Here is a 70702-nt window from a genome sequence, read left to right on the forward strand (position 1 = left end):
TCCCCTGTGGTCTGTTGCCCTAGACACCTGCAGTTCTTAGTATACGTGTATGTGTCTATGTACCAACAATGACATATAGGGGACACAAGGGAAAGCGGTGGGACAGGATGGGGAGGGGCAGGAAGTCAAAGACAGGGTCTCCTTAACCCTAAGATGAAGAAAACAGAATGAATGCAAAAGATGGCAGAGGTCACCCCTTTGACTACTCCAGGGCCCCAGCCGGGACTATCAGGAGAGAACTGGAAGGAAGGCATTATGGGGTTCAGGGCTCTGGGTTGGGAGGCAGCTGACTAGAGTTCTGGACCTAGTTCTGCCATTAAATTCCCAAGCCACACCTTCCTGAGCCTCAGTCTCAGTCTTCTGCTCTGTAAAATAGCAATATCTTGGCTCCTTCTTCACAGGGCTGATCTGAGGTCACAGGAAGGACATGTCCAAACACTGTGAGCTTTAGAATCATTGTCCTGATAGCCCCTGGATACAGCACACACATGTGCATGCACATACCACAGTGAAGATAAAGGACATTAAAGGCAAAAACAAAACACAATCTCTGCCCTCCTATTGATCACAGTGTGTTGAGGAAACAAAAATATAAAATACTTGAAAGCCTCTTGGAAGAAAACAACTCTTTTTAACATCTCACTGCTGTGTGACCTTGGCCAAGTCACAGCCTCTCTGGCCTTCGGTTTTCTCATCCGTCAAGTGAGGGAGCCAGTTTAGGTCACGTCGGCTTATCTTGCTGAGTCGAAGCCGTTTTTCTGATCCTGTTATTCCAAGTGTCCGTGAGTGCACAGGCCAAGAGGGATGACCTGAGCGGATTGGGACCCGAATGAAGTAGGAAGTTTCGAGCTGGGTTTTGGAGGAGCCCAGAAATGTGAATCAGTGTGAGGTGAGGGGGGTGACATTCCAGGTGGGGAGAATGGCATGTGCTAGGCGAGGCGAGGAAGCAGAGGGGTGGCAAACAGATTAGGGAGGCTCAGGAATGAGGTTGGTAAGGACTCAGGGAATCTGGAGAGGAAGTCAGGACAGGAGGAGGGGAGAAGGCAGTCACCACTGAGGCTGCTGAGATAGAAAGTGGGGGAGGGATATGGGTGGGAAGACACTCTCCTGGCCCCAGAGGTCGGTGCCAGGGCCCATCCAGCCAAACTCCACCCAGGAGAGAAGGAAAGAAAGCTTCTCTTGCCAAGAGGCCCCGTCCACCCTTCCCTTCTCTCCCAGCCCCACTCCCAGCCTTGAGGTAAGCCAGGGCCCCCTGGAGCCAGAGCCTCCATTAGTGATGGAAACAAACAGATGGGGACCCGCCACATCCTTCCACCACAAGAACACCAGGGGCAAAATCATCATAATAGTCATGATGACAAAGACGACAGGACAAGGAGGTAAAGTCCCCCCCCCACACCACTGCCAAAACAACAGCTCTGGAACTTCTTGAGACAATTGTTCTGTTTACTAGCATCTTGGCTCTTTAAGAGCTGTGAGTAGATTTATAAGATTATCTCATCTGTAGGATCCCCCCAAAACTGACATTGTTATCAAAATCACTTAGAAGGATCTGTGAAAAACAGATCTCTGGGCCCCCCTCAAAGACTCCATCAGGCTCTCTGGAGTGCAGAGTACCCAGTAACCTCAGGTTTAGGACACTGATCTGATCCAAACGGTTCCTTTTACAGATAAGGAAACTGTGGGCCCCTGGGGGAATAACTTGCCGGAGAGGACATGGTTAATCAGTGGCGGGGAGCAGGCAGAGAACTCAGGTGTCCCAGCCTCCAGATCAGCCCTCCTGCTAACAGCCCACACCGCCCAGCCCTGGAGATGCCAGTGCCAGCAGAGATTATGGTCAGGGAAGCAGCCACTGGGCCATACTCTAATTGTGAGCAAGAAGAAATCCGTCTGAGCAGCAAAATGCCTTTCTGTGACCAGCCCACTGTTACTGGCTCTGGAGGTGGGGTGGGGGTGGCCCTGCAGGGATGCTGAGGTCCACCCACTGGGGGGCTGGGGCCTTCAGCCTCGCTCCCTGGCCCCAGCAGGACCCTCTGCAGCCCCAACTACCAAATTGGCTGGAGGGCAGTTTCTGACTTGGTTATGGGTCTTGGTGATTCTTTTTTGGAAGCACTTCTCTCTGGCCTCAGCACCTCTAGAAAGACCTTGAAGAGGTCCTGGCCTCCGGGCTTGTACCCATCGTCCCAAGAGGTGTGTTTCAGGGTGGATTTAGAAGATGTCTCTGTAGGTCAGGGGAGTGGAGGCAAGAAAGGAGCAAGGAGCGGAGGGGAGGGTGAATGGGGTGAGGCTGGCTACTCGGGATGTGAACGGGGTTCCTTGCTAGGACCTTGAAGTGCCCCACTTACATATGACCATCCAGTGAAATCGTTTTCTTCCAGTGAAATCACACCCATGCCCTCAAGGATACGCTGGGTTCAGAGTCATGGAAGTTCCATGTTTGAAGGGACCTGCTGGACAATGGGGTCTGGATGGGCCAGGGCAGTTGTCTTGCAATGACCTGCTGCCCTCTGTGCCTGAAGCCGTAATTCTAGAAGTCTCTGCCCCCATTACATCCCTCACTCCAGCTCTCCCAGAGCGGTTAGGGGTAGGAGGGCACAGGAGGCAGAGAAGACGCCGCCTGCTCTCCTCCTTGGGCAGACCCTGAGGCTGGGCTCCACGCTTCTCTACACTGAGCTTTCAAGGAAATATTTAAAAACCTGTAAAGGAGGGGATCCTGAATGACCCAGTCGTTAAGCCTCTGTCTTTGGCTCAGGTCATGATCCCAGAGTCCTGGGATCAAGCCCCGAGTTAGGCTCCCTGCTTGACAAGAAGCTTGCTTCTCCCTCTCCCACTCCCCCTGCTTGTGTTCCCTCTCTCACTGTCTCTCTCTTTCTGTCAAAATAAATAAAATCTTAAAAAAAAATCTATAAAGGTATTGCTGAAGAGAGGGTATGTTGTATCGTGATTCAAGGCAAGAGTTTAGAGTCAGTCTGCTTGGGCTGGAGTTTGTTGCTTACCCACTGTGTGCTATTTGACCTCTGGGAAGCTCATTTCCTCATCCCCAAATGGGTACGTCGTGTGTGCCTCCTTAGGGTTGCTGTGATGACCCTCTGGATGGGGAGTCAAGCTTTGTGCAGTGCTTGGCCTCACTAGGCTGTGTTCGGGGCAGAGCCCAATGTGGATGTTAGTTATAGAAGACAGTGTCCTGAGTGTCCTGTCCCCTCTGACCCTCTAAGCCACCCTCTAAGCTACAAACTCTAAGTTTGTAGAGTTTCCCCTTACAAACTCAGTCTCAAAATAAATACTGTCCTAATTTATGCAAAGAACTCTGCAGAGTCTCACACCAGCTAACCCTTCTGGGGCACACAGTGAAGCCTGGCAGGGCTGCGGCCATGGGGAACTATGTGCAAGCTTTCCCGACCCTTCCGAGGTACAGGTGTGGGTTCCGAGTTGACTCAGTTGAGGGAAGTTTGGATGGACTGGCTGCTGGGAACGGCCAACCAGACAGCAGAGAGGGCCCTGCTGCATCTCTCCAATCCTGGCACCAAGCATCTGGAGTGATCTGCACATCTGGCTGCATCCCTGGGGCAATGTTCACAGCTGCTGACATTTGAGGGAGGAGAGATCCAGCTCCTCAGCCAGGGCCTAGGGGGCTATAAATAACTAGCTAAGAAGACCAGGGGGATGAGGTTGACCTTTGGGGGGCTGGCGACGACTTCCCCCACCCCTTTGGGTCCAGAGCCAGCGTTTTAGCAAAACAGGAAGAGGCAGCAGCAGCTGCTGGGAAAGTAGGAGTGGCTCCCCTTCCCCCACTTGCCTGGGGCCTTCGGATCCCAGCCAGGACCTGGGAGAGGTGGAGCCATCTGGGAGGGGGAGGGAAGGGCAGACCCATGCGGGCCGTGGCCCCAGAACCCAGGGCCCTCTTATGGCTCAGCTGGGGCACAGGCGAGGGAGACAAACAGACAAGGGAAGTCTAGTGGGCTGGTGCTGCCACCCCGGCCCTCTCCTGTTCCCTTTCTGTTCCCCTATCAGTGGGACGACAGGAAGGACAGGCATTAGAAATGGAGCTCAAAATATGTATACTAGGCAGGCGGTGTATCCAGAGCCGGGTGTTATGTCTAACCCACCTTCCTCTCTCGTCCCTTCCCAGACCACAGGTGGGCTGAGCCTAAGCCCAGGCGGGTGGGAAAGAGGTCTTGAGACAGGAGAAAGGAGGCCTCTGGGCTGCTGGAGAGGCCCCAGGCCTGGCCCCAGTGGAATGATGAACTTCCCTGCAAACCATTGGGTTGAAAGATCCAAAGCGCTGGGGTAGGGGGCGGGCAGCTCTGGGTGACTGTTCTCCTGGAGTAACAGGGCATCCACAGAGACACTCTGGATAGCCAAGCCCTAGGCCAGAGGGCTTCATGAAGTCCAGGATTAAAGAAATTTTCCCAGAAATGTTGCTTTGCTTTGCCTGAGAGAGACTGGCCACTGAGACTCTGTCCTTCGGTGTCTGACTGGTTGATAACATCCGTTCAGAACTTTGGCTGGCCCACATCTCCACTGGGGTCTGTGGCGATATCCGTCAACGACCCATCATTGCTTCTCGACCTGAGCCCCGTGTTTTGCCTGCTGGAAAAGTCTAGACCAGCATCATCCAGTAGAAACCGAATGTGAGCCACATGTGTAATTTAAAATTTTCCACCATCCCACCAACAAAGTAAAAGTAAATAGATGAATTTTAACAGCCTATTGAAGCTAATGTATGTAAAACAGTATCGTTTCAGCATGTAACTGAAACAGAGATATTGTTAAGGTGATGTCTTGCAAAAGCGGTGTGAGGTCTCCCCTTGCCACACACTGCAGTCCTGGCCGGCCACATTTCCAGGGCGAGCAGCCCCTGTAGTGAACAGCCCAGGTCTAGCTGGCCCCTAGCCGAGCTGCTTCTTCAGCCCTTCTAGCTCCTTGCTAGGGAAGAGGCTCCAGAAACGGAGGAGTGGCAGGTGAGGGCCACGTGAAGTGTTAATTGGCTCTAGGAGGGAGGCTACCCACTTTTCAATTTTCAAGCATCTAGACCTGCAACCAGTCCTAGCATATAGGCAAGCAGGGAAACTGAGTCACCGAACAGCGTCTTCCCAGACAACGGTCTTCTCCTTCTCTTCCTCGACCTCTTGCCCTAAGTTGAAGGTTGGAGGAAACCTATTTCTTCTTCAGGTGGCCAGCCTCTACCCTTCTCTGTCCCCTTCCAAACACAACTGCAAACCCAAAGGGATTCAGGCAGCACAATTAGGCAGTGTGGGAGGAGAAGTGAATTTGGGGGGAAATACAGCCAAGCAGCGGATCTGTGGAGTTTAGATGCTGGTGGGACATCTGGAGGGGGAGTCGAGTGGACGGTTGCTGTCTAAGGAGGGAAGGCAAAATAAAGATTTGGGGTCCTCAGTGAGAACTGGAGTTGTTGGTAGCAATGAATGAGATCATAAGAGCAGGGAAAGGAGGGGATGGGAATTGGAAAGACGGCTAACTCTAGGAGCATGAGAGAAACCAAGTTTCTGGGTGGGCAGAGAGGTTGCAGGCCATGAACGAGGCCGAGAGGGAGCGGTCAGAGATTTAAAAGAAGCAAGAGGAAATACTGTGTCGGAATCCAAAGTGGGAGAGAAGGTGGGAAAGGGGAGGTTTGTCCTCTGCTGCGACTAAGGATGCTTTAAAACCATTCTGACGGAAACTGACACAAATTGATAATGAACACGAAAAGAGTGGTGGACCGACGTTCAAAGAGCAAAAGACTCTTCAGGGAAAGAGGAGATACAGCTAGTAGGGGAGGTGGGAATCGCCATCAAAGGAATGCCAATTAAAATAAGAGGGAGGTAGGGGCTCCTGGGTGGCTCAGTGGGTTAAGCCTCTGCCTTCGGCTCAGGTCGTGATCCCAGGGTCCTGGGATCGAGCCCCACATCAAGCCCCACATTGGGCTCTCTGCTCAGTGGGGAGCCTGCTTCCTCCTCTCTCTCTGCCTATCAAATAAATTAATAAATAAATAAAATTTAAAAAAAAAATAAGAGGGAGGTAGACACTGTTTCCCAGCCTTAGTGACAGTGTGGTGAAATTTACATGTTTGAAAAGAATTTGGGGACAGATAGTAAGAGCTATAAAATGGTCTCACCCTTTGCTCAGTTACGCCACCCACTGTACCCTAAACCAGGTTTCTGCAGCCAAAATTCAGGAGGGGGAGTGGAATACAGGCATAGTGACGTTCACCCCTGCATTGTTTAGAATATGGAAAGTTACCAACAATTTGAACACCTACAACTGGAAAATTGTGAAGCAAGTTACATTTCCACTTAATAGAAAATTATGAAGCCGTTATAAAGATGTTTATGAATGCAACATAGCATCGCAAGAGAGTATCGATTTGTGTGTGAACTGTGATGGCAACCGTATTACCAAAAAAACCCCAACAGGGGCTTAGAGGAAAAGACGGAGAGGAAATACACAGCTGGTACTGATCAGGTAAGGTGGTATGAGTGTACGTGTTTTTCTAGTCATTTAAGGATTGTCAGCATTGTCAGGGGCTGTGGAGAGTGGGGATGGAGGTTGATCAGAAGCCTGGGCTGGGCCCTGACCACCTTCCGGAGGTGATGATCTCGTTCATTCCCTGAGTTTATTTACGGGACTCTGTGTACCTGCCAGGTGCTGTCACTGTGCCATTAGCTCAGCCCTTCCCTGATGGGAGAAACTCTGAGTCCCTGCCTGGGTTCCAAGCTCCTGGAGCTTTACTGAGTCCTGTGTCACGGATTGGGGCAAGACCTTGTCCTGGGCACGGAGGGACATACCCCAGGGCACAGGACCCAGAGAAGTCAAGAGCAGGCACCATGGCCCCAGGGAGGCGGGGGAGGGTTGGGGGATCACCACAGAGCTTGGGGAATGTGAATACTGCTCTGCCCTGGGGGAGGGGCTGGTGGGCTGTGGTTGTCACCTTCCGTTTCATGTCTCCCTGAAGGTGGTGGGAGGTGGGAGTGGGCCATCACCTCCACAGCCCTCCCCCCCAGGAACTCTACCTGGGCCCCACCTATGGGCACCATCCGGCCTGGCCAGCCTGCCGTTCCTCCCCCTCTGCTCTCTTCCTTCATTGACATATTGGGGCCTTGAAATAACACATCTTTATTTATGCCATCATTTCCACATCATTTGCCTATGATTCACTTGTTGTCAAGAGGCATTAAAACCTCCATCCCCAGCTACCAGACACCTACTGGTCCCCTGGTCCCAGCACCCCTGTGTGCCACCGCTCCCCTTCCCGATGGGTCTTACCAGTGCTGGCGGTAAAACCCCCACTCTCAGCCTCTTTTCCTCCACAGTACCCCACCCCAGCTCCTCCCTCCTTGGCCTTCGTTGGGGAGCAGGAGGCAGGGGCTGCAAATGGCCCCGATGGAGTCCATCCACTTCCCCGGCCCAGGACCTGGCCTGAGAGAGGCACGTGGTGGGACTGAAGGTGACTTCCCTGTGCTGGGAAGGCATGTGGTGTTGGGACTGAAGGTGACCATTCACAGACAGGAAGCCCTGGAAAAGGGAAGAAGTTTCTCTTGGCCTAGAAGCTGTGGAGCCCCTAGACACAGAGGCAGCTGCCCCCCAACCACCACCCCCTCACTTCCTCAGGCTGGATTTTCCTCATACCTCAAGGCTGGTCCCTGGGTCCCTCCCCCACTCTGTTTCCTACAGGGCATGGGGGTATAGAATTTCCACAGTGTATGTATGTGTGCGTGTGTATGTGTGTGTGTGTGTGTGTGAGAGAGAGAGAGAGAGAGAATGTGTTGGGGGGTAGAAAGAGTTGTCTTCTTGCACCTTCATTACCCAATAGGGCCTTAAAGCTTTGTTCGCCCCACCTCACCCCCCACCCCGGAATCTAGGTGAGTCAGGGAGCTATGAGGTGGGGGAGGCAGGGGAGGAAGAGGAGGAGGAAGAGGGCAAAGTGCGAGGAGGGGGCTACTGGAAGCCGAGTGGGGGTGAGGGGAGCTGCTGTGGTTGGGTTATCTGATGTGAGGAGCCAGGTGTGCTCTGGGGGTGGGGGAAGAGCAGCCTGAGACAGGCAGAAACAGCCAGAGCAGCCTAGAGACACAGAGAGGCAGAGACAAGAAAGACTTAGCAGCACCGAATCAAGAGGAAGACCGAGGGAGGCTTTAGATCTCTCCCCACCGGGGACACCTGCCTCCTAGCTCCCTGGGACCCAAAGAACAGAAGGCCTCCTGCACCATGGCACCGAGATGGGGATGGCTGGTGTGTGTGTGTGTGTGTGTGTGTTTGTGTGTGTGTGTGTCTGTCTCTGTGTGTGTGTCTGTGTAGCAGCGGGGACAAGGGTCCAGCCTTATCCCTGAATCAGAGCAGTTGGAGACAGTTGAGGGTCTCTAATCTCGGTTGGGGGTTGATGGGTGGAGGAGGCTTTGCAGGAGGAGATAATGGGGTGGAGCAGAGCCCCAGACTAGAACAGAGTGCCCTCAGGCCAGGCATGGTCAACTGGTCTCCAGCCCCAGCTCCTCCTGCCTTGGGGAGCTCTGCTCCAGACAAAAGCTGCCCTGCCCGCAGGTGTGGAGCTGGGAGAGTGAGCAGGGCAGTGAGCTCCCTTGGGGTACCAGCGTGGCCCTCCATGACAGGTGTGCACCTGCAAGATCCAACCCCCACCTCCTCCAACCCTGCCTTGGCCATGTGTGTGTGTTGAGGGGAGGGAGCTCTGTTTAAGGAAGAGGACCCTCACTTAGAGGGGAGGATCCCCAGAAGGCGAGGAGAATTATAATAATGAAGGCTAACACTGGCTAGGTGCCAGGCGCTCCTCTGAATCCTACATATGCATTCCCTCCGTCTTCGCAAATACCTAGTCATGCATGTTGCCGTTCATAGGCGAGGAAACCGAGGCCCAGAGACCTCAAGTCATTCCACCCCAAGTAGGAAGAACCAATGTTGAAATCCATGCTCTTCCTTGCTAGCCTGGCTGCTTTCCCCGGGGCCAGGAATGGAGGGAGGGGGCGGGAGAGCCCCTGAGCTCCTTCTGTCTATGCTGCCTTCTTAGCCCAGCATCGTGCTGGTCCAGGGTAGGAGGAATTGGGTAAGCATTTGCTCAGAGGATGAACTAACATCAAAGCATGGGTCCTCTCCAAAGGCCCTGGTGTCCTGTCTACTGACATTGCTCCCTTTCTTCCTCTCCACTCCTCATCACCTCAAGGCTTCCCCTTAAACACAGCTGAAGGCAGGGAGCACCCGGGGTGGGGTCCTATCAGAGAGGAAGTGGGGCTGGCTTCTTGCCCATCCCCTTTATCATTTCTCCCCATCCCCACTCGAACACCACCACCGGCTGCCCCACCATGCCCTCCTGCTGCTCCCCTGGGGCTCCAGGGTGGGAGAGGAAAGAACTTTAAACCCAAGGAGCTGGGAGTGGGGCTGGGGGTGGCTGGAGGAAACGGAGGGGACACAGGAGGGGGTTTCAATGGTACTCTAAACTGGGAGCTCACAGTCCTCCGCACCCAGGCTGGGCTGACCTGGGCTGCCGGTCCTTTTCTGACGGGCTGCGGGGTCTACCCGGCCCATCCGGGTAGGCGAATGGAAGAAGAGAAGCAGGCAACAGACACAGTTAGGACCCCAGCCCTCTCCCAGCCCTAGCCTCATGCCTGCTGCCGCAAGTGTTCACAGGTATCGGCAGGACGTTTAATTAGATGGGGTGTCAGAGTGGCCCAGGCCTTTCTAGACGCCCCTTAGGATTCTGTGCACAAGTACAAAGGGCAGTGGGGAGGCCTCATGAAGCTAAATAAGGGTTGCTGACCTGGGCTATGTGGGACTTCTCCACTCTCCTTCAGGGTAGGGACCCCCAGAGAGCGTTCTGCCCACTGCCTACAGCCTTCCTCTTCTCCGAGCCTATGCCTTTCTTCCTTGAGTCCAGCTCAGACAGAATTTGCAGAACAGTCCAGCTGGGAACGTGATACTTGATCCATCTCTTCCTGCATTCCCTGTAACAGATATCCCTGGATCCCTGATCCAGGGCTTGGCTCTGGTCTCATTCTGTAAGAGTCTGTTCAGACTTGGGGGAGACTATTAGGTTCCAAAGAGGGCTGGGCTTTGGAAACATTGACAATTTCCCCTGTTCTGTGGATGCCTGGGTCTTTCCAACTACTCCCTTCTCCTGAGACATAACGCCTCCTTGTCCACCCCCTCCCCTTGCTCCCAGGGAACAACTGAACCGAAGTGTTTCTGGTCGGTGCACTAACGTCAACCCGCAGGAGGGCATAGCCTTTGGCTCGGTCTCAGTCAACTCTATACATGGTCTGAAGACCCAAGTTTTAGAAGATATATGACCAGGGGTGACGGTCAGAAGATTAAATGACAGAATGAGGATTCAAAGGATCTGAGCAGACTAAGGTGTGGGATAAATCAAATCAGATAAGTAGGAATCGAGAGAAATGCTGAGTTCCACATTTTGGTCCAAAAACAAACCGTCTACATGGGGGAATGAGGAAGATGTGGCAGATGCTTTAGGGAGAGGTAGGTACTGAGCATATACGGGTTCTGAAGCCACACAGGGTCTTAACTTCTCAGTTTCCAAAGTTCAAGGGAAGGTGTTTAAATTTGCATAAGTCCGTTTGCATTTCATTTTCTAGCAGGGACCCAGGCAGATTTTTTTCCCCCCCTTAACATCTATGGTGAAGACCAGATCTTTTCGAGCTCACAGAAGTGGGTAGGACGTTGCCCGTTATTCATTCATTCATCCATTCATTCCAACCTTGTGGAATCCCTCGTTCATTCCAGTCTGGTGGGAAGCCCCAAAGGCAAAACGGAAACTTACAACACACAACAGTGGGTGCTTCATTCTACAGTAGGGTAGGTGAACACTTCTCCCCTAGCGAGAGGGCGCACAGGGCGAGGGGTGGGGTATGGCATAGGGAAGTTCCGGAAAGATTTCATGAAAGACTTGAACCCTGAGCCTGCAAAGGCAGGAGTAGTTGGAATCAGCCCCGTTGAGAAAACCGGGGAATCAGGGAGGAGGGGAGGGCATGGCTGGCCCAGGAAACAACCGCACAGACAAAAGTACAGTGTGGGCCTCAGAGTGTAGTCTGGGGATCCCTGTGGGCCTCTGAGCTCCATGCAGGGCCCTCACAAGGCCAAAACTACTTTCATCGTAAAACTAAGACATGGTTTGCCTTTTCACTCTCATTCTTCCGCTGCATACAGAGGTGTTTTCCAGAAGTTTCATGGTATGTGATATCCCTAACAGATGGAATGCAGAGCTAGATATGAGACCCCAGTTGCCTTCGATGGAGCCAAACGGTAGAGACTCGCAAGACTGTAAAACAATGCCTTCTTGTCCACAGATTGTTTTGCTTTGGAAAAAAGGTTATTTGTTTATTTATTTTTAAAGCTTTATTTATTGTAGAGAGAGAGGGCACCCAGGTGCGTGGGGGAAGGGTGGGGGGAGACAGTCTCGAGCAGACTCCCCGCTGAGCACGGAGCCCCACAAGGGACTCAGATCAAGGCCTGAGCCAAAACCAAGGGGCGGACATTTAACTGACTGACCCATGCAGGTGCATCCAGAAAAAATTTATTTTTAATAAAAAATGTGTTATTTATGTTAACTTCCATTCGTTATTGTTACTTTTTTTTTAATTAAAAAAAATTTAAGGATGCCTGGATGGTTCAGTCGGTTAAGCATCTGTCTTCAGCTCGGGTCATGATCCCAGGGTTCTGGAGTTGAGCCCCGCATCGGGTTCCCGGCTCAGCATGGAGCCTGCTTCTTCCTCGGCCTGCCATTCTCCTTGCTTATGCTCTCTCTCTCACACAAGTAAATAAATAAAATCTTTTAAAAGATTTAATAAATACTTAAAAAATGTCTCAATTTAAATTTCCAACATGGCCAATATGGGTAGACACAATCCCACATACATAAAAGCTCTTTGGGTCCTTATTTTTAGTAGTGTGAGGGGGTCCTAAGACCAAAGCACTGAGAACCACCAGTGCAGAGGCTGGCCCCCAAGACACATGCACAGTCAGAGACCTGCAAGGGGCCTGGACCCAGCAGTAGCTGGAGTTTCCATGTGTGGACAGTGACACGTGAGAGGCAGGCAGACGGGCTGGATCGTGGCGGGCTGTCCACCTCACCAAAGGAGCAAGGATCTAGTGGACACTGGTAAAGAAAGAGCGTCATTGGAAGAAGTTGGAGACAATATTTATCTAGAGTACCATGTGTTTCCGATTTCTGTGCCCGGCTTCCCATCTCCCTCACCTCTCCTCAGAGCACCGGTGGTTTAGGTAGCGGCTGCTTTGGGCTTATTAAGTTGCACACCTGCCCTCTGGTGGCCAGATGGCACAATGATTCCTTCCCTGGGCTCTAACAGCTATTTGGGGAGCAGGAGCCCTCCAGTCCTGAGGCCAAGGAGACCACCTGGTGTGAGTCCAGAGGGCTCAGTGGGGATGCGTGGTCAGGGGATAGGAGCAATGTCAACTCCTAATGAAACTCACTGGACTACCCTCTGCTCTGAAGCCCAATAATGATGTTGCCCAGGGTTTCTGAGTCATGGCTGCATCCAGGAAGTGGGGTTCGTTTTTTACACAGATTCCATCACAACAGCAAACCAGAGGTAGGCACTATTTTGTTGCCATTCTGTAGATGAAGATTCTGAGGCTCAAAAATTTAGAAAATTGCCCAAGTTCCCCCAGAGCAAGGGTGGTGACCCAATGGTTTATGGTGCTGAGTGATCGACTCTCCATCTGCTTGGTGGCTTCTGCACGTGTTGCTGGGGGATGCTCTGTTTGTAGGTCTGTCTTGTCCTCCTGGACTGCACCTTTCTTGAGGGGCAGTGACTGTCTTACTCACATCTGTATCCCCAGCACTGAGTTTGGTGCTTGTGCTTGAACGCAATAAAGCCAACGCAACCAGGCTGGACCTCAGAGGGAACCTGGAGCCAGCATGGAAGGTGTCCAGAGGCACAAGAGCTCAGTCTTGGGGGCCCTTGGCTAAGGTGTGTCAGATTTGCACCCCCATGCCCCGCAGCTGTGATTCCAGGGATAACCTGGGAAGCCAGAGAGCGGGTCCCTTGTCCAACCTGCTTGGTCCTTGGCATGAGGAGGCCGAAACAGCACCAACCAGGTGCCTCCAGCAGCGGGGAGTCAGGACCTTGCTGGATCTCAGCTGCTTTCCCGAGATGGAGAGAGGCCAGAGCAGGAAACAGAGGGAGGAGAGGGGGAAGAGGCCAAGCAGGTAGCTCAAGCCTATCCCTGTAGGGCAGTAGCACCACCTAGTGGTGAAGTTCAAGATGATTTAGGAAAAGAGCACTAGATCGTCCCTAGCTGGGAAGATGCCAGGAACACTCTCCTCTGGAGGGGAGCTCAGGGACTATTGGGGTCCCCCCACCAGAGAGCCAAAGGGCAGGGCCTGGAAGCCTTCTGGCTCCTCCCCAAGCAGAGCAGCTCACTCTGAAAGGTCCCATCTGGTTGTACAAACTGTGAAGAGACACACCCCCAGTCCTACCTGCTTTTGGCTGAAAAGAGCCAAGGAGCTCAAGGTCCTGTCAAGGTCACACTCTCTTCCTGGGGACTGGCCTGTATCCAGTGACTCGCTGATGCAGGGATAAAAAAAAACCCGGCTTCCTCACCTCAACTTGGGGCCCTGTGAAGGGTGGTCCCAGTTTCAGAACTCCCCAGCAGTGCTAGTTGAGATCACACCGTGGCCCTACTTCTCCCTGTCCCTGACCCATTTGCTGCCACCTCTCTTCAGTAAGCTCCTCGTACTTCATTCTGCGTTTCAGAGTCAGCTTCCTGGGACCCCAACTAGCCATTCCCTCATACATCCTGTATGACCTGTCTGAATACGGAGACTCCAAGACGATTGCAGCCATCTGGAGCAGGGACCCCTGCCACCCACTGCTTCTCATCCTCCTGGGCACAGATTTGCCTACACTAGGTACTGAACGGACAGGACACAGGCAGGACGAGACCTTCCCTTGGGCTGGGAGACAGACCCCACCCTGCAGAGAGCCTCTGAGGAGCCCTGGCTGAAGCAGGCGTCACCGACCTGAAGACTCGAGCCACTCCAGCCATCTGTGTGCCCCCCAGGGCTGAAGGAACCCATCTTTCCCCACATGCTGCTGAGCCATTTCTGTCACATAAAGCTGGGGAGCTCTCAACCCCATGGCCTGTGATTTCCCTTTCTGTCTCTTTTAAGGAGCAGAACTGTTCACAGCCACCCAGTTCCAGCCTTGCCTGGTGTAAAGGGAGGATGTTTCCTTCATAGCTTCTATGAAAAGCTACAGTCGAGCAGAGTGGCTGTCTGCTCAGCAGATCAACACGATTAGTACCAGGTAAGAACGCCGTGTGCAGACCAGCCCTGTCCAGCAGGGTTTCAAGCAGCAAGGGAAATGCTCTGAGTCTGGACTCTCTGTTCCCGTTGCCCTGGAAACGTGGCTAGTGTCACTGAAGAGCTAAATGTTTCCTTTTATTTACTTTTAATGAATTTCAACTTAAATAGTCACCTGTGGTCACAGCATTGAACAGCACAGGCGTAGAACCAAAGCTTGCAATATGGAAACTTCACATGGCTTTCTCCTAACACTAAGGTCTTTTGGGGGTGCCTTCCTCTCATTTTATGAGAACACACAGCCTTGGAGACCCTGCATTCCTGCATTCCATAAAATGCTAAATCAGATTCTCCTAATGGTTTTCCAGACCTTCCTCTTCACACTTCTCCAGCTGGAGACATGCCCATATAGGCAGCTGTTGATTTCCTTCTAGAAGCCCATTCATCTTTCAGGACAAAATAGTCCTCGGGCCCTATCCCCAATTCTTCTACTACCAACCCATCTTGTGGTGGCACACTATAGCCTTTCAGATAGTTCTGAAAAATTAAAGTAAATCACACCTGCTGGGTTCCAGACTATCTGACTTATTCTAAAATAAATGCCCCATTTGCCCATGATTTCCCCATTCACAGAGCACGGTGCTGTGTCTTTGGTTGGGTCTTTTTGTTTGCTGAGTTTCAGGATGTGGCCTTTGTCATACATCTCCCTTCCTTGAGGAACAGAGTGGGACACATCAGCTCCTCTGGGTCCCTTGGGAATCCGTTTAGGCACGGGAAGCATCTGCAATTCTCCACACAGCATTTCGAATACGAGGCGCATTTTTGCTAATAGTGGCCTGGTTCTCATTCTTGAGGTTCTCAGGTAAGAGCCACACTGGATTGGACCCAGCATAGGTGACCCCAGGCTTTCCACGAGTAGAGCACTGTCTGATCAATCACACATGCCAGGGCCTCCTGTAGGAATGGGAACCCCCCTTACATGCTCTTCAGTAGAGAGCTGATAAGACTATCTGTCATTTGCCAGGCTCCTCAACTCAGTTGGAAACAGAATGGTGCAGGAGTGAATTAATGCCTTCCGGAGCCAGCTGCTGAGGGTTCAAATCCCATCTCTGTTACTTGCCACCAGTGGGGTTTTGGGCAAGTTACCCCTCTGTCAGATGGGGTTCTCAGTAGCCCAGCTCCCCTGGGATCCACGGAAGTATAAAGCAAGTTGGTTTGCCTAAAACATTTATTTACAGTAGCACTTGTTGCAAAGTAAGTGCTATGTGAGTATCAGCTAATTTTATTACCATAAGCAGATCTTTCTTCATTTGTTTATTTGACAAATTTCTGGCAACTTGTTATTCTCTTTGGAAATCACTGAGAAGGCACTCTTTAAACTTTCTTTTGTTCCTTTGTTCCTTTCCCTGGATCTGTCTTAGGTTCCGACCTTCTCTGTAGGCCTCCCTTGCATTCCCCAACTTGCCTCCAGTTAGCCCACAGAAGGATCTTCCCATCTCCCAGAATTTTGCATCTTTGGCATCTAGGTGCACACTTTCCAGCATTTCCAATAATATGGTTTTAACCATTTTAGACTTCTAAATGTCCAGCCTCATTCTCTCATTCTAAAAGAGAATAGATAATATTTTTTCCCACTTCAGTCCTGTGAAACCTCACTTTTACTCCTGTCTTTTCCTCCCCCACTCCCAGACATCCCTTCGGTGGTGAGCTGGTGTTCTGGGCCCCACGGATGAGGAGCTGGTAGTTTCCAGGGTTCCAGTCTGGTACCTTAGAGGAGGCAGGGCCAGAGGGAGAACTGGGAAGGTAGAAACATTACAAAGACAAATGCATTTTATTGATAAGGCAACAGCATTATACAGAGCTGAGGCAGAGACCCCATTGGGCCACATTGGAAGGGGGGTCTGATTCACATTGAGACACAGGCTGAGGTGTCCCTCCCCCTCCTGATGGGTCAGCAGGGTGACAACTCAGGGAAGGAACACAGGGGTCCAGGATCTAGATTTGCTGTCGAAAATCCAGACCCTCTTCTAGAGGACTAGGGCCATCTTTGGGGGAGGGGGCGAAATGGGGTCTGAGCTCAAGTGTGGAGTAGCCAATAGACCACTGGGCGGGGAGTCCCCAGACCAGGCCCATCCCTGGAACCCTCTTTCCTTCCTTCCTTTTATTTATTTATTTTTAAAAAGATTTTATTTATTTATTTATTTGACAGACAGAGATCACAAGTAGGCAGAGAGGCAGGCAGAAATGGCGGGGGAAGCAGCCTCCCCGCTGAGCAGAGAGCCCAATCTTGGGGCTCGATCCCAGGACCCCGAGATCATGACCTGAGCCAAAGGCAAAGGCTTAACCCACTGAGCCAGGTGTCCCCCTGGAGCTCTTTCTAAGTAGGTGTCTGAGCTTGGGGACCATACCCTCCTCCAAGAGTCAGGTTTTCTTTAGCAAGGGAGGTGAACTAGTGCGGCGATTTTTCAGCCTTTTTGCCCACCGACTAGCATGTCAGACCAATGTCTTCTGCAGCCAAAATCCAACAAGGGCCTCTACCTCATTTGTGAAATAACAGCGAGGATAATCACAACAGCTGATGTATAGAATTTGTTTACAATGGAAGTTTCCCCCCCATAAATCTCTCTTCATCCGTCGTAGGAAAGGACTCCCTGCTACATTGGAATGTGGTGCAAGATGGAATCTGATTCTGAAAACAACTCCTGGCTAATAAATATTGGCCTCGGCCACATTGGAGGCCCTGGGCCATGAGAAACGTGGCTGTCAGAGGTTTCCCCACCAGAAGGAGCCCGGGCCCGGTGGACACAGACAGTGCTCCCCATGGAAGTCTCCCTGCTCCCCGGGGGCTTTCTGGGAGCAGTGCAGGAGCGTAGAGGCTGACAGGAAGTCCTCCCCAGAGAGGCACCGGATGTAGCCGCATTCCCCACACTCAAGCAACAATCTGAGGGACCCGCTCCGACTCCTGAGGGGGCCCCTCCGCAGCAGTCCCACACACCTACATCTCACTCACCCAGGGACCCCACCCCAGAGGAAACAGAGTGAGTGTTCCCACCTCCCTGGTTGGGCCAGCTATAGAAGGGAAAATAAATGGAGTTTCAAGGTCAGTGGCCCCCATCCCTTCTGGATTCGGGGTGCTGGAGTGAGAATACGAAGGGCAACCCTACATGACCCCACCCTAGATGCTCCCTTGGCTTAGCCATCCGAGGCCAGACTGCTCTCCCACCACCCACAGTGAGGTGTTGGAGCACTAGCTCCCGGTCTCAGGGGGACGGCAGTCTCGGAACTACACCTAGATGGGCCCCCTGGGAGGGCATGGGGGGCCTGTGGGGGTCTGAGGTTTTTCTCTTCCATCCCTCCTTGCCAAGTGGAAAAGAGCTGGCACCACGGGTAAGCAGAGTGGCACTACTTCTTCAGACAGCGGCGGAGTTGGGAGAATATGCCCATCTCAGGATCACCCTCGACCATCCTAGGGTGAGGCCCCACCAGCACCCATGGCCACTGGTTCTCCTTCCTGAACAGGAGGTAAGAGACTGGCAGGGGGAGGATGAAGATGCTGTTGGGCATTTCTTTGCAACCTGGGGGCAACTCACTCTTGCCATGTAGATCATTGGAAGGAGAGCTCTGGTCTCCACCAACCTCTTAGATCCAGGGCAAGGAGCCATGGGCTTGGAGACAGGGACAGCCGTGGCCACCATCTACCACTCTTCTGTAAGGCTGGGTTTGCCTGTCCCTCAATTCCTGGGCCCTGCTCTCGCCCCTCCTTGGGCTTCTCAGCGGGTGGGGTCTGGGCTAGTGGTCCCTGCCATGTGGAGAAGGCCCACCAGGAGCAACTTCTGGGAAGAATGTTACCATAGCAACGGGATGAAGTGGGCACTGACGTGTTAGGGGAGGGCTCTTTGGCCAGCAGAGGCGGGTGAGGGGGGAGTTGTGACCTTTGTCACCTTGTTTTTGGCCATCCTTGGCAGTGAGTATCCTAGACAGGCCAGGGCTGAGAAGCAAGGGGGAGAAGGCTCCATCATGGCACACTGCCCTGGGACAAAACAGCGCAGATGGGCAGCAGGACGGGACAGGGTTGGAGGGTGGGAGAGGGTTTGTGTCTAGTTATTCATCGTGGGGGAGGCAGGGGGAAGGAGATCCCCACTTGGCTCTAGACATTCAGGCCTGGAGTCGGGGGAGGTACAGGTAACTCTGTCCCTGAGGAATGGGTGTGTTTCTCCTGCCTCACTGTTCCCCTCAGCATCCGCCAGCAGCGATTTTGGATCCGTAGGGCCATTCCTGGGCAAAGCCCCACCCTTAACATCTGTCCCCGCTCCCCTACTTGAGTTGCTTTATCAAACAAACAGCAACTCCTCACTGAGGTCTCACGGGACTGGGGGCAGCCTGCAGCTGGCAGGAAAGGGAGCCCTGGTGTTAGGTCGGACAGGAGACAGGCTGGGTTGGGTGGCAGGGGAAGTGGGAGAGGAGGGGCTGAACTCCGGAGGGAGTAGGAAGGTGTGCCGGGCAGTAGCACGCCCCAGGCCAGGGCACAAGGCCCCAGAGGAGCAGCCCCACCCAGGAGCCCCAGCAGGCTACCCTAGTCAGGAGATCTCATTGCCAAACACCTCCAGCACGAGGGGCGTGAGCTTCATGCTGCACTCGGGCTGGAAGGACAGGCAGCGGTACTGCTTGGAGTGCTCCTCATTGAGGCTACGCAGGTCGGCCAGCTTCTGGATCATCTTGGCATAGAGCAGGTGGCTGCCCGGAGGCGGGTGGCGGCAGCGGATGTAGGTCTGCAGTGTGTTGGACAGGCGGTCCTGGATGGCCTCCACCAGGGCAGCATCCTGCACCCCGGGACGGTCTGTGAGCACAGGGAGGCGGGAGGAGAGGGCACAGGAGCTCTGAGCCAGGTCCCTTTGTAATCCATCTCCCTAGGACCTCTACCCCCAGACACTCAACCTCAACATCCTCTCAGGTCATCCCCTGTATGGCTGCTGACCTGGGACACCACAGTCCCCCTTAAAGCCTCTCAACCATTTCCCCTTGCATTTTGGGGGGCATGGGGGGCCTGTGGGGGTCCCAGGTCACATCAGGCCCTGTCTCCAGCTCAACTCTTTCCCTCCATCTCTAGGCTCCATGTTTCCAGCAGTTAATCTGATGTGCCGTGCCCTCTGGCCTCCAGGCTTCACATTGGTCTTCCCTCTGTCTGGAATTTAGCTGACCCTTCAGGCAATAGCTTCCAAGATCTTCCTCAAAAGGACCATTCCCCATCACCCCTACCTCCATTCCCCAGACTGCATCAAGTTCTCTCCTCTATTATACCCTGCTGTAGTATCAGACATGTGTTTAGTTTTCAAACTTTCATCACATGAGAATGAGTCATTAAAGAGTAATTGTTTAATGTCTCCTCCTATGCTTCATGGAAGAGAAGTCTGTGTCCTGTTTGCGGCTGAATCTCAATGCCCAGCACAGTGCCTGATACCTCGCAGGTGCTCAGTAAATCATGGCTGAGTGCAGGAAAGAAGGAATGAGTGAGTGCTGGCTGGGCAGGGGATGGGGAGCCCATGTTCCTTCCATGGGTCCCCAGCCCATCCCTGATCAGAGGCCATTTGCTGGTTCCCTCATCATAGGTGGAGACAGCGCTATTCCCCTTAGGCCTCTTCACCAGTACGACAATCATCCACCAGTACCACAAAACATACCAGGACCCCAATAACCTCCCTCCTAGCCTCTCTCTCTCCCCACCCCAATAGACAGAAAAGCTCAGGGTCACAGCACAGCCTCCAAAACCCATCAGGTAAGCTTTCGAGGCAGAAGCCTATATAAGCCCCAAGTTTTTCTACCCTACCTCACAGGTGATCTCAAGTATCAACAAAGTTCAGTCCAGTTCAAATAAGAGCAGAACCTGAGTACTGGGGACATCCAGACCTGTCTAGGGCCTGACAAACCCCATTCATCTGGTTCCTCAGAGTCCCACCTCTGAAACCCCTATGGTCTCAGGACCAAAGGCAGGGAAGGACCTCTCGGCATACACATATCACATGGGCTGTGCAAACAAAGCCAAATGGGTGTCTCTTGTCTCTCCTTTTGCTTCCTCCTCCCCTTGCTGGACCCTTTCTCCCGTCCCTGAGTTCCCGACTGTGAGGCCCCATACCTGGGGAGACAATGCAGATGGCCATGAGCAGGACATGCTCCTCCTCGTGCAAGTTCAGCTTCTTCAGCCCTACCTGGAACTTGATGAGGGGCTCAATCAGCTCCAGGCTGTGTCCGGCTGTAAGAGAGATGGCCAGATGCTGCGGGTGGAACTGGGGAGCCGCCTACCCAAACCACCACGCCCCGCTTCTCACCCAGGGCCCGCTTCTCACCCTTCTCTCCCTGTTGCCCTCTCCGATGCGCCTGACCGGGGCCCGTGACCCCAGGAAGAGGGGGGGGGGACCAGAGTCTGAGAGCTGGAGAGGGAGGAGGTGGGGCCCGAAGGTACCTTTGGCCACATCGCTGATGCGGTACTTGTAGTCGGGGCTGCCACAGGTCCAGGACATGTCGTCCATGATGAAGGACTGGTTGGAGCGCAGCATGATGACCTCGATGGCACTTGACTTCAGCAGCACAATCTGGTCGTCAGAAGTGAGGTCTCTGCCGGGGAGGGCAGGGAGGAGTCAGGTTACTGGTCAAGAACTTCCGATTATGCAAATCAGCATGCTATTCCAGGCACCTGCCAGGTGACCAGCGTGTGCCCTGGGTCCTTCACTGAAGGGCTGGGGTTCTGATCGGAAGGGAAAAAAACTGTTTCCCTGAGGGAGAACATGTCAGGCTGTGATTGTGTACCACGGCTGGAAGAAAAGGAGCTCAGTTACTAAGGCAGGGATAACCCAGGGACTCACCAGTGTCCCCAGGCCTATGTGGCCAGGGCTATTAGGGGCAGGAAGAAGAGCCTGGGGACACACGTTCAGGGTTACAGAGGGAACGTGGAGGTCAGGGAGAGGTATGGCCCAGTCATCTTCAACACCTCCCATGCCTTCTTGTTCTTCCATCCTGTCCTCTGGTCCTTCCCAGAAGTAACCCTCGGCCAACTCTGTCTCCAGGACGTCTCTTGAGCCCTTGACCTCCTTCCCAGTACCATCAGGACTGTGCTGGTTAGAGCTCTGTCATCTTTCTCAGTTGCCTCTGATTAGAACTCTGGAACCAAGTCTCTCTCGGGTCTCTCCTCCACGATGCTTATAGCTGTGGCAGCAAGATATCGCCCATGCTTGGAAACCCTCACGGACTCTCAACCCCATGAGGGTCAAGCCCATACTCCATCCCTTGGCTCCAACCTGTCTTTCCAGCCCTCCTCCCTTCGCAAACTCCACCCACCTTCCATTCTAGAAACTTCACACTACTCCATGTTCAATGTCAGGCGTTCTTACGCCAGCCCCAGCCAAGAACACCTTGCTTCTTCTGCTGCACCTCATCTTCCTGACTCTGAACCTGGTGAGGTCTCCCTCGGAGCCCCCGACCCCCCCAGTTACTTTCGGTAGGATTAGAACCATTTTTTCATGGCCTGTCGCTTGCACATCTTCTGTACCCTTCCCCCTTCAGCTCTGCCCCTTACACGCTTGTCTGTGGCTCTGCGTTCAGAGCCAGTAGGCAAGCTACTTGAGGGCCGGCATTCATTCCCAACTACCTCAGCATTGCCTGCACAATGACTATAGATCCCTGAGCACAACAAGGTCAATAAATCTGTGCAAGGCCAATGACTGGTTCCACTATTCTGAGTCACGAGCTGGGCTTGCCTGAACAATGACAGGGAAAAAGCAGCACCCACGGATTAACTTGCTTCCAGTTTTCCCTCCTTTTCTCTTCCTGACTGTACATTTCCACCTGGATATTCCACTTGGAGAGGGCTGCCATCCTCTCTGGGACTGCACTTGGGTGAGAGGTGAGAAACAGGTGTTGATGGGCGAGAGTTCTGTATCCACAGGTGATGGATGATGGTTAGGATGGCGGCAAAGGGTCTGCACTGAAAACAGTCTCCAAATGCTGGAGTTGGAAGCCCCTCCCCCTTAGAGGCTACGTGACCCCTTTCCTTCAGCATTCCTTGCAGATGCAGGATCCTTCCAGGGCCAGGGTACTTGGAAGTCTCTGGAGATAGCCAGGAGGTTGTTAACTCCTAGGTTAATAGCTTCTTCTATTGAGCTATACCCACTGCGTGTAGTTCTGTCCTCTCAAGGAACACAGAACCAGACTTCTCCACTAGCCATGGGGGGGGTCTTTTAACCATTTAAAGAAAGTTACCACGCGCCCCTGTGTCTTCTCCAAGACAGTTCCAAAGACACAGTGTCTAGACATCTCACCACCTTTGTCAATTTTCTCTTGATGGTCATATACATTTTAAAAATAAAAACTAGGGGCACCTGGGTGGCTCAGTCATTAAGTGTCTGCCTTCGGCTCAGGTCATGATCCCGTGGTCCTGGGATGAAGCCCCACATCGGGCTCCCCGCTCCGCGGGAAGCCTGCTTCTCCCTCTCCTACTCCCTCTGCTTGTGTTCCCTCTCTTGCTGTGTCTCTGCCAAATAAAAATAAAAACTAATGCCTCATTTTGGTTTTAACTCATTATACAATAAAAGATGATAATTATGAAATCTTCACAAAATATAGAACAATATAAAAGCAAATAAAAATTGTTCATAACCACAATGACCATTTTGGTGTATTTCCTTCCTATCTTTTTTTAAACACATATTTCTCTCTTTCTCTTTTTTATTTATTTGTGAGAGAGAGAAGGAGAAAGAGAGCATGCACCTGTGCACACAAGTGCGTGAGTTGGGGGACAGGCAGAAGAGAATCTTCAAGCAGACCCCCTGCTGAGTGGAGACATCTTGGGGCTGGATATCAGGACCGACGAGATCATGACCTGAGCAGAAACCGACTCAGATGCCCAGACGACTGAGCCACCTAGGCGCCCCGCAAATCTCTCTTTTTAAAACATACTTGAGTTCCTGGTATTCATGTTCTGCTTCCTACGTCATGAACATTTCTTCAGCCCAGTCCATAGCGAGTTACTTAAAATTACATCTTATCAACATACTGCAAAGTTATTTAATCAGTCTCCCATCCACCTATTTTTGGATATTTTGGTTGCTTCTAACTTGCGCCATGGTAAATAATTCTGCGAGGCATTTCTTTGTATGTTTTGTTCAATGTCCCTTTCGAAATGGAAGGCCAGAAGTGAAAAAAAGCTTGCAGGAGAGATTCCAGGGGCATCTTGCCTATTGTGATCCCAGCACATGGCTTCTATGAAAGCAAACCTAGAACGACATCAGATGATAGCCAGAAACCCAGGGACTTTCTAAGTGCAAGTCACAGCCAGAAGAGGGGATGGTGGCCGATGGGGGGGAGGGGGACAGGTGGAAATGAAGGAGAAATCCTTCCTGCTAAGAGAGCTCCTTCCTGCTCACAGGAGCTAGGTCTGGCTCTGTGCCTCCTCTGGGGACCTGTGTCATATTTATAGTCCCTGATGAGTTTTCACACTCGTGGCCAGCTGCTTCTGGGCACCTGTGAGGTGCTCTGGATATGTGTGTCTGTCTATCTGGTCGTCCCCACCCCCAGGCAGAGCGGGTCCCTCCTTGCCTGCTTCCCAGGGTCCCTCCCGCAGGCCTCTCTTGATTCTTATCTCTTCACCGCAATTGTCTCAATGTCTATCTCTTCCATCAGACCCTGAGCCCTGGAGGTCAGGAACTGCTACATAGTCAACGGGAATCCTTCACAGTTTAGGGAAGAAAGCTGTTTGTTACATAGATGACCAAGTGAAGACAGGAGGGGACGTGGGAGGAGGGCCACACTATGGCCTAAGGAAAGAGCAGGTGAATAGAAACAGCGGTGGGGTCAAAGGTCTTTCGCCCAGAGGGCTGGGCTCCAGCTCATTTGGTCTGGTCCCTCTTAACACCTCTCTTGGCAGTGAAACCTGTAGGTCCTTTTTTTCTCAGGTCCAAGATGGCTCCTGGCCATTTGGATGCTGCACCTGATTTCACTTCCTCTAGGCCTGTCTTCCTTCCTTCCTTCCTCTCTTTCTTTCCTTCCTTCTCTCTTTCTTTCTTTAAGATTTTATTTATCTACTTGACAGAGAGAGAGAGAACAAGCAGGGGGAAGCTCAGAGGTAGAGGGAGAAGCAGGCTCCCAGCCGAGCAGAGAGCCCTACATGGGACTCGATTCCAAGACCCTGGAACCATGACCTGAGCAGAAGGCAGATGCTCAACTGACAGAACCATGCAGGTGCCCCAACTCCAGGGCTTTCTTTTGAAGCACTAAGGGTGGGAGATTTGTGGGGTGCAGACAGAGAGGCTGAGGGAGGGCAGGTGGGAAGCAGGAGTGGGGCCAAGGCACACAGTGTGCAGTTCACACCCAGCACGGCCTATTCAGTCCCGCCCCACTTTGGTCCCATGCCTGCACCCTCCATCACCCCCCCACCCCGTGTTCACCCACGCAGAAGTCTCATCCTGCCCTTCCCACACCCTCCACCCCTGCCTACAGGCAGCAGGATCAAAGCAACCAGGGACTCAGCCACTATTTTTCCACTTCTTGGAAAAATAGAATCCCTAAACACAGAAACCCCCAGAGCTGGAGGGCTACGGGGCTGGCCCCACCTGCCGCCCACCAGAGCCTGGTTCTGGCCTCGGTCCAGTCTGGGTGTCCCCTCTGTCTAATCACAGAGAGTATCCACATCCACGTCCTCCTGACCCCAGAGCTCTTGGCCAGGCCTGCGCCATTTTCACTAGAACACCTTCCATTCTGAGATTTCTTAAGTCATGCCGAAGACAGAGAAGGCAGCCCAAGCACGTGCAGGGTCTCTGTAACCCATCTGGGATCAGTACCTGGATGGATTCAGTGTCTGCTCCTACGTATCTCATGTCGGCCATGACTGTGCGGCCAGACTAGGGAACTGGGGACAATGAGACTGGATAGGGAATGAAGGGGCCAGACTACAACTCATCCTTGGAGACAGACACCAAGGGCTGGGTCATGCTATTTGTGTCAGAGTATATGTGGCCAGGGTAAGGGATGAGGACCAAGGGCATGGGGGAAATATGAGGGTTTGGGTTACTTACTTCAGGGCGGGGGAGGGTGTGTTGCATCAAGGTCATCTGGTTAAATGAACGGCTTTTTTAAGGACAGTGTTGCCATGTGTGCCATCCCAGTCAGTACTTAGAATCCGCAAACCCGAGCATCTGGACAGAGCTCCCCACCAGGCTAGGAAAGACGAGCCCTGCACAGATGAGGACTGCTCTCAGGAACTAGGAGAGAAGCTGGCCTGCTGGTATCCCGTCAACACCTTGAAGTGTTTTTCTCTCTGGCTGTTTACACAAAACAAATCCTTGGAGCAGACTGCGTTTGCAAACACTAGCTTGAAAAGTGTGGGAGGGAGCTGGAACTTGTGCGAAGCAGAACGTGTTGTCAGTTCCAAGGAAAGGCTCTGGAGGGTAAGTCCCAGGCCCAGCATGACACTGAGCTCACAGGTGACACTCGGTAGCTCTGTTCCTGCTGGATGCCACACAGCAGCCCTTGTTCTTTCTGCCACCAAAATGTGCAACTCAGAGGGCGTGTCCCAAAGGTGTCTCGATGCAGTAAGCAAGTTTTTTGTTTTTCTCTTCTTTCCAATTTTCACATGAATTCCCCAGGGAAGAGCACAGGAGAGCCCCGGGTATCTGAGTTGCTGAGAGGCAGAAAATCACACAGAGCTGGCTGTCTCAGGGCAGGCACCAGCTGGGAGGAACTGGACTGGGCACTCTGAATTATCGCCACCTAGCTGTCAATGCAGTCATGGAGACAGTGACCGACGCACGGCTTCCTTGTGTGGTAGAGAGATTCACCACACAATAAATAGCCCATCATGTTAGCTCCCCCTCAGAGCTGGCCCATGTCCCATAATTTGGGGCTCCCAGAATTCCAGCACTGAATCTGATCATCGGCATTTAGAAAGCACTCGGAAGTCCCTTCTGCTGGCAACCGCAGATATCGCTCCTTGAGCGGATGCCAACAGTTAGTGCCAGTGATTTCTTTCTTTCCCTTTCTCAATCACATTGTATATGTATTGTGTGGCAGTGCTTCAAATGATATAAATAATTTGTCAATATAGCTTTAACTACCTCCCAACATTCTACTAAAAGCATCTACACTTTCTTCCTTTAAGAATCCTTGACACAGGGGCGCCTGGGTGGCTCAGTGTGTTAAAGCCTCTGCCTTCGGCTCACGTCATGGTCCCAGGGTCCTGGGATCGAGCCCTGTGTCGGGCTCTCTGCTTGGCGGGGAGCCTGCTTCCTCCTCTCTCTCTCTGCCTGCCTCTCTGCCTACTTGTGATCTCTGTCTGTCAAATAAATAAATAAAATCTTAAAAAAAATTAAAAAAAGAATCCTTAACACTGCACAGCTATTTAAATATACGTATGTGAGCCATTATTACCAAAACAATAGAACAGTTGAGTGAAATTTGTATCAGTGACTCCCTAACAGAGATCTTTACTCCAGCAGCACCCCTTACATCTATCTGTTTTGGCAAGGGTCTCAGTATGGTTAGGAAAAGGCCTTTTCACAGAAATTTGGGTGAAGGAGGCCCTGGTTGTGTGTGCCAGGAAAACTGTCTCCCTGTGGGATCCCTAAATTATTTCACAAGTCGCCTTGTGCAACCCTTTCTCCTCTCTGTCACTGCATTTTGGTTTCAGATTTGGGTGTGGAGGGCTAATGGAGGTCTAATTTGAAGGCTGACATGAGGATTAGACCCAAGCCCGCTGGAGTGCACATGGCAGTGAACTTGGAATTCTGGACCTTGGCTCTGACACATACTGGCTCCAGCACTAGCAAATGATCCTGGCTAGCCACTGAACCTCTCTGGGCTTCTCTTCTGTCATCCTGAAATCTGCCAGGGACGGATGGCTCTCCAGCACTGGCCTGCTGGGTAATGCTGGATGGGCTGTACTTCCCAGAGATTCTGATGTGGGAAGACTGGGATAGGGTCTGGGTCTCCATTTTGGGAAGCAGTGGACTAGCAATCTCCAGGCCTTCTTCTAGCTCAGTCTAGGAGTCTGACTCTTCTTACCTGAACCCTGGAATCATCTTGGCAAAGCCGATGACCTTTTGGATGCTGTAACTGACCAGGTCAGCCAGATGGGGCAGCATGGAGAGCTGGGACAGGTCAAGGGTCAGAGAAGAGTCATCTGAGTCTTCTTCCCTCAGACCCAGATTGGAAAAGCTGGTTGGCTCCATCACATCTGGGGAAGGATGAGGAGAGAGAAAGAACTACTTCAGGATGCTTGTGCCAGATACCTTCCTGCTTGGCCCCGTGAGGACCTCCCCTGCCCTATCTGCAGGGCTAGCCAGAAATGCCATAGAGACCGCCTCTCTCCAAGGTCAATCTTCAGCCCAGGCTTTCCTCTAGGACTCCCCTGGCTTTTCTTTCAAGCAGAGAAAGGCAGTAAAATCAAAGATCAGAGATATTCCAAGAAATGAGATTTCCTCAAGCCATGATTTTACAGACCATGTGTGGTTTCTAATGACCTCAAATTTGGAGTCAATGAACTTATAGAAAACGAGGATTGGCCTCACTAGTGATCAAAGAACTATAGAGTAGAACATCTAGACTTTTCACCTATATACTAGAAACAAATATGTTTAAATGTGGATGCCAATGTCAAGGAATTAGGCAACCCTTGGGCCATGGGGTGCTAAAGGAAGCCTACATTTGTGCAAGTAATCTAGAAAGCTATTTGATAGTAGGGGTCAGAAGCCTATGATTATGTATATTCTTTGATCAGTAATCCCACTTCCATAAATTCATCCTAAGGGAAAAAACATCTGGAACAAGTGCAAGTATTTAGTACAAGCATACTGTTAACTTAATAAAAAACTGGGACCCAATCTAGATTAGATATGTTCTTATACATTCATAACCTAGAATACCAATCAGTTTCTAAGCATATAATACAGAGGTATACTGATGACATGAAAAACGATATAATGCACTATTAAAAGAAAAAAGCAAGTTCCTAAATTGTGTATACCATAATTTTACTTGGAAATATACATATGCATTTAAAGAAAATCGGGGTGCCTGGGTGGCTCAGTGGGTTAAAGCCTCTGCCTTTGCCTCAGATCATGATCCCAGGTCCTGGGATTGAGTACTGCATCAGGTTCTTTGCTCAGCAGGGAGCCTGCTTCCCCACCAGCCCTGCCTGCTTCTCTGCCTACTTGTGATCTCTGTCTGTCCAATAAAAATAAATAAATAAATAACTTAAAAAAAAAAAAGAAAAAAAGATGGAAAAGAGACCTATCATAGTGTTAACAGTGATTATCTTTGGGTAGTAGGTCTAAAGATCTTACATATATAAAAATATATATTTGTTTTATGTATGTGTACATATATATAATTTAGCTGATATTTTCTGAATGCCTACAATAAACATGTATTACTTTTGTTTAATATTTTTATTTTATTTTATATTTTAAAATATTTTATTTATTTGACAGACAGAGATCACAAGTAGGCAGAGAGGCAGGCAGAGAGAAGAATGCAGGCTCCCAGGCTGAGCAGAGAGCCCAATGCGGGACCCCATCCCAGGATCCTGGAATCATGACCTGAGCCGGAGGCAGAGGCTTAACCCACTGAGCCACCCAGGCACCCCAACTTTTGCTTAATATTTTTAAATTAAAAATGTTAACTAGTTTGAATCTTATTATTTAATTATTTATTTAGTAAATTAAGTAATCTCTATGCTGAACATGGGGCTTGAATTCATGACCCTGAGATCAAGAATCGCAGGCTATGTCAACTGAGCCAGCCAGCATATGCTGTACTGAACTTGACATTGGTGGGGCTGTGCACCTCATATCAATTAACCTATGAGGGTATCAAAACTATTGACTAATATGGAATTATTAAAAGCAGAGTATATAACATGAAGACTGATCCTCATCAATGGAACTAGCCCACCAAGTGAAAAGAGCAGCAAAGTAGGGAGAGGAAATCAACACGGGAAGAATCCCTCCAAGATGGGGGCTCAAAGGATCAGTAAATCTCAGCAATGTCCCTGACCACCTCCCTCTTGTCACTCCTGGGTGGGCAGATACCACGTCTGTCTCCACTGCCATTCCTATCTAGCTGACACTGAGACCCCTCCCACCTCTCTGGGACCTGGGCCCAGATCCATCAATCAGTCTGAAAGTACCATATCTGAGGGTTCTAGTTCCCCAGAGGGAAGGGGTTTTCCGACCCCTGACCTCCTGCAGGACCCACGCAGAAGGCAGCATGGTGGAGTGAGAGGCAGAGCAATGAAGGAGAGGATGGAGCAGGAGGACCAAGAAGAAGGTGGAAAAGGACCATAAGAAGGAAAGCAGGGATGAGCTTGAGATGACGGGTCATCTGGGGCTGTGGTGACCCCCGCAGAGCTTAGGGTGGGGGGAAAGTACCGCAATGGGACCCATATGCTCTCCCTTCACCTGAAATGTCACCTTCTAGGCTCTGATGGCTGCAGTTAATGACACTGTTTTATATATTTGGAAGTTGCTAAGAGAGTAGATCTTGAAAGATCTACTCAGCACAATGAAAATAAAAACCTGACTGTGTGAGATGATGGGTAGTAGCTCTAGTTGTTGTGGTAATCATTTTGCAATATATACATGTATCAAATTATTATGTTGCATACCTGAAACAAATACAATGTTCTATGTCAATTATAGCTCAATAAAACAGGAAAAAAAAAAAAAAAAACCAACAGGAACCCCCCCCATCCCCCACAAAGGCCCAGGCTCAAAATACCAGTTAAAGGAACCAGGTTACCCACAGGGAGGAGGGCAGGAGCAGAAGCTTGGTGGGGAGCGGGGACCTTATAGACAGACCCTGCCTGGCCAGAGCCCAACTTGGCCTCTTCCCCAGCATGGGCCCTTGGGCTAGTTAGCTTGCTTCTATAAACAAAGGGGAGTATTCTGAGGACACTGCGGTGCACATGCAACCCTCTCATCTATGGCCAAGGACAGGTGGGCCGTAGAAACTCTGGGCTCTCCTTCCACTGCTGGGCTCCCTGGGGGCATGCATCGACTCACCTAGAGAGGCTGTGTAGTTATCTGAGCAGGACGAAGATGAGTCCCCAGAGAGGCTGGGCGTTTGGACGGAGGAGGGCCTCGAGGAATGGCTTCCTCCACCCCCTTCCCCACGAACTGGAGGCTGGAAGGGAGAGATGGGCTCACTTTCCCCCCTTGTCCCCGATCTCTGACAGGAGGGGCTTCCTGGCAGGTCTGCGGGGGTGGGGGGGAGGCCTCCCTGATTCCAGAGCAGCACCCCCACCCCGCCCCCGTTTCTCGCTGGCCACGGCTCTCCCGTCCCCACTCCTGTGCCCCCGCCCCAGCGGTGGCTCTTCATCCCACAGCCCATCCTTCCCCAGGCAGCCCGCTCGTGGACGCACCCGGAACTGGGAGAAGTCGGCATAGGTGGGGTCGTAGGTCTTGTGGTGGGCGTCCAGCAGGATGGCAATGATCTGCTGCTGCTCCTCAGACAGCTTGGGCCGCAGACTGTCCCTCAGGGCTTCCTCCTCCTTCCGCTTCAGGATCATCTCTCGCTTCCGCTGCACCTCCTCATCTGTCAGGATGACTGTGGGGCGAGAGCCGGGCGAGGGAGGCTTTCAGGAGGGCTGGGCCTGCAGCTCCTCGGAGAAACCCTCCTCCAGCTGCTAAAGGCACAAGATCGGAGGGGTGCACGGGGTTGGGGGGCTTCCCGCCATGGGGGACTCGGGGCCTACTCCATGGACGGAAAACTGGGTTTCCTGTTGAAATGGCAGATGTGTGAGATAGGAGGAAAAAGAATCTTAGGGGTGGGAATGTTGGGCATTATTAGTGAGTCTGTGTTCTCAGAGCAAGTGATCGGACTCTGGGCAAACTGAACTCTCTGGGCTTTGGTCATCTCATTAATCAAACAAGCAGTTTGCTCCACTATTACCTCTTCTACGGCCTTTTGTGCTTCCTTCCTCCAGAAAGCCCGTGTATGTGGGGTGGCTGAGGGGTGGCTGAGTGACAACCCCGACCTGAGAACTGAATGCACGTGTAACCCAGACCAGCTGCTCATTAAATGTCACGTCCTGTCTCTTCTCCCCCACATTCACAGCCCATGATTCTGAGGCATGGGGGTTGGGGTGGGGAGTGAAGAGGATGAGAGTCACTGTGTGGCCAGTCCCAGGGTCGGAAGCTAGGAGATGCTGAGAGACCTCTCCACGGGGGCATTCCCACGCCCAAGTTTCCAGGCATGGAATTTGGGTGTCCAATGTACTCTGACCAACTTAGAAAGACTTTGCCTCTTTGGTTCCTGCAAAACAACCCCTCCTCCAGCCTGTCCAGTCTTGAAAGTTCTGCCCGGAGAAGTTTTTGAGCTCTCTAGAATTCCCAAAGAGAACACTGTGTAGCACCGTGTTCTCTCCTGCTGCAAGCCAGCGTGTCCGACGAAAGGGAGACCCCACGCCCCCTGGGGTGGAGCCCACCTCACCAGGCTAGGCAGCTGCCTTGGGGTGGCAGGGCTGTGAGCAGGGATGCCTGGCACAGGGGTGAGGCAAACAGACCTCCGGGCTGGGGCTTGCAGAGTGCTGACGGCAGGAGTGGGCACTGGGGCCCTCGGCCTGTAGCTACTTGCTGTCTGCTGGTGTTGCCAGCGCTTCTGCCCACAGAACTGGGGAGTTTCACAAGAGCAGGGAAAGTAACCAGAACCCCAGGGTGGGTGGGTTCCCGGCTTCAAGAGCGTCCCACTGGCCCAGACCTCTCGGGGAGGGAGGGGGAGAAGGAAATAAGCTGGTGGGAGGGGAGGGAGAGCCTGTGGAGTGTGGGTGGGTGGAAGTGGGCAACCAGAGCCTAGTTACAGCAGGAAGGGAAGCTTGTGGCAAAGGAAGGCGTGTTCCCTCCACAGCTGAGGAAGCCATACGAAGAGAAGGACTGGAGGAGACCACGCCCAGGTGACTGACTCACCTGCCCCAAGAGCTGCCAACCCTCTCCCACGGTGGGTGTTTGCTCAGACCCCACGAGGTCAAGTGAGGTGGAAGAGGAAGGAGCAGGGAGCATTGCATTCAAGGCAGGGTATGAAGCCTAGCCGGGGGAATCCAAGATTAGGTGTCTGGTCTTTCCTGCTCACCTGAGGGTGGATGTAGGGGGTGCTGGGGCTGGAGTGGGGGGGAGGGGTTAAGGGGGGTGCTCTGCTAGTCATGTCACAGGCATCCTGGACATGCTTCTCGGCTTGACTGGGCTTTGATAATCTCTTGGGATTCTAAGATGTCACTCTCCTGCTCAGAAACTTTTTCTGGATCCTTCCTGCTCACCATGGTCCAAATTAAAGTCAAGATGCTCCATGATTTTACTTCTTCCTAACTCTCCAACCCCCTTGCCCCCTGCCTCTGGACGCAGCTTCTGCTCCGGTCATGTTGAGACTGCTGGCCTGCAGACACAACCCGCTCAGTTCTGTCACTGCTCTTCCACTCATGCCGGCTGCCTGTCCAGCTGGGTCTTCTCTCCCCCATAGCTGCACAAGTCCTATCCGTTCTCCAGCATCCAGCCTTCAGCCCTCTCTCACCATGAAGCCTTTCTGGATTGTCCCAATCGGCACTGAGCTTTCATTTCTTATTTCTGTGGTATGTCTACTGTTTCCCACACACATTGGCACCCAACTGTCTTCCACTCTGTAATAGTTATGGTTAGTACAGCCTCCAGTAAATGGCCGGATGGAGAGAACCTGAGATGTTCAAGATCTCCTTCACTAGAACGGGAGGCTACCTGGGTTTCCCTCCTATGGAAGGGAGCCAGTGAGCCCAGCAAAGCCTCCTGGCCATGGTGTTTGCTCAGTAGGCTGAGAGATTGGACACCCAAGACATCTATAATGATTATACCTACTGTGTGCTAGTCATGGTCCTTTGCACAGGAAATGATAGTGAGAAGTACGCACTAACACTGTGTATGTGTCCTACCATGTCGGGATGGCACATGGCAAATGCCAGCCAGCCCACCAGATAACTGAGCCCGGCTCACCTTTTCAGTTTAATTATTGTGACTGAAATATTTTCAAGACAGCATACCTTGTAACAGAACACCTAAAACATGCAACCTTTACTTATCGTTTGGAACAATTACTGGACTTTGCAGGAGCGAGGTTATGACCTCAGGACTGAACAGGGCTGTGTCCTTGCACTGTGACTCGGCCTGCTATGATTCAGAGTTCTTGTGCTACGTCTCATCGCTTTCAATCTCCCCCTCTCTGGTAAGCTCCGTGTTGTCTCTTCTTGGTTCCTGCCTGCCTCTGGGGATGGGGTGCTTTTCTTCCTCTTAACTGTTAATTTCTAGTCTGTTGGGGAGCTGGAAATCATGGTAATTAAGTTTTAGGTAAGAAAAAAGATCTGTTATTAAAAATGGATAAAAAATAAAGAATTTTTTAGGTACTGGGCACTACGTTAAATGCTTCTTAAATATCAACTCACAGATTTAGTTCTCGTAACAACCTCTTCGGGCAAGAGCTAGTATTCCCATTTTGCAGATAAGAGACCCCCAGGCCCAGAGGCTAGGTACTTTGCTCAAAGTCACACAGCTAACACGTGGTGAGGCTGTACTCAGGCCTGGGTAATACAGTTCTAGAGTTCATGGTTGTAACTACTGCCCCATAGCTCCTCTGATTGTAATTGGCTATGACTGCTCCATAGGACTCTTGTCCTTAGCCATGGAACACACAAAATGTTCCAATCCATCTGAGGAGTATGAAAAAATAAATAAAGTAGCTAAGTTTGTAAATGATTTACTCTAAAAGGACAAAGTTAAGAAGATTCAAGGTTAACCTTATGACATTGTTCCTCCCAATTACTGTATCAAACGGTGACTGACATACGGTGTCCAGCATTAGAGAAAAAAGTGCTGAGATCTGGCATCTTCTACCAGGGCTACCAATCCACACCCCCCTTCTCCAGGCAACAGTGTCTGGAGACAGGGTAAGTCATCAGGTTATTACATGTGCAGATGACGTGATTTAGGAAGGAAGTCTTTATTTAAAAGGGGTTACTAATTTCATAGGAAATTTTTAAAAAATCATTTTCTCAACAAATAGCTACTGAAAATGCCATTACTATCATGTAGGAGGGCACATGTTTTGGAGTTGAAAGCCATTGAAAAAGAGCAAACAGGTTCTGAAAGGGCATTTGATGGGCTCTCCAAGGAATAAGACACATGAGCTGTGTCCTTGGGACTTGGGAAACCTGTATGGCAGCTTAGTAGCTTCTCTGTCTTCCTTTTAGGCTCCCTGCTGAGTGCTAACATGGCTTTGCATACATTTATTCCCATGCAAGATGTTCCCCGCTTCATGGTTGCCTTAGGAGGTCAAGATCTGAAAGCATGAACAAAAAAAACACCTCAAGTTGCCCCTGGTGGCCCAAGGACAACATTAAAGAAGACAATATAATGTCTTTCCCAATGAATAACACAGGCAATATCAAATTTGGGAGATCTTCCTGACCCATAGACCAGTGGGAGATGCAGAGGTACAAGGAAGCAAAATGGGGAGCTACTGCTCAGTCATTCAACTTATATTTACTGAGCACCTGTGCCATGCCAGGTATTGTACTAACACAGGGTAGAAAAGACACACATCTGTAAAAACATCAAACAAATTCACATAAAGGTGTTTTTGTGCAGGACAGGCCAACAAGAAGCAAGAATCCAACCACGAAAGTTCTTGGGCGCCACGCACAAGGTCAAGTCAACTAGGACTTGAAGAGAAAGAAAGGGGAACAGTCTCTTGAGCCCATCCCTAAGGGACCAGGCAGTGCCTGAAGGAACTCTGGACCACTGAGTGTGCCTGGTGGGCTGCACTAGGGTGGGGTCCCCAGGCCTGGCATCTGGAAGCAAACAGACCTAGGTAAGAAGGCCGCTACCATACCATCTTATTACTCAAAGGTACGAAATCAGAATTCCTCTGAGCTTCCCCAGCTACAAAAAACAAAAACAAAAAACAAACAAAAAAAACCCCACAAAAAAACAAACACACACAACAAAAAAACTACAGAAGTATTCACCTATTTAGGGATTCTTGGGAGAATTTAATAAGAAAGCACCGTGTTTGATGCAGGTAGGTGCTCCATAAACATTTGTTCCCACACCCATCCCTTTCCCCTTCCTGAGTTCCCTTTAGGGAAGGGCCCCCTCTCTGCTTCTCCAGAAGGGACCCTATGTTTGCAGTGCCTTCAGAGGGAGCCCTGGGCTGTCCTGTGGTTTTACAAATGTTGACACAAAATTATCTCTGGGAGGTTGAGCCTTAAGGCAGCCTAAGCCCACATGATAAATGAGTAGCTCTCCTCGGGTTCTGAGCTGGGAGCTCCAGGCTCAGACCACTGTAATGGACTTCTCTCAGCTGGGCTGACTTGAGGCTGAGAACTATAGCTCTTCCTGAAGGACCTTCCCCTGGAGTAGTGGAGAGAACAAGACTAGCAGGGCTCAACTTCTTTCAACGGGAGCTCTGCGGCCCAGGCTCCAAGAACTCAGCTCTTGCAGCCCCAGGGCTACCTCACCACAGCTCCCCGAGGGCATCCCGGGAGTGGGGAACAGGGGGCTGCACTGGGCATGCAGCAGGGTGGGGTGCAGGGCTCTGTTGGGGAGGACTGGGCCTGGGTTTGTGGTGGCTGAAGCACAAAGCCGTTAAGGTTTGGGGTGGGCACCCACTTCCGGATTGCTGGCCCCCATCACCACATGGTGTTCCTAGGGGTACCCTGATGCTCCCAAGACCTGTTCATCACCGTGGATGCAGTGCTGTCTTTGGGGACCAGAGGAGATCTAGAAGCAGACATGGAGACTTGCTTTCTGACTCCGATCCTGGTATTTTTACCTTTCTGAGTCTCAGATGATTTCTAAGTGTTCTTCCTATTCGAAGTTGATCAGACATCTCCTTCTTCCCAAGACATAGGAGAAGAGTGTCGGTGGCATCAGTGAGGCTGGTCCCACACAGAACCTCTGGGGCAGAGTCTGACTTTGAATCCCAGCGGTAGAACTGTGCTATTCTTGGCTGGCAGAGCCTCAGAGCCAGACTCCCTGCCCCGCGGGGGTTATGTGTCCCTTGGGGGCAGGGGCAGGGGCTGTGTTCACTGTATTTTGTTTGTGTCCACACCAGTGCCTCGCACAGAGCAGGCCGCCCTAAGCCAGTGTGTGAGAAACCCCATGAGGCACTCAGTCTGGCCTCCTCTGTTCCAGGATAAACACAGAAGTCGGGCGGGGCAGGGGACGGTGCTAGGAGAGATCAGCATGTCCAGGCCTGCACACTCCTGTGGGGGCGAGGAGGAACAACAGCCTGGAAACTTCAAGGCCTGCCAGGGTTGACTGGGGAGCCGGGAGCAGAAATGAAGGACTGTGACCCACCAAGGGGGGAGCCTGTCAAGACCCAAGCAGGAGGCCCCCCCCCCAACCATGAGGGTCTCCAGTCTGTCTCTGTTCCCCAACAAAAGAGAATTTTTTTTCCTGTCAAGGAAGAAGTGTTCCACCCCGAAGCCCTGTCCTGGGACTCTTCCTCGTAACTGCCTCCCTCACCCTCTAAAACAATAACCTCATAGCCAGAAGGGCCTCCAGGCATGCCTGCATCTGAGCATCCCTCCCTAGCCTCCTCAGGTCCGTAGCTTAACTTGTCCCATGGCCGAGGAGGTGAGAAGCATGCAGACAGCAGACAGGGGTGAGCAAGAGGCAGAGCTGGACAGAAGGTGCGGAGGACACCTGTGTCCGGGCCAGCCCAGGGTACTGGTCTATAGCCCGGGGAAGGCTGGTCTAGCCACTCCCGGGGTCTGCTGAATTCAATGGCTATTCTGGCTACCAAGTAACCAGAGCTCAGATGCAGTTGTTTTTAACCCGAGGGTTAGAACAAGTCAGTCTGCCATTGGTCCTTTCCTCCAATCCTGGAGCTGGACAGGGAGTCCTGCAGACTCACCCTTCTCTCTCCCTCTGGATGCCGAGGGCCATCCCAGAGTCTGGTGCTTCCCTCACAGAGTCTCTCCCCCTGGTCTCCCCAGATCTGCTCCTGGGGCCAGAGTGGCCCAAAGGCTGGGGTGGGGAGGGACCTGGATGCCAGCCAGGCTCTGAGCGCATCTTCTCCCCCAAACTCCTGCCCCTCCCCAACTTCAGCAGTCCACTCTCCCGAAGTCCAAACAACCCTGGGTCCTTGAGCCTCATCTTTTCCCTGAAGGTCCAGGAATAGGGAGGTGAGAACAGTGATCTGTCTTGGAGGAGCGCTGATCTGGGGGCTTACGAAGGCCGTGCCCTGCCTCTCCCTTCTCAGAGGCACCCCCATGGGATGGGGCCTTCCCAGAACTCTGAGACACAGATCCAACTGAGGTTTGTAGGACCCCCCTTGGGGCCTCTGGCCCTGTTGTTCTGGCCGCAGGGCCCAGCTCCAGGCCCCGTGTGCCAACAGCCCCAGGGGAACAGTACGGACACCTCTCGGGCCAAACCTGCCTAAAGAGCAGCTCCCATCATCCCCTTCCAGTGCCACCCCCTGCCTTGGCCCCGGGTACTCACACTCCTTCATCATGCCGATGTCCACACAGCGCTTGAGCCGGCAGGCCTGGCAGTGGCGGCGGTTGTCCTTGGTGATGCGACAGTCCCCGTTAAAGGGACAGGTGAACAGCGCCTTCCGCTTCATGCTCCGCCTGCCCGGGGAGAGAGCACATGCCACCTCTGGGTCACACCCCTCCCAGCCCCTGCCCTGGCTGCCTGCAGGGGCTGTGACAACTGAGACTGCCCACAAGCTCCGCCCCCCCAATCTCCATGTTACCCACAGAGGATCTGGGGCCCAGTCCTGGCCACTCTCAGTGCCTACCCCTCCCCTCCCCCACACCTCGCCTCCTTCTTTCACTCCCTACTCTGCTCCCATCATTGCTCTGATTTACTTTATTTTTTTAATGTTTGAAAAGATTTGTTTATTTTCACTTTCATATTTTTTTTTAAAGTGAGCTCTACACCCAACGTGAGGCTTGGATTCATGCCCCTGAGATCAAGAGTCGTCTGCTCTACCAACGGGTCAGGCTGGCCCCCCAATTTACTCTTATGGTCCTCTACTTCCCACTTTTTTTTTTTTTTAAATTACACAGGAAATACATGAGTGAATTAGCCTAGCGACATTTTTGAACTACTAAAATCTGCAGAGTAGCCCTCTCTGCTTATAGTCAGCCATTATGGGAGGTGAGGACGCTGGGGACAGCTTTAAGTCATCCAGAGTTTGGAGATCTCGGACTAGAGCAGGCCTGGTCCAGAGACAGACACTTGCGCAGGTGTGCGGAGAAGGAAGAAAGGCACCAAACCATAGCTCGAGGTAGCCAGATCACATGCTCAGAGATAAAAGGCCAGATGAGTGTGCGGGAGCCCTGAGGTCTGGCCTGGACTTTCTGAAAGGCAGAGGGAGCAAGGGTTCTGCCAGGACAGAAACCTGCCAAAGGTTCTTAGCTTAGGAAGCCAGGACCCCTGAGCCCCCTGTTCTTCTATGTAGTGGGGTGTACACACGTGTGTGTCCATGCATGTGTGCGTAAGCTTGAGGGTTCATTTTCCTAATTCTGGCTTTCTGCTGCCAGCCACACCACATGGCACTTTCAGGAGGCTACATCATCTATGTCCTTGGGGTTCCTCATACGGTTCCCAGCCCCAGTAGGGGCAGGCCCTTTTTTTTGTTGTTGTTGTTGTTTGTTTTTTGTTTTGTTTTGTTTATTTGTTTGGGATTTTGCCCTGGGACAGGTGACAGGATTTAGCTAGAGAAAGATGGTGGCAGAATCACTTTCTCTGGGACCAGCAGCATCTTCCAAGGAGATGCTCAAACCTTATGAACAAAGGCCTGGCTCCAACCATTTCCCTCTCTCAGAAATGAGCTGGTCACACACTAGTTATGCTTCTTGGTAAAAAAAAAAAAATGACTCACTGTTCACATTCACTAGAAGATAAATGGGGTTTAGGACAAACATTCTCATCAGTCAACATGGACAGAGAGGACCCATGGGATGGAGGAGAAGAGAACACAGAAAGGGCCTGCCAGTAGTCACAGGTAACCAGACTCCAAGATTAGAAGATCCCAGAGACTATTGGTGTACCTCCTCTTTTTATAGGTGAGAGCCCTGAGGGGAAGAAACTTATCAGTGAGGGGAGTCAGCAAGAAGTGAAGGCTCCCCAGTTGGCTGTTAGAGACGTGAGGCTCGGCTTTTGGCTCCTGGGATTGAACACACAGCTCTCATTCCTAGAAACTCAAGGTGCTCAATGAAGTGGAGCCTACAGGCAAACAGCTCCAGGCAGCTGGCCCTTGAGAACAACTCGAGACCAAGGATGATAGGTGGTCTACAAGGTAGTTGCCCTTAGCTTTGGCCCCCACTTGGCCCTCTCCTGACCCAAGAGGGCCCCCAGTAGACCAGGCTGCAAGGGGAGGTGGAACCACACGAGGCTATGGGGGTCAACTCCAGCCCACCAATGGCCACACCCACTCTGTGGTGACTACCCAGGGAGAGATCACATACCAGGCTTTTGGAAACAGAAAGCCTTTCTCCTTGAGTCTCCATCCTTCTCCGGTAGCTTTACAGAGGGACAGGCAAATGTGGAAGCACCTTAGCTACCTGAAATGAGCTACTACATCACCAGAGGACATGAGATTCATTCACCCCTTTACTCCTTCTCCTCCTTCCCACTCATGGTTCCTGAGGCTCCGCCTGTTACCACAAATGTTCAGTCCCCAGGATGCCCGTAGTTCTCTAAACTTACTTAAGGGCCAGAAGTTTCTAATTCAGAGTGAACTCTCATTTCCTTTTTTTTTTTTTTAAACAACCAGGCACTTTGCCCAGGAGCTGAGGGTCTGCTCTCTCCCACCCACTGTCTTGTCTGGCTCACAGCTCTTCCTATTAATTCTCTAGGGCTTGGGGCACCACAAGGAACATATCATACATGTGGCACCTCCAAACACATGAGCCAAAGCCCCTCCCCAGCCCTGTACTGGGGGCTGAGAGCTTCTGAGCCCCCCAGGTGGGAGGCAGCCCCATGCCCCCCAGGGACCTATCCCTCCTTCCTTGGGCTCTAGGACACCTGCCTCTGACTCTCAGTGGGGGCACACGCGCAGCTGCAAGGAGGCTCAGGAGGCTGTGGCACTATCATCTTTCTTTGATCTTCCTCACTATAAATCTGAAGCCCACCCCAGGCTTCCACACACAGGAGTGCTGGAGATAGCCACGCAGCCCAGCTCTGCTGGACAGTAGGCGTGGATTCTGACGAGGTTGTGTAGGAATCCAAAAATATGCAGAGCTGGCTTCAAAGAAAATACTAGGCAGGAAAACCCTAATGTCCTTGCTTCCAGCTTTGTAGTTAGAGTAGAAAGCTCATGAATACTGAGAAGCAAAGTGGGAGGAGGAGGAGGAGGGGGAGGAAAAGGAAGGAAGGGAGGGAGGGAAGAAAGAAAATGTTAAAAGTCCTTCCGCGGGTGCCTGGGTGGCTCAGTGGGTTAAAGCCTCTGCCTTCGGCTCAGGTCATGATCTCAGGGTCCTGGGATCGAGTCCCGCATCGGGCTCTCTGCTCAGCAGGGAGCCTGCTTCCCTCCCTCTCTCTCTCACTGCCTGCCTCTCTGCCTACTTGTGATCTCTGTATGTCAAATAAACAACAACAAAAAAAATCTTAAAAAAAAAAAAGTCCTTCCAGCCAAGGCACAATTATCCCACCACAAGGCTCACACCTGTGCTTTTCAACCTTTGCCATACTTTATCCCAAAGAACACCGACTTTGTCCCATGTCTTCACAGTATTTGAGTGATGTAGAAAGTAGCCTATAAATTTATAGAGTTCTTGAACTATTATTATGAAAAATTATACTAAGCAGCTCTTCCCTGACTCCTCTTGAATACAGAATCAGAGACCAGACCCTAGAATTGTAGCCAGGAAGATGGAGGGTAGCCATCACAAAGAACTGTCACACTCTGGAGTGTCCATCAGTGTTCAGGGAGGGAATGCTCCCTCTCCAGCTCCAACAGGGAGACTGAGGTCATCCCTACCTCCAAACCGGCTTTCAGGTGTGTCCAGCCCAGCACAGTTGCCAGGGCTGTGGGTCTCTCAGGCTCTGGGGCCTGGTTCTTCCCAACTCTCCTGCCTGCTAAGGGCATTTCCGCACATGTGGCTGACATCTAGCCTCTGCTTGCAAGGAGTCGGGCAGCCAGACCAGTCAGCCCTGGCTCTGTGCTTTGTCCCGAAGATCCACTCCCTGTCCTGCCTCCCTCCCCATGCTAATTGCTTGTGAGCTTCTTTGGTTTTGAGAAACAAGAGCTTCGAGTTTCCATGGGAGCCCATTGCCTTAGCTGCTCTTTGAGCCTGGACCCTGTCATCCTCTGGGTGGTTGGCAATTATACCCCAGCTCAGGAAGGAGGGGTTGGGGTGGTGCCACCGGGCTAAATATAGACAGTTTCTAGAAAGTCAGGGGTGAGAGAGGACATTGACCAATTCATCAAAACATGACAGACAAGCTGTTCACAGAAGCATGAAGTGCCTGAGGCCAGGGACTTAGGCCTGGGACCGTAGGGTCCTTCTTGGTTCGGTGGCCCCATCACCAGAGACCCACCCTGAAAAACCCCAGCCTGGGGCCAAGCGACAGCTCTGGCTTTGTCTCCACTGCAACCCTGAGTATCATAGAAATCTCAGAGCCTGGACGGGATCTAGGAGCCTGGTGGAGCTCCCATTGGAAAGACCAACAAGGTCGGGACCCATAGGGTACCTTTGTATGTGGCAGCATCAAGGGCTTCTCGGAAAAGCCAACTCTACAGAAAGCTGGTTAACACCGTGGCAAAGAGCACGAGCCCCCTTTCTGGACAGCAATTGGGTCATATTCACCGACATATAAAAGGCACAGAGCTTTTAACGCAGTGAACCTACTTCCAGGCATTCATCCTGTGAGTCAATCAGCCCATGGGCCCAAAGACATGTGCATAAAGGTGGTCGTGGCAGCACTGTATGGAGAACTGGTCCCTTACAGTACAGTAACTCCATATGAAATGACAGGGCAGCAGGAAGGGTGGAGGAAGAATGTGGCCGTGGGGACTAGCTTGAGGACGTGTTCTGGAGTAGCTCAAAGCAAGAGGCAGAAGAGTGAGGATAGTATACTCCTACCTTCCTGTGCACACGTGTGTGTGCATGCACACACACCCATGCTCTGATATCAAGAATTTGGAAGCAAACGCAATGAGTTGGTCACGGTGACAGCTTCCAGAGGAGGTAGGGATGTGAGAGTTGAGTAGAGAAGACCTACTTTTTACTGAGATGTCCTTTTGAACTATTGGCTGCTGCTACTTTTTTTTTTTTTTTTTTTTTAACCATATACAGGGTTGATTTACACACACATTCCAGGTTCCATGACAGAGGAGAGAAAAGGCTGTCTGTTCTCAGATATAGACAGTGCAGAAGGATGAGGATAACGACGAGCACTTGCTGAGGGCCTTCTCTGCTCGGATTCCGTGCGTTACCACCAATGTTCTCACCAGCCTTGCAGGATGGACTCTGTCCCTATGCTACAGGTAGGAGAAGAAGGCAGTGGGAAGTTAGACCTCCCACTTCATGTCCCACAGCTAATAAGTGTGAAAGTGGGATCAGAATCGAGATCTGTTTGATTCCAAGGCTTCCCTAATACGGTCCCTAATTCCCTAATTCTTCCCTACTACGGTCCTCATCATGAATGTACCCTATTTCAATCCAAGCCAGAGCAGCAGTCCATATATACCGCTAAAGTCCAGGGGCACCTGGGGGTCTCAGCCAGTTAAGCATCTGCCTTCAGCTCAGGTCATGGTCCCAGGATCCTAGGATGGAGCCCGGCTCTCTCTGCTCTCTGCTCAGTGGGGAGTCTGCTTCTCTCTCTCCCTCTGCCCCCACCCCTGAGCTTGTGCTCTCTTTCTCACTTATCTCTCTCTCAAGTAAACTAAAAAAAAAGAAGAAGTCCAAGAGCAGGCAGCAGAGGTTGTTTGAAGGTCTCCTCTAGGACAAAACCACTGGGATAGAAGTAGTCCCTGCAAAGGGCAGGTTGGAAGTGTGGGTCACCTCTGGCGCCATAGCACAGAGAGGACCCCCCACGTGTGTTGAGAGTGACTCCATGCCAATGAGCCTTGATCCAAGTGCTGAGCTACCAAAGACAGACAAGATCTCCTTCACACGCTTGCCACTGCCTTTCTTGACAACTCCAGAGATACTTCCTCTCTAAATATTCTGACCTCCTCTACCCAAGCTTCCAAAACAACTCTTGCCTGGTCCATAGATCACCTTCCTTGTTTTATTTCATTCACAGTCTGGAGCCACCGTGGAAGAGGGCCAGCCGCCAAGCCGAACTGGACAAAGTTTTCTCCAGCAACACTCACTTTGTGGTGACTCATTTACTTGTGCCCATAGAATGCCCTAGGCAGCTGCTCCTCTCTCCTCTTTGTTTCCTCCAGTGCCTGTGAGCACTTGAGTTTTAAGTCCCTGGACCTCTGCCCCATTTCTCTGCTCACTTTCACATCACGGCTCCCGTGGTATCCGCTGGGGGGGGGCTTTCCTGGAAGCCAGAACACTCCTCGTGTTCCCAGATCCTTACCAGCCTGCCTTTTGACCCTGCACTCCACAAGACTCATAACAAACACGGTCCCTGAGAACCTTGGGCCCACCGAACAAGAAGGCATTTCTCCACACTGTATTTGTTAGCTCGGCACTGGTCGTGAGGCGTCTGGATTAAGAAAGTATCAACAGGTAAGAAAAAGGCAAGAAGGAGAGGCAAATAGTGATCTGTTTCTCAACCCTGCTTTCCAGGACCACTTCTTAAATTTCACTGTCCTCTTCAATCTCCTCATCAAAGGAGTCTCTCTGATTTTCTTCTCTGTCCTTCACACCTTTCCCTTCATAGTAGAGCCTGGACGTAGGCAGCCATCCATGCCCAGAGATTCGTTCACCTCCTTGATCACCCACCTTCTACTCTGTAGTAGAGCTACGTATTTTCCCTCTGTGGCCCTTCTGTCTGCTCCGGTGTTAACATAACGGAGACACATAACCTCTTAGAAGCCTGCCTATGCCAACACTTTATTCACCCTGGAAATACCCTTTTTCCCGGAGGATGTCCACACATTCCAGGGAGCAGGAAGCAAAAGCAGCATGAAATAACTTGTAGGAGGAACGGCCAGAGATGGTCTCTAATTCTTGACCAACGATCAATAGAACTGTGCTCACTGTCCAACCTTCATAATCCTATTTTAGTTTGAATATGAGTTTTGGACCTGCTAGGATGACCACAGCTAGCTCCTAGAGCAGGTTAGTTTGACTATCTTGGAAGTCACACCAAACGCTGGATGGTCAAATGGGATTACCGGTCCCCAGTGCTTAGAGAATCGTCAGTGACCCAGCACTGAAGGGATGCTCTTTGAGAATGACCGTGAAAGGGCAGGATGAACTCCCGAGAGCAAGGACCGGTTGCGCTTATCTTTGTCTTCCTAAGGATGCAGAGCCGGACACAGAGAAGGCACCCCCACTGGTAGAAACTTTTCTTCCTGGGATCAGGATTTTGCAAACAGACATAAGTGACAAGAGGGTTCTATTTGAACTAGACTAAGATGGCAAAACACCGAATTTGGATGAAGCAAAGGAGAAGCAGGCAAAGGGGGGAGAAAAGAGGAGCAATTATGTATAGTTAGTTGATTCTTATTGGCAGCAGTTACATTCTGCTAAGTCCAGTGAAGGCTGAATCAACACACACTGAACCATTGTTCCTAGGGTTAGCCTGCAGCAAGCCTCTGATCACAATGTTTTCATCAATCTATCAATACATCACCTTGTTTCATGTGTGCTTTCTATTTAAAGACACCTTACTTAGTATATATTGTTGATTCATTAACACTGAACTCGGCCAACAACACTATAGCTCATGTCTGAACGAAGCTTCTTGAACACAGATTTCTCTATAAGGCACGTCAAAGCTTTCTTGTGCTTAGGGACACTTAACAGCACTTTGGCGTTGTGCTAAGGGCCATCTCAAACAGTGAGAAAGAGCCCCCAAATGCAAAAACCCTGGCGCTAGACAACCCACCAAAGGACACTTTTTTTTGTAGCTGAAACAAGAAGGCAGAGCATCACCTCTTTCCTCCGTGGCTGGGAACGTGTGCCTCGGGGGACTTGTCTTTTTCACCACTCAACACGCCCAGAAAGGACCATGAAAATTCTGGAAGTACAGATGTGGGGATCACAAGGAAATTTCAACTGGTGGGCAAGTTTGTAAATCAGAACCCACGAATAATGAAGACCGACCATCAGGGTATGCCTATGTTTATCAAACAAAATCAAGACAAACAATAAGAGATGTTGGCTCTTCGGAGAGCATGGCCTGGCCCAGTCTTCAAGGCAGGGAAGGTAAAGATAGAAGACAGACCAGGACAGGGTAATGAGACAAAAGCAGCAAGCTGCCCATAATACCAGTACTTTCATTCAGGGGTTGTTGGAGGGAGGGGCCAAGGGTGGAGGACAGCAGCTTAATGTGTGCATGGGTGTCAGAGCCCCCGGTGGTGACGTGGATATGCAAACACACCGTCCCTGTCCATTTGGCCATCTCCCACACCTGGCCCTTGGCATGATGAGACCTGTCCTCCCTCCACCCAGATCCTAATTCAGCCCTGTCTTGAGGATTTGGAGCCTAACTGTGTATCCGAGGGCAGGAAGCCTGGGTGCTCGGGGCTGGAGACACTCTAGTGAGGAACTGACCTCCAGTGTGTCCTGACCTCATAAGCAGCCACCTGAGAGTCTCAGCTCCCAGAGCTGACCCCCAGGGATAGGTGGCCTAGAAATAGGGGCTTGGGGGGCAGATGTCTATGGATTCACCAAACAGCCCCAAGAACTGTGGAAGACCTTGGGTGGCAGATGGGTGACTTATGACCTTTGGTGAGAGTCCCCACATTGCCAGCTCTTAGCCCAGTGCCTTGGTCATAAATGCTCATTCAAATGTGGGCAGCGAGTGTATGAATGAAAAAACAAAAGGAGGGTAGATGGCTGGAGAGACCTGTGTTTCTTTTATTAAGACAGTGTTCCATGAAGGACATTAAGTATTGACCTATCAGGCTCAAAAATAATATATTATACTTTACGTCTTTTTAAAACAAATTATTTATTTATTTGAGAGAGAGAGAGAGAGACAGAGAGAAGAAGCAGGGGGAAGAGGGAGGAAGAGATTCTTAGGCAGACTCTGTGCTGAGCGTTGAGCCTAACACGGGGCTTGATCTCATGACCCTGAGACCATGACCTAAGATCACAATCCTGAGATCAGGATCTAAGCCAAAACCAAGAGTCGCTCACCTAATTGACTGTGCCACCCAGGCACCCTTATACTTTATGTCTTTTATTTTATTTTTTTTCAAGATTTTGTATGTTTTTTGACAGAGAGAGACACAGCAAGAGAGGGAATACAAGCAGAGACAAAGGGAAAGGGAGAAGCAGGCTCCTGGCTGAACAAGGAGCCTGAAACGGGGATGATCCCAGGACCCCGTGATCATGACCCAAGCAGAAAGCAGACACCTAATGATTGAACCACTTTATGCCTCTTTTTTTTTAATTTTTTTTTTTTTTTTTTTTTTTTTATTTATCAGAGAGAGAGGGGGGGAGAGAGTGAGCACAGGCAGAAAGAATGGCAGGCAGAGGCAGAGGGAGAAGCAGGCTCCCTGCTGAGCAAGGAGCCCGATGTGGGACTCGATCCCAGGACGCTGGGATCATGACCTGAGCCGAAGGCAGCTGCTTAACCAACTGAGCCACCCAGGCGTCCCCCACTTTATGTCTCTTAAAGCACTTTCATGTGTTTCATCTCATCAACCCTCAGATTAACACTATGTATGGAACGGGTCAGATATACTCAGGCACTTAGTTGAGGTAACCGAAACAGAGAAGTCAGAAGATTGGAACCGGGACATGCAATGGCGCGGCCAGCTCCACAGCCCATGCACTTCTGCCTGCTCTTCTGATAGGAAGCAGCCCCAATGCGTGCCACCACTCTCCTTCTCCACGTGCAGGAGAGGGTCCAGGTGGCACCGGAGCTCTGGAAGGCCCCCCTGCAGAAGTGCAGAGGAATCAGAGACATGCCAACAGGACCTGGAGCCAGTGATGCTGCCCGTCTGGTTCCCCAAGCTGGGAGCAGCCTGCCAGGAAGCCAAGCGGGCAGCCCGTGCCAGGCCAAACAGTCAATTAGCACCCACAGAAACCCCACTGCCCAGCGAATGCTCAGGGCAATGAAACTCCAGGCCTGCTGGTTCCTGGGACAGAGGGCAGGTGAGTTGGGAGCTGTGTTCCCAGACGGCCCACGGGTCCTTGAGTTGGGGGTGGGGGGTGGGCAGGTACCATACAAGTCCCAGGCTCTGATTCACTCTGCCCTCAAAGCCACTGGGTGAGCCCTTCCGTTCAGAGAAACTAGGCCAACGTTGACATCCCCATTCTGGACTTGATTCACTCTTTCCTCTCTTAATGGCCAAAGGCCCTGTTCTCTTTATCTCTTTATTCACCTTCAATTAAGACTACTCCACAGAAGCTCTTTCTTTGATAGTTTCTTCCAGGCTTTTCTCCCTCTTGTTCTCTCTCCAATATATTCCAAATGCACATTTCTCCTGGTTCACAGACCTACGCTGCAATGCAACACTTTCCCATCCTGCCTTCCCGGCTTTCAATGGGAACACCCTTCGTCCAGCCTTTCCAGTACTTTCCCCATACTGTTGGCACTTGTGACACTGGGCTCACTAGAGGAGAGAAGAGACAGTTGGTAGAGAAACTGGCCCTGACTGAGTAGGAATGCTGGCACATTGCTGACATTGCCTGAGCTTTCCAACCTGGGACAGAGAGCCACGGGTGAAGACATGGGCACAGACCGAGAATGGAGATCCAGCCCAGGTGCAGTTCCCCTCGTTCTAAGGAATGGTTTGATTTGGATCAGAGGACGAGCTCTGAGGCCAAGTTCTGGGGCTTCCCTGAGGACAGGCCTGTGATCTTTAGTCTTTTAAGAGGCTTAGTCCCGAAGGACAGACACACGGGGTAGGGTAGAGGCCATGGGTCAAGAGAGTCATGGAAAGATGGGGACCTAGATAACAACCTCAGAAAAACCATTTCTGAGAGGGGCAGAGGACAGAGCTGAAGCTGAGGGGAGGGGAGGAAGGAGATATTTTCCCCAAGACCCCAGTACTTCCAGTGGCTTTAAGAACTGGCATGTTCAATGAGCACGGGAAGGAAGGAGACGTGGAAGAGGCAGGGGTTCTCTTCATGGGAGAGAAGCTTCTCCTTCCCCTTGCCCTTGGGGAGGACTCACCTGAAGAAGCCTTTGCAGCCTTCGCAGGTCATAGCGTTGAAGTGAAAGCCTGTGGCTCGGTCTCCGCACACCCCACAGATTCGGGGCACATTCCGGTCAAAGTCACCAGGGTCAGGCAAGGGAGCGCTGGCTGTCATGGCCTCCATCCCTGCAAAAGCAGCCATCAGGCCAAGGCCGGAGCTGGAGTCAGTGCCAAGGCTGCCTGGCATCCTTTATACCTCTACCCCCATCTGGAGGAAGCTCAGTGAGGCCAGGCGGCTCCCCAGGTCCCAGGCCTGAGCAGGACTTCTGGGGTGCCCTCATCTCATGGGTCTCCACACACGAGGCAGCTTCCCCTCCTGACTCTTTGTGGAACAGAAGCTCCCTTCCCCATGTTGGGAGTAAGAAGCCATTCACGGTATGGTTTGGGTACAGAGGACACACTTGCTGCCCACTAGGTGGGTTCGTTTGGGTGACGTGTTTAGTCTGTCTGCACGTGACAGACAGAAGCCTTCAGCCCCTCACCCTAGAAGGTGGGAGGAATGCAGGAAATCGATCACATGCCCGAATCAGACCCTCTTATTGCCATCCCGGCTCCTCCCCTCAACACGGCTCAGCCCTGACACGCCCGTGTCCCCATTGTCCTGGCACCAACGTAATCAAATCCTAATTCTTCTTCCTTTTTCCCCCCCCCGTTATAAATTTTACACCTTGATTTGAGCATCCTTCTGAATCATGTGAGTCACAGACAATTAACTGATTTTCAGTTTTCTGAGATGGCTTTCATAAATAGGCATTATCATCTTGAGATGGATTTCACACTTGAGAGAGGAAAGATAGAGGGAATAAAACTAATGGCTTTTGGAAACCCTTCTCAGGAAGCAGCTGACCTAACTCTTCCATTAGGCAAATTGAGCCCTCGGCTTCCCGCTCTCGGGCTCAGAGCTCCTCAGGTCTCCCCAAAAGGCTTCAGACCCTGCTACCTCCCACCTTTATCTGGGTCCTCACAAGAGCCACTGCAGGCTTAAGTGCCCCTTGGCCCCAGGGCAGGAAGGGCCCTCAGAGCAGAAGAAACTTGAGAGAGAAAGTCAGTTATGAGCCAGTGCCAAGTTCTCTTACCCTGAGGTCAGAGGGGTAGATTCTGGGGGGCCCTTGGGAGGCTCTGAGCTTCTTTCCAATGCAATCTCTGAGCCGGAGTTTGGCGTATCAAAGCCCTTCGAGTCTTATCCCATTTACTCTTCATATCACCCAGGACATAAATGCTATTAATCACTCGCTTTACAAATGAGGCCCAGAGGGATGCCTGGGTGGCTCAGTCGTTAAGCATCTGCCTTCGGCTCAGGTCATGATCCTGGGGTCCTGGGATCACGCCCCACATCGGGCTCCCTGCTCAGTGGGGAGCCTGCTTCTTCCAATTCCAATCCCCCTGCTCGTGTTCCCCCTCTCACTGTACCCCTCTCGGTCAAATAAATAAATAAGATCTTTAAAAACAAACAAAAAAAGGCAAATGAGGCCCAGAGAAGCCCAAAGCTTGGGGTATCTCTAGCAGCTATGATTAGAACAGGCCGAAAGCAAATATTTAAATTTTTTTTTTTAATTCCACGAAGAGCTTCAAACCAAAGGAAGAAAGTGAGATGGATAAGGATAGGGGTGGAGGGAACCCTGATTGCAGGCAGCTGTATATCCCCTACCTGTCTCAGCTTTTTTTCTCCTGGGAACCATACTGGGAACTAATACTGATGCCACTGCCCAGCCCTATCACAGCGAGATTGATACTTGTTAAACTGTAATGTTTATATATACACATGCAGAGAGAGACTGATATAGAGACTTAAAAAAAAAAAAAACAAAGGAATGATTAACAGATACCTTTGAGGGATTGTAATGGGGAAAAGCATGCAGAGGGCCTCTGTAGTAACTATATTCTATTTCTTTGAGGGGTAGGTATATGGTATCTTACTATTTTTATTATTATTATTAAAACACTATTTTATGTTTTATATGCCCGTCTGTGTATCTAAGACATTGCACAATTTTGAAACAATTACAAATAGAAGAAAAAGCGCCTGTGTGTTTGTCGACATTGTTCCTGTAGCCCACCCCACATCGAAACCAACTCCCCCGGGCTTCCGGGGAAGCCAGAAGCCAGTCCACACATCCAAGCCGTGGACAGGGATCCCAGAGGCCCAAAACCATCGTGGGGCAATAGGAGAAACTGTCTAGAATGCTTGTGGCTTAACCCCAGGTCAGCTGAGATGTTGCAACTCTCCGTCATTGTGATGTTGCTACAGAGTCTGTGTCATTCAGGCGACCAAACATCTGGTGGATTTGGTGGAAAAAAGAGAAATCAAATGTGGGTGTGGGGAGTGGGGAATACCAGTCAAATTGGCCTAACAAGGGCACATCATCACACGGGCTTCCTGGACATGCCATGATGCAGGAGATTTGGAAGAACAGGCTACCCCAGCATGGCAACAGGTCCTTCCTGCAACTTTGTGAGCTGCCACCTAGACATTGGGAATGATGCTGGCCAGGGGCTGGGGAGTCCTGACCCTGAGGCAGGCCACACAGAAGGCTGGACCCAGCAGCCAGAGGCCCACGAGAAACAGCACCATTTTAGGAGCACCAAGAGAAAACTCCGCCCTGTCTGGGGTTATTTGCTGCTACTAAGGAGCCAGGGCCCAGGACCAGAGTCCAGAGGTGGAAAAGGGGCCCAGGCATATACGGCCTGAGAGCTGGCAGTCCCAGGCATGGCAAGCAGACACTGTGCAGGCCAGGGTGACAGAGAAGAAACTGGAGCTGGGGAAGGAACGTTGCTATGCGGGACAGTCCCCTGGGGCCCTGGCCTAAGAGTCATCAGGCCCCTCCCTTCGGAGCCTCCACCCCTGCGCCTCCAGCGGGCTTTGGGTCTCCGCAGGGCTGCCGCGGGTGCTGCTGACACGGGACCTTCCCCGTGTGTGCCAACCCCGGGGTAGTATTCTCTTCCTTCCCTTGGCCCCCTCCTTCCCATGGCGAGCACCTGCGCCAGGAAGACAGAAGGCCAGTGAGGCGTTGGCTAGTGAGTATAACACCCACCCGAAGGAGCAGGGGACCAAGGAAGTTGAGCCTAGGGATGCCCTCTGTGAGGTCACAGATGCAGCCGACCAAAAGTACTCTGTGGTGACAAAAGGGAAATGCTTCATCTGCAGCTTACACTGACCTCATAGCCAGTCCTCCGGTGAGCCAAGTGAGCAGTGGTGAGGTTCTTTCCAGAGACTTTAGTCTCCAGATCAGGGGTGGAAAACGTGGCAGAGTGATTTGTTGGGCACTGGCGTGCCATGTCATCACTGGCAGGGCTGAGGGGTGGGAACCAGGAGGCAGCCAGGATGGGCCCTCCCTTGCAGCAGGGAGTAGCAAGAAGCAGCGGGGAAAGAGTAGGGGGACAGCAACCAGCACATGGTCCCTGCTGTTGGTGCTCCTGTTTCTTTCACAGCAGAGGATGTTGGGAGGGAGGAAAGGCTTTCTTTTCCTTTTTTTTTTTTTAAGATTTATTTATTTGAGACAGAGAGAGTGAGAATGAGCAGGAACAGAGGGGGAGGGGCAGAAGCAGAGCCCCCCCGCAACTAAACAGGGAGCCCCGAAGCAGAACTCAATTCCAGGCCACCTGAGCCAAAGGCAGATGCTTAACCCACTGAGCCACCCAGGATTCCCGGAAGGGCTTTTCTCTAAGGGAGCTTTGCTGCTTCCACGGCCCCCACCCCCAGATTTGAGGGATGCTTAGTGGGGAGCAGAGCCAGAGGGTGGCCTGGCGCATGGCTGATGCCTGGGAAAAGACCTCAGCCCAGGTAGTCCCGCCAAGACACCTCAGCGGGGCTGGGAGTGGTACAACAAAGACTGCTGCCCCAGGAGAGCCTCAAAGACAGGTGTTTGGGATGCTGGCCTGCAGACTGGGTGTAGGCGGGGCAAGTGCTGCAGGGGTTAAATATGGCAACTCATTGCTTTCAAACAGGATGTTTTCTGCCACTTTTAGCTCTTCCTGAGCAGTGCTCCACACCCCCCCACCCCCGGCCTCAGCAAAGGCTGAAGGTGGGCTGACTCCGGTGCCCAGAGTATGTGGCATGCTGGCTCATCAAGGGGGGGCTGTGGAATTTCACCCTTCCCGCTTCTACCCACACCCAGCCCTGCTGGTCTACCCACAGAGACAGACAGACCACACACACATGCATGCACACTCACACACTTCCTTCCCTGACGCCAGGAGGTGCCTGACCCTGAACCCTGGCAAAGGCCTTTAAGCCAATCCCCAGAGGGGGAAGGTCTGGAACCCCAGCTTTTGTTTCCCTGCCTCCCAAAGGCCTGACTAGGCAGGGCAGGGAAGAGCCCAAGGGGATTCCGAGATGTGGCTCCCAGGACCATCAGCCCACTGAGCCCACTCACTATCCCCTTGGGCACTGTCAGTTCCAAGGGAGTAGGCCCTGCTCCCCCAGGCCATGGGTGGGAGGAGGCATACCTGCTGGGGACACACACAATGTCACCTACTCCCAAACCAGGCTCTGCTTCGCTCTCCCTGCTTGTCCTGCCCAAGGTCCCCAGCTGACCACACACTTCTGGACACTACCCCATGGCCTTATCAATTTCCCAGGCTCCCTGTGTGGTGCTCAGGGGCTGAGGTGAAGGCTGAGTTGGTACAGAAAGGACCACCACTTTCCTGTCCTTGACCCCTAAGGTTTTTAAAAGTCAGACCTAAGATCCAGGTAGACTATTACTCTTGAGCTTAAAAAAAGAATATGTGGTGTATCTACTGTGTGCCAACCTGCCAGGCTCCATACTCACCATCCACACAAGCCTCATAACAGGCCTGGTTAGGTGGGGAGCTGTCCCATTTGACAGATGGCAAAGCCAAAGTCCAGAGCACTTCAGGTTAGCTGCCTAGGATGCCATGGCCAGCCAAGTGGTGGGGCCAGGGGCTGAACAAGAACTAGCTGAATGCAAGACCCAGATGCCTCCCCTGCTCCCGCTGACCTCCCCCTGCCCCCGACCCATTCCAGTGACAATCATCAGCGGAGACACCATATTCCGTACTGAGGTCTGCTCCAAGTTCTCCAGCACGCTCATTCATCTAAGCCTCACTACGATGACAGCAGGCAGACCCTGTGGCATGATCCCTAATTGAGCCACGGGAAAATGAAGGCACAGAGAAGTCGATTGTCTTCAGAGCCCAGATATGAATGTAGGCAGATGAGCCTCGAGTCCCACTCCATTGCCTTTCCTAAGGGATAGAACTCAGTCATTTCCCCAGCCCAAAGTCCTGCATGCCCTTCACTTCCACTAAGTCAGGAGCAGTGAAAAGAACGATCCCCAGGCCATGATGGAAGAACCTCATGGTACTTTTCCTTGTGTGGCTCCCAAAGTCAGAGGATGGCAAGTAGTAGCCAGGATCCCCTCCCTGCCAGTCAATCCCTCTTACTGGGAAAACCCCATTCAACAGACGGGCCTCTCCTCCCCAGGCAACTGTGCGCTACTGGATGGTCCTTTCAGGAGAGATTAACCTAGATTTAGCCTGAAGTTCAAGTGCATGAAAGTGGGGCAAAGAACACAGGGTAGGAAAAGGACCCGTGGAAAAAAAGCACTTAATATTACCCCCCTTTGCCACATCATATAACCTCCCAGCCCTCCCCGCAATTCATGTTCTGAGTACATAGAACATCCCATTGCTTTGGCTGGGACTGTCCCCAGAGCACCCTCCTCCTGCTGTGCTGTAGAAACACCCAAACCCCAGGCACTGAGCCTCAGAGGAAGGGGGCGGGGAGCTCAACTGGGCAGAAAGCCCCTGGCTGCCATTCCTCTGGGGACTGAATCCCACATCGAAACCCCTGCCTGAGCCTGACCCAGTCCTGACCTTGCCTTATCAAGAAGTGAGGAGAGAACGTGTTTCCTTCCAGTCACTGAAGCCACAAGTCCCTGCCCCTCCCACAGGTCTGTCTGATAGCTCACACCACCCGCACCCCACCTTCCAGGGCTTATGCTAAACGGGCATCCCTGGGCAGGCTTCGCCTAGAAGAGCCTCATGGGGTCATGGCTGCAGGGTGTGCTGGGAAGAGCCTGGGGAGACCAGGATCAGAGTGCTGCTGGACTTGCATTAACCCCGCCACATTCACTGAATCATCCTCGGAGCCCTGAGCGCAGTAGCTCTGACCCTGAAGTATCCGATAGCGGTGGACAAGAGGCCTGACCTCTAAGGTCTTTCCCAGCCCTGAGAGTGTGCAGCTCCAAGGCTGGATCTGCCATCACAATGAGGCCTTAGGATCACTCACCGGGCTTTCTCTTGGACCCCCTCAGGAACTCGCAGAGTCCCAATACCATGCTAGTGCAAGTGAAGTTCACTTACCCTCAGATGTCAAGGACTAGGAAGGGCATGAGGGGTGTGCCCCCTAACGGGCCCTGTGGAGAAGGGGAGCCCAGGAGAGGGGGTCTTGCTTGCCAGGTTGGGACCAGAGGGATCAAAACTGAGCTTTCTCATTGTTGACATTGGCTCAGAGCTCCCCCTCCTTCTAGAAAGAAATGGAAAACTAAGTGATTTCCCAGGAGAGGGGGAGAAAATTTTTCTTCCTGAAACTGACACACACAAAGTGAACTGCACGTGGGGCTCCCTCTGGAGTAGATGTGCTGGTGCGCATGCCCGCCATGTTGTACACGAGCATGTGCCATGTGCGTGCTCACCCGTTTCTTGGTGTTTGTTACTTCATTGTCCTTTCAGCTCTGTCCACCGGGCGCTGAATGCTGTAGGACCTACCTCACTTTCAGTCATCTCTTTATTCTAATGTAACTTAGACTTAGGCACTTAGGTCATGGCCAGCTAAGGCAAGGCCTTTCCTTCCTTCCCACCATCCCCAACGTATGTTCACATTCTTTTTCTAGAATAGTCACAGCATTTCCTCCCAGAAGGAGCTGAGGGGGAACAGAGTGGGGAAAGAAAAAAAAAAAAGGGAAAGCGGAGAGGAAATTACACTGTATAAACAGAATTTGTCCAAACTATTTCTTGCTTCCTTGTCTCCCCAGCCCCTAGACACACACACACACACACACACACACACACACACACACACCCCTTTAAATTACCATGAGAATGGTTGGAAATTATTTTCTGCAGACTATAATGTCCAAAGCAAAACTCAAGAGATATCAGTCACCTCAAACACCTCAAGACTGGAAGGAAACTCTCTCTAGTCCAACCATCTTAAAACCCCTCTATAATAGTTTAACCTTTACTTGAATATTTTTCCTGTTGGAGAATTGTCTCTCATGGCAATACACTTGCTTTGGATGGCTGTATGCCTAGAAAGTTCTTCACTATGCACAGGTGAAATAGCCCCTGTAGCTTTCAATCCCTGGGCCTAGGCCAACTCTTTACAGCCATCTAAGATGGACATAAGATGAAGCTACAGAGTTTTGGGAGGAAGGGTTGGTGGGACCATCCCATGGCGTCATTGCGCCAATTACACAAGGGCCCATTCCTCATCTGCTGGAAAACTGTTGTAAAAAGTGGGAAAATTTAAGATGTTTATGATGTAAGTGAGGTTGCAGGGAGAAGGAGAGATGGTAATGGGGCCACATTTAATTTTGACTTAGACCTTATGAGCTTCCAGGTATGACCATGATTCTCACAAAGGCAGTAAGTGAGGGGGTGAGGAGTACAACATCTGCCTCTGTGGCCTTTGCCTGGAGAGAACAGTTTCCAGTCCAAGAAAGGGGCTCTGTAGGACAGCATGAGTAGCTGCATCAGCTCCCCCAAGCCTGCCTGCCTCTCTTTTGCTCAGTTGTGTCCAGGGGAGGCTGGCCCCCAGCACTGCAGCACCAGGAACATAGCAAGGTGTCCCCAATTATTTAACCACTGACTGAATGATGGTAAATTGAATGAAATCCAGCAGTTGCAGGAAAGAGTTTACCCTGAAGGTGCTGCCTTTTTTTTTTTTTTAAAGTTTGTTTCTTTATTTGAGAGGGGAGGGGCAGAGAGAAAGGGAAAGGAAAAGCGTGTCTTAAGCAGACTTCCTGCTGACACAGAGCTCAGTCCCACCACACTGAGATCACAGCCTGGGCAGAAACCAATAGTCAGATGCTTAACCCACTGAGCCACCCAGGTGCCCCTGAAGGTGCTTCGTAATCAAACTTTTGGGGAATACACGTCACCTTGGAGAACCTGATAAAGGTCATGGACTGACACCCCGTACAGGGTCAAGGGTTAGTGGGCCAATCTGTAGAAACCATGCTATCAGCTAGCTCCCAGTGTATTGACCATTCACCAAGTCTCTTTCTTAGCTGACTGTCCTGCTACCGTTGGGAGCACTGGCAACTTCTATGAGTTGAGCAGAACCCGGAGGCAGGAACCCACAGGGCCCCAGACAGTGGGGCTAGAGACACATGGCTTACTGAGATATATTTCCACTTCTTATCAACAACAATTATTCCTGCAAGCTGCTTTTTTCCAGTGGAAACTCTGCCCTTAGCTTTGTCAACAAGATTTCTGGGTTGATTAGGGCTCTCCAGGTAACAAGCAGGCCAGACCCTGTCACTGCTGGAAAGTGTGGGCAGTGACAGTGTCTGGTGAAGCATAAGCAACCGGCCCATTCATAAGCTGCAGCCCAGTCTCTCTGGTTTTATAGCAAAGAAACTGAGGCCATTAGAGGGGGAGGGACTTGTCCCAAGGCCACAAAGGAGGGAGAGTGCTTCTCCACCTCCACCCTGGGCAAGTTCCAAGACTTCTCCTGAACAGCTTAAGTAGCTTCCAGGGGGTCAGAGTGGAGTGGGGGAGAAATGGGCCATGGGAGGAAAGGAATTGTGGGAAGCCACAGAGGAGGCCCTGATGTGGGGACGGTGGGAGCGGCCAACACTGATGCCATCCTGACATGCCACTCAAAGGAATAAAGTGGGTAAATGTTACCCACTTGCTCTTCCCCAACCAACTCCAACTCCTGTCTCTCCCCTCCATGGCCTAAAGAAATGGTCCAGGACTCAAGGCAACAAGGGAATATCTTAGAGGGAAGTGGTGTGTGCCTGGTCTGCTCTCTCCCTACTCTTGGAGGCTCTCCTGGGATACGAGGATGGGGGTACTTCCATGGGGATAACTACTCCAGGCCAAAGTTGATGGGACAAGGAGACTCTTCGTCCAGTGACTTGGAGATCAAGAATAGACATTGGAGAAGCCCAAAGGCAGAACACCAAGAATACAGGGGAAGTGGTTCTAGGCCCACCCTAGGGAGACCTGAACTCCTGAACTCCTGACTCCCACCCTGAACTCCTATTATTGCTAATGAACCTGATGGCTGAATGGGATTTAAAGCAACAATGATGGCCTCGGGACAATAGGAAAAGTCCTCTTCTCCCTCCCAAGAGATCTCCAAGCCCAGTTTCTGGCGTCTCTGTGGATCTCTACCTAGACTAAGTATCTTTCTTTCTGCCCAGGCCCCTGGCCCAAGTCCGCATAGGCCTGAGTCCACCCCTGCTCAGACCATCCCATTCCAGTCCACCCTGGCCAGGCTTCTTTTCCTCATTTTCCTCTGGGACCAATGTAGTCTTTGTTTCACTTGGAGACTTCCTGCCCTGTGGGAAAGGTCAGTACCCAAGCTCCAGGTCCCCCCAGCTCTGAGATACTCAGGATCCTCAGGATCAGATCCCTTGCTCACCTCCACAATCAACCTGGCCAGCCCGACATCCTGGACCATTTGACTACCATCCAGCTTCCCCCGGAGTCCATTCTTGCATTTTCCTCTACAAACGGGGACATGAGAGCACCTGGGTTATGGGGCTGTTGCAGGGACCGACATCTCCGCGTAGCACTCAGCATGCTGCCTTGAGCCTGGGACACTGCAGTTTGATGGAAGCTTGTGCTCCTTGTTAGAGCTCTGACTGCTGTCAGAAAGGACTCCAGAGAGGTACACAGAGGGCAGAAATCCTGCTCGTGCCCCAAACATGCCACTCCAAACAAACATTGTCCAGAAAGCTACATTTCCACTGAACTGGGAAAAAACTGGCCACCCCACCCATGGGCCATTGGCTTCCAAAAATCTGGCTGCTCGAATTGGGGAAAAATGGATTGTTCTAATCTCTCCCCTACAAGCAGAGAAGCTGAGTTACACATCTGGACTTTCCCTCTGCAAGGAAGCAAAGACCCTTGGGTCCCCAGGTGCCACCGATGACTGAGCCCTTCTGCTCATCTCCCTTCCCTGCCTTTCCTTTTACCCCCACCAGTGCCATCTTCCTCCTACTTCTGTCACCTAGGGCTCATCATGCATCTGTCACAGATCTATTCTCTCCTGGTGGGACTAGAAACTCAGCGCCCTGGTGACGTGGCCTGTGTGTCTTTCTTCCTCACCTGCTTTGCCCATGTACATGCACAGAGCGTGGGGGAAGACTAGGGCAGAGACCTGGGCCTGGAAGCCAGACATGGCAGTGGGGGTTGCAGCCGCCTTGGCAACATGGCCCCCAACCTGGACACTGGACTGCTCTGGCTCAGTGGGCCTGGACTCCTGTTTGCCCCTAGCTCCTAGGGGCCCTGCAAAGCCTTTCATTTCTGCTGGGATAGGCTGTTAGGCCTGTGCCAGAAACAGTGAAGGATCCTGGGTCTGAGAAGGTAGGGGAGCTCCAGTCGTAAAGGGGCTGATCTACTCAGAGGCACCCTCTCTATCTTCTGGGTTATTAGCTAGAGGGTGGACACTGCTCAGGTATTCAGGAAGCTTTGCATGGCCTGGGCCAAACAGAGAGGTTCCCATCCACCTTAGAGCACAGAGCATCAGCTGTCCTTAGTTTCTGATTAGAATGGTTTCCCCCTAAAAGTCTTTTCCAGAGCTGCAGCTTTGTCAGGTTTCCAGACAACCTTCTGTGTAGATCTCTTCTCAGGGACCCCTTTGGATGGCCAGAGAACAATAACATTTCTTCTTGGCCTCACACTGTGGGGGGCATATTGGTTCTGGCCTCTGAGGCCTTACCTTTGATGATGACCTCTGGTTGGTTTTAAGCACCGGCACCATGGCAAGCCCCATCATGGAAGTCAGAGACACAACAGAGAGACACACAGAGATCCTGCCCTCTTGAAGCTCACGGTCCATGGAGGGGGACAAACAGGAAGGACAAGTGGGTAGGATCCATGCTACCGTACAGGTAAGCCCACAGGACACGAACATGCAGGAGAGCCCCAGGCTTTGTGCTGATGAGGTCAAGAAGGCTCTTCAGGGAGGTCACTTATCAGCCTGCCAACGGAGACAGGAAGGATCATAGTTCAGTGGTAAAAGGCTAATGAGGGTTCTGGGCAGACAGTTCTTGTGCAGAGGTCAAGAAGCAAAAGGAGAAAGGACATGTGAGAGACAGGGAGGCTAGCTCTGCATGGCGGGAGAGAGGGAGGCCGCCAGGAAGAGAGGAGCCAACTGACCACACTCATCAGCATAGGAAGTGTCCCCCATTCTTCCTTCTACAGACTCCTTCTTCTAGTAAACCCACTGAATCGTGACTACCAGGAATTTCAAATTATCATAATGATATTTAAACTGAAGACTTTCAGACTCCTATCCGACTCCCATTCCAACCTGAGAAGAGCTCGAGTGTTGAGCAGAAAATAAAAATAGGTCTCTCTCCCACTGGTTTATCGAGAAAGGGCCCCAAGGCCAGCAAAGCAGTGGGCCCCTTCTTCAGAGAGTGGTGGTCCTAGCTGGTGCACACCCAGAGCCACCCGCCTCAGCCTCCTTTGGGGGAAATCCTCTACCCCCTGGTGTAGGACTACCACCACTGAGCTGAAAGGTAAAGATAAAGGAGAGAGCTCTAGAAAACTCAGCCCAGCTGAATAGGAAGATAGATGTTTTCTGAGAGAAAACCAAAGAAAGAACAGAAGGCTCAGCAAGAGCAGACGGATGTTGGTGAACAGCTCAGCCACACGTCACTGGCTCAATCTCTACTGAATGCATCAATCTGTCCGGGGTGGCCAGATATGGTTGCTGGGCACGGGGAGAGCAGAGTGGCACATGGCCACCCCATCCCCAAACCCACTTCTGCTGAGCCACTTGGCTCATTGCTCTCTCTCCTGGTCAACAAGGTCACTTCCTCATTGCCAGGAATCGCGCTCTAAGGAAGGGCATCAGCTACAGATACACAATGCTCACAAACAACTCACACCACGGACACCTGAGGAAAGTCCCTGACCCGTGTGGGCACACGGCAGCCTGTACCCTGGGTCGAAATGTCCATGCTCGCTGCTGGGAGCAGCACCAGTCAGCCGTCCCCTCAGACCTAGAGCTGAAGAGAGCCTTGTTCCAAAGTTCCAGGCCCAAACGGCCAGATCTGTCTGGAGGATTCTTCCCCAGAGCCACAAAGTGGTAGGAAATAGCTGCATTTGTCCTAACCCCTGAACCCTCTCCAAACTGTAATCCCCTCCCACTGCCCTATCCACTGGCCATCTTCCTTTTCCTTGTTTTGCTTGGACACCCAGGGGCAAAGATGGAACAGATTTGCTACACAGAGTCCCTTTCAGGGGTGCTGCAGGGCTTGGGAAGAGCTAGCCAGGGTCTGCAGAAGAACTACCTCCTTCCTTCCTCAGTGGTCAGCTGTCTGTCGGCAGTCCCCAGCTGCTCTGGGGCTGGGTCTGCTCCCCACCTGGGCCTCGGCACCAGGGGACAGAATTGCCACTGCTTTCACTCAACATGCTTCCGCAGCAGCAAACATCCCTGGAAAAGGTGCCTGATGGGGCAGCTGAGAGCCTGCCCTCAGTTACGCAGAGTTGCTGTTAGTCAGGCACCTGCTAGACAAGCCCCAGGGGTTTGGGGCCCATCTCTGCTCCCTGGGGGGAAGGGGGGGAAGGGGGAGGGGAGGGCCCCCTCCACCTGCCGCTTCCCCTACACCCCCCCCTTACTTTTGCCAGAGCTCCCCCTGACCTGAAAAACAACCTTGCAGCCAGGCTCTTCGGAGGCTCAGGTTTGAAGTTTAACAGGGACAAAAATAATTCCCAGGAGTGAGCTATTTTCTGCCCAGCTTTAGGAACAATAGCTCCAGGTGGCAGGCAGTGGGGGCAGGCTTGGGGAAGAAGCTGGCCACAGGCCACCCACTGGCTTAGGGCCTTCTCCATGTCCCCCTTCATACTCCCCCTGGAGTGGGATTTTCAGGGAGGGGGGACCCTAGGTGGGATAACCCCAGGTGAGGAGTGGGGGCAGCAGGGAAGGGCAGGTCTGTGGGAACCAGTGCCGCCTGCCCACTGGGCTTCAATCCTCCGTGGCTACTTTTCTTTGATGGAACAGAAGGAAGAAGAAAGAGAAAACCCTGTCCCTTTACCGAGTCTGGAAAAGGGGATTCTACACTCATCTGCCTCTCATAGCACTGCTGTAGCAGCTGAGATCAGTTTTTAAAGGGTTTTAGGAGCCCATGGGTGGCTCAGTGGGTTAAGCATCTGTCTTTGGCTCAGGTCGTGATACCAGGACCCTGGGATCGAGCCCCACGTTGGACTCTCCACTCATTGGAGAGCCTGCTTCTCCCTCTCCCTCTGCCTGCCTCTCTGACTACTTGTGTGCTCTCCCTCTGTCAAATAAATAAATAAAATCTAAAAATAAATAAAGGGTTTTATACAAACTGTGATACTCCACAAAAATGTTAGTTACTAATTTACAATTATTCCCTCCAGGTTTTAAAAGGATGAAATTCAGTATGAAAGTCCAAGGCTGTGAGAGCATAGCCCTGTCCGGTAGCCCAAGGTCCTCACCAGAGAGCCCAAACTGCAGCATCCATGTCATTCACTGCCTACCAAGCCCAAGCCCCCAGTACCACTTACCTTCCTTTTGTCCTTCCTCCCTTCCTTTCTTTTTTCCTAAACTCCCTTTGCTTGACTATTCGTTTCTTTTTGATTTCTCTACCGAAAACTTTCCTTCTAACACCTAAGGGAAAATATCTGATGGGGATACAGAGTGGGGCAGCGGGGAGGGGATTCACTCATGGGCGATCATTAGACTGGCAACTCTCCAGAAAGAAACACTTGGTCCCTATAAAGTTTTCTGTCTTGCTGGGAAGTGGGCCTCTGGAGAGCCAGCATGCCTTTAGGGAGGGGTTCTCAATCAACAAGGGCCTTCCTGGTCCTGTTCTGTCTAACAGTCACGTGTTCAAAGAAAGAAACTACCAGAACACACTCTGAAGGCCCACGGGCTAAACCTGGCCATGACTGGGTGCTGTGTGCCATCCCCATCATCACCACTGGTCATTATAAATTTTTTAAATTAGTTGTCAACGTCTCTGAAAAATAGAGAGATTTTACTTTTGGATGTCCAGCTTCCTGTTAAAAAATCGTATAATCTGGCCACACAGGGCTGCAGTCCCGGAGGCCATCCTGTTGGCCTGAGGTAGAGCTACCCCTCTGGACCAGGCTGTGCCCTCCATGCCCCTGGCCCCGGGAGGGTGCAGCCCTCCAGCCTCACAGGTAAGAGAACAGGCTGTGCACGCAGCCTACGTGAGCGCAAACCCTGCCTCCCACCTGCCCCCACCCCCACCAGCTGCATCCCAGAACCTGTGACCAGAGCTCTCTAAGCTCCTGTTCCCTCACCTGTGAGAGAAGAAAAAGAACAATAGCTACCTCATTGTGTGTCTAGTGCTCAGCACAGCGCCCGCTCAAGGAATGCTAATGCTAGTTCTTATGCCGGACTGGTTCAGTTCAGGAACCAACCAGAAACAAGCCCTCTGAACTGTAGGCTGGCTTCTTACAATGCTTTAGTCACACAAAGCACTTGCCCCTCAACTCTTTTTTCTAGCTCAGGGGTCCCAGTCTACCTAGAAACATATCTCCACCCAATAAACAGCAACTGAGCATATTTGTGATAAATTAAGTATTGTGTAGAGTTGAGACACTTCCGAGACGGGTCCCAGCCCTGTTCTCAAGGGCTTGCGACACAGCGGGGGACATGGACCATTGAACAGATAGGCTCAGTCCTGTCAGGTGCCATTGAGCACAGAGCTCTCCCCTCCCAACCCTACCCCGAACCTCCAGGAGCTTGGCGTTCTAGAAAGAACCAGGGGTGTCTCTGACTCTCCTTCTCCTTCTAGGTTCCAAAACTTTTCGGAACTTTACTAAAAGATACCTAATGGCACTTTAGCTCCACTTCCCCTCTGGGTTCTCGGGCTCCACACTTGAGTTCTTCTGTGGCAGTGTGGTTAACATAATTTCATCTCAACAAAGCCATTCAGATCTCCTATGGAGTTCATTATAATGGAATTTTACCGGAGGCTGTCATCCCCCACTTCTTAACATCATGGCACCCAAGATGTCGGTGCGCTTGCCAAATAGCTGGGCAGAGGTACCTTCCCACCCCTGGCAGAAGTCCGGAAATTCAGAGTTGTTTGGAACAAAGAACTCTGCCCCGAAGGTGTTTTCCTGCATCGTCCTGGCCAGCCTGGAACTGTCCCATTCACCCTCCACTGACACCGCCTACTGCCTCTTTACCAGCCCTCCTCAGGCAGGAAGGGGGGAGAAAAGACGGAGTTGAACAACTGGGACACGGTGCAGGACAAATCCTGGGCAGGTGAAGTAGGAGCAGACATTCTGGACTTCAGAAGATCTGGATTTAAGTTCTGGTTCTGACTTAGGAGCTCCATGACTTTGGGCAAGAAATTTAACCTCTTAATTTCTTCTTCTTCTTCTTCTTCTTCTTTTTTAAAAGACTTATTTATTTATTTGAGAAAGAAGAGAGCAGGGGAAAGGGGCAAAGAGAGAGGGAAAGAAAAACTTAAGCAGACTCTATGTTGAGCACAGAGCCCAACATGGGGCTCAATCTCACAACCCTGAGATCATGACCTGAGCTAAAATCAAGAATCAGACACTTAACCAACTGTGCCACCCAGGCACCCCCGCCCCCTTAATTTCTTTGAACATCAGTTTCCTCTTCTATAAAATGGGAATAACAATATTACCTACCCCATAGGATTATTGAGGGGCATACATGAGAAAATGCATGAAAAAACTTAACACGGTGCCTGGAATGTGTAAGTTACAATAACCCTTGGTTTATTATGATTGTCAGCTTTTATATGATATGTTAGCCTCACAGAGGTCAAAGGTTGGTGTAGAGAGAGACAGAGGGCAGGGTTGGGGTGGGAGGTGATTGAAGACTAGGTGGGGCCCTACCGAGCCCAGCTTGGGCCTAGTGACCAAGACGAAGCCCAGGGCAGAGGCCCTTGCCTGCCCCTGGAGCTGACAGGCACAGACTAGATGGGTAATTACAGGATTGCGGCCTGGGGTGGCCCATGCAACTGCCCAGGCAGCCACATTCTTTTGTGGGTGGCTGGGTGAGTGGGCAGCGGCTGTTGGTGTTGCTGCTGGGACACTGGGTCTAGCTAACGCCTATTCAACCCAGCACCTCCAGGAAGATTCTTCAACCTTGGAAGGGAAAAGGATTCTCTGTGGGCATTCTGCTCCTTTCCCCAGGACACCTCCTCTGTTCTCTCCACCCCAATCCTAGAGCACCTTAACCTGTTCCCCCGACTCAGATTGGACAAGTCAGAGGGTCAAAGATCAAGGCCAGATGTTCAACAATTAGTCTTCAGTTTACTTCACCTGGAGCCTTCAGATGTTCAAAAGGCCTTGGACAGATGTAAATCTCATCTCAGCCCCCAGCACCCTGAACTCTGATTAGCTAATAAGCACAGAGTTCTGAGATTTCCATGTCCTTTTCTCAAAATCAATGGCCAGGAAAAATCTACCATCCCAATACCCTCGGCAAAATGTAATTCGGTGGGTAGTAATTGGCCACCTAGTATGTGCTGACCGTCACCAGGCTCTTGGTTGACATGAACAGAACACCAAGGGTTGGGATGGATGTGAAGCCGCGAGACCCCTCCCTCACTGTCACTGGATGCCCAGCAAGGAAGGTGTCAACCGCACACAGAGAACGTGTGCAAAGCCTGTACAGTCAGGCTGAGGCCAGCTGTGTACAACACATCAGATGGATGGACACAAAAACCGGGAGGTTGATTCCATTTCCACAGCCGAAAGGGACTTTAGAAACTCCTCCAGTGTAACTTTTTCATTTTAGAAATGAAGTCTATATCAGGTGTTGAAAACGATGGGGAACAACGGGAACTTTTATTCGCCTATGAGAGGAGTGCTTTTTGGTACCAGCGATGTGGAAAAGGGTTTGGCACTGTAGAGCAAGGCCCCACCGTGTTCCCTGCGCCCCAGCAGCTCTACCCCCAGGCCAGCCCTTCCCTGCCCCCCGGAAACGCATACGCACCCCCGGAGACAAGCGCAACATGTTCCCTCCCAGCAGTGTCACCATGATTAACTCCAAACTGGAAACAACCCAAACATCCATCCCCACAAGGGGTGATGTACACATTGCGGCACATCCTTACCAGGGACACGATGCTGAGGGACGACTAATTAACTCTGCGTGCGTCCACATGGACGAATCTCAGAAACGTGATGTGGAGGGAAGACCTACATCGCAGAGAGCATGAGCGGAGGTAAGCTCCAAAGACATGCAAAGGCAAATAATACAGTGCTTTGTAAAGCTTACATAGATGATGACTTAACAAGAAAAGGGAAGAAATACCTAACGAATATTCAAAATATTAGTGGGGTGGAGAGGGAGGAAGGGGATGCAAATGGGGAAAGGAATGGGAGCTTTTAAGGTGCTACCGATGTCCCATTCCGAATTTAGGTGATGTGAACAGGATATATATATATATATATATATATATATATATATATATATATAAAATACATATATACCATTTTATCCTTTAATCTATACATAAGTATATTGTGTGTATGATAAAAAGAATTGAAGACTCTGAGTCCCTGAGAAACTAAATAACTTTCCCAAGCTCATCAGCTGACAAATGGCAGGAAGAGAAATTAACCAAATCTGAGTTCAGCCAGGTACCAAGACAGCCATTCTTGGATTCTAAAGGTACCTCTCACAATGATGAGCTTCTGGTCTAGTAGATTTGAGAATAACCACAAGACTCTTTACTTCTCACTGTTAAATTCCCAGTATCTTGAATAGTTCCTGTCACACAGTAGTCCCTCAGTATCTACTGAATGTGCCCATGCTTTTCCAGGGCTTACTTCATGCCTGACACTTTACTTACAGTCCCCACACATGCTCAGTAAGGGAGCTATCCTTATCTCAGTTCACAGATAAGGCACCTGAGATTCAGAGAGGTTAAGAAACCTTTCCAAGGTCACAAGCTAGAAAGTGACAAAGTCAGTATTTGAACCCAGGAGCGCCTAACCCCAACCCTGTGTTCCTCATATTCCGCGAGGCTGCTAGCACAGCTTCTGATAGCACTGCCTAACATTTCAGTGGTATGCCGAAGAACCTTGGAGGCCCCCGCTGAAGGGTGAGCTAAGCACTTTTGCTTCCTTCTCCCCCCATCTCCAGGCTCTGGCACCTAGGGTGGCTGGCCTGGCCAGGCCCAGCATCAGCCAGTAGGGCAGAGCCATGGTCATGGGTTAATTATGCAGCATGGCAGCCTGCCGCATCTCCTTACACCTTGGTTTCCCATATACATGCCGGAGAGAGTGACAGCAGCTACCCCCAAGCAGAAGCTGTCAAGATTAAAGGAGATAAGAAATTGCACAGTGCCTGGCAGAGGCTGACACATGCGGCTAGAGTCCATTTCTCCTTCCAGGTAGGCTAGCTTCAGGAGTGTTCCTTAAGGGGTGGCTAGGTGGGGAAATGGTAAACAGGGATGAGCTTAGCTTCCGGGACAGTGGGACAATGACCTTTCCTTGGTGCCCATAGCACATAGTAGGTTATCAATATAGTAGTTTGTTTGAAATTGACAGAGTTACTTGTTACTTTGTTACTTGTCTTCCAGACCATTCAAATCTTATTTGATCCCATGCAATCTCTCTGCCCAGAGCTCGCTCTCTCTCAAGTTGTTGTCATCTGTTTTTACACAAGTTAGGTACCCAAGACTACTACTGGAGAGGCCCTGAGGCCTGCGGGTGCTGGCAGAGAGAGACTCCTTTGAGAGGCCACTGTCCCCAGAGTAACCTTTGGGCAAAATGAGCTTGCACCCAGGTCAACCTGTTCAAACCAGTTAGTAAACCTAACCCTGCCACTCACCAACATTTATTGCTGGCCTATTATGCACAAAGCATGGCACTTGATGCCCTGTGGCTTCCCACTGAATGCAGAATTGGTAGGGTTCTGTGGAGGTAAGACAGATCCAAGTGTGAGTCTTGACTGTCCCACTCCTTGGCTATGGAACCTTGGCATGTTGCTCAAACTCCCCAAGCCTCAGTTTCCCTTGTGTACAAGGAGCATAGCAGTGGCTCCTATCTCACAAGATTGTGGGAGCTCTGAGAGGCCACACATGCCATGATGAACCTGGCACAGCCCTGGGTCCCACTGAGCTCAACATTCAGAGTAGATGTTCCTGGAGCTACATCCCCAGTGCCAGCAGGTGGCACACACTAGATGTATCACTAGCAAAGCCTTGGGCCTCATAGGTGCCCTGCAGTGCCTGGAATGTCACACCTTGTGCAACACGTCCAAGCTTCAACCTGTGGTCGGAAGCCCAGTGAGAGGCAGCAGCTTCCCGGGAACTGGCTTCTGGGTCCTGCCCAAACTCCACTTGCCCGCTGGTCTAGCTGCCACACCCTACTCAGGACCAGGGCTCTCCCCAGTGCAGAATGGGGACTTTGTGTGGCATCTGGTTCTGGAAACACTACTTAGCCTATTCTTTGGCACGGGAACTGCAGGGCAGGTTCACAAAAGCATGACACACGCTTAGATGCCCCTAGTGCCTGCTGCTTCTGTTTCTCAATTTTGTCATCTGCGGATCAGCCGCCCCCTCTTCCCCTTCCCAGGGGTTCTCTTCCCTTCCCTGGCCCCACAGGTTGCTTCAAAGAGTGGGACTTCCCAAGAGGTGTCCACCTGTCCTCTTCATTTGTTGGTGATGAGAACAGCTTCCTTCCTTCCAGAGTGGTAAGTACCGATACCCTAAGAATGAGACTCTGCCCCCACGTGGGGCTCCCTGGTCACTCTCATGCTAGACCCCCTGAGGATTCTCCAGGGAGCCCACCCTGAGCATTTGGACCATGAGGACCAAGAACACAGAAGGGTGGCAGTTTCTTTTCTACATGTCACTGCAGCAGAATACAGTCACTGCCACCAACGCTTGGAGCTTGGGTTGAGCAAGAACAGTCTGTCCCCGCCCTAGACCATTTCCCCAATAGTCAGACTAGAGGAGACAGGCAAACTCCAGCGTCCAGGGGACTGACTCCATCTCCTGCTAAGCGATTTCTCTCTGGCTCTGACCTCCACTCTGTTCACCAGTTCCCCAGAAACGACTGCAAGTGACCTGTACCCTTTATGCACACAAGCAAGGTTTGACTACCTCCCCTTCTTGTTGTTTACCCACTTGGGAGCTGGACTTCCCTGTGGTTTGATGTGGCCCCCCGAGATCTGGGAAGCTGGAGAGACAAAATGAAGAGGCTACAGTTAGGGGGGAAGAGGGAAGAGGAAGCACAAGGCCAAATCTTGGCTCCATTGTGAATCCCAATTCCCCCAGGGCCAGCTGAAGGGGAGTTGGCAGGCCTTTCTGTCCCCATCTGAGATAGGGGTGGGGCAGGAAAACCAAAGGTGAAGCCAGTCATAAGCCAAGGGTGAAGGGAAGTCATACAAGCAGGTGGTAGGTTGGGTGACAGGCGGTAGGAGAGGCTGGCTGTGGGCAGTCCTACCTCAAGGAGGAGCCTAGAACTGGCTGATTAGTACCAGGGAACAAGGTGGGCTATTTGGGGCTGCCTTCAGAATTAAGCTACCTCCGTCTTCCCTTCATCATGAAGGAATTCCCCCACCTTCTCTTCCTCGTTACACCCACTCTTACCCATCTTCCCCTTACCAGTGCGACCTCCGCTGGGTTTGGAGAATGACTAAATGTCCCAGTGAGGCCTTGACAGCTGCAGTGTGTGTCCATTGTCCTGACGTAACTTATCAACAACATCCCTGTCACACTCAAAGTCTCCCAGTTTGGACAGTCAATTATATGGTCACTGTCTCTAGCTCACCCAGAGGGCATGGATGCAGGACAGGGTGAAGAGGGGATTAGAGAAAAGCATGACTGGAAGCAAGGCCCTGTGGTCCAGAGTGACAGTCAGGCTAGTTTCTGCCCAGCTGGATCCTCTCAGAACGGGATGGTAGCGAGGAGACAGCTGAGAACAGCTGCCCCTCCTGGTGCTCACACCATCTCAGGGAAAAGGCCCAATTTGATGGGTTCTGCTTCCTGCCATCCCTCAGAGGGCCTAGCACCAAGCTGGGTGCCTCAGAGTCTCTTAACCAAACCTTGTCATTTCTTCCCTTCCCTCTACCTGCATCTAAAACAGACTTGCAGCAGCGACAGAAAGCTGGGGGGCTAGAACTCATCCTGTCCAGCAACAAACTGGACCATCATCTGAGCTCAGACTTTCGGTGCTCCTCAGTCTGTCCCTCCGGCCACCAGAACCCAACTGCTAGACAAAGACAACAGCAGGTTTCTAGCAGAGGTTCCAGAAACAGATCTCAGTCGAGTGGGCCACTGTCTCCTAAGGATATGGGGTGCAGAAATGAAGAGCTGGAGCTTGTCTCCTGCTTGGATAACTATTTGGTCTGGCCCCTGAGCCCCAGGCCAAACATGGAAGACACTGGCTTCAGAAACTGGGTACTTGCTCTGAGATTGGGGGGTGGGGGTCCAGGGGCTCCTCTTGGTGCTACCTCCGGGACTTAATCCCCAAAGGAGTTCAGTTCTGAGGTGGGATGGGAAGAAGCCTGAGAAACCACAAACACGAATAACCAGGGCACCTCAAACTGTACCAGACCTTCCACAATGTTTCTACAAATAAAGTATGAGGCCCTTGACCAAGGTGCTGTGAGGGTTCAGGAAAGCTTCCTAACTCTCCTTCCCTCCTTTCTTACCTCACTCTTCTCGTTTCCTACATTTTTTCTCTTCCCTCCTTTCTTATTCTTTACCCTGGAAAAGGTCCAAGTTGTGGCTAATGAGGGAATAACCAAACTGAAGCCATGGGACCCCGCCAGAGTACAGACTGTGAATCCCCAGCATTTTGCAATTTGAGTCAGCCCCACACCACAGATGGTTGTGGGCTCATTTCATACAGGTCCAGAGAGGCTGCTGAGTGGAGGCATCGGACTCAGAGACTCCTGTTTCTGCTCAAGGATCTGAACTACCCAAAACA

At 51.6% G+C, this 70702-nt stretch overlaps 1 protein-coding gene across 1 annotated transcript; it reads right to left on the reverse strand.

The window, feature by feature from the left end:
- Nucleotides 1-16089: 16089 nt before the first annotated feature.
- On the reverse strand, nt 16090-59510 carry VDR (vitamin D receptor). The gene is made up of 9 exons (XM_059402979.1): nt 59490-59510; nt 48550-48697; nt 37783-37913; nt 30684-30868; nt 30325-30445; nt 27326-27497; nt 20739-20890; nt 20412-20528; nt 16090-19118 (listed from the first exon to the last, which is right to left on the reverse strand). Exons 2-9 carry the CDS (start codon nt 48693-48695, stop codon nt 18859-18861), a joined length of 1284 nt encoding a protein of 427 aa, XP_059258962.1. The 5' UTR covers nt 48696-48697; nt 59490-59510; the 3' UTR covers nt 16090-18858.
- Nucleotides 59511-70702: the final 11192 nt, after the last annotated feature.

Source organism: Mustela nigripes, chromosome 6 (assembly GCF_022355385.1).
Source record: "Mustela nigripes isolate SB6536 chromosome 6, MUSNIG.SB6536, whole genome shotgun sequence".
Taxonomy (NCBI): Eukaryota; Metazoa; Chordata; class Mammalia; order Carnivora; family Mustelidae; genus Mustela; species Mustela nigripes.

What these genes read in the sequence shown, in the direction of transcription:
- VDR (XM_059402979.1), bottom strand. Translation starts at nt 48,695, where the DNA reads ATGGAGGCCATGACAGCCAGCGCTCCCTTGCCTGACCCTGGTGACTTT. An exon ending in GGCTGCAAAGGCTTCTTCAG is followed by an intron (nt 37,914 to 48,549) that starts GTGAGTCCTCCC and finishes CTCCCCGGGCAG; the next exon opens with GCGGAGCATGAAGCGGAAGG. An exon ending in AAGATGATTCCAGGGTTCAG is followed by an intron (nt 20,891 to 27,325) that starts GTAAGAAGAGTC and finishes CCTCCCCGGCAG; the next exon opens with AGACCTCACTTCTGACGACC.